The following is a 72,089-nucleotide window of genomic DNA, read 5'->3' on the forward strand; positions in this document are numbered from 1 at the left end:
CCCAGAGGCACAAATTTGTGCCCAAATTCCTTTGATCCTGTTATCCTGGGAGATGACAGATTAATACGGTATTTGACTGTTTTTATTTTATTATGCCTATTAGCGAACACTAAAATAATTTAAGCTACCTTTACATGCAACAGGAGTTAACAAACTTACTTGCTAAACATTGGCTTTTAAATATATGTATCTTCCAACTATTTTAAAGGATTTGGCAAACCGTATTAACTGTACTAGACCGTGCAAGTGCCCTTTGTAATTTTGTCAAGAGGTCGAAAATACAAGTTTAATCACATACTGGTATCTGCTAGATCCAGTTTTAGGGTTCCATACCTCAGTCGGCAAGACGGATCCCTTATGGGATAACTTTGTTGTCCGTCCGTCTGTCAAGACTTTTCTTGGGAAAGCGTGGAGGTATCAATCAAGCTACAAATCTAATCTAATTCTATTGGTTCATGAAAAACACATTCCTCGCAACACATCCTTGCACATCTCTGGTGGAAACGCAGCCTTATCCTCGCCCCGTACAGACATACAAACAAACACAAATTAATAAAAAAAAAAGAAACAGTGAAACTAAAGTCACTCTTTTTAAAATATGCAGTAACGTCCGGCAATACATTATTTTTTAGCTTTTTAGAAAACTTAATATAGTAGGTACTATAAAATTTCCGTCGTTCTGTTGTCAGCAGTCTTGTTCAGTGTGTAACAGGAATCACAAGTCGTCAGGTCTCGACAGAAAGTGTAGAATATACAGAGTTTCGCTATCAAGTCCTACTTTCAGGCTGTTTGTACCCATGATACTCCTATTAAAGTTTTAAACATGGTATATTCTAGAATGAAAAATGTTATAAATAATTGTAATCCTGAAAATTTGACTATCATGACTATGACTCCTAAAATTATGGCTGATATGATACCAGAAACTCGGTATATTGTTTTGGCAGCCCTATGGTTTGAATGTGTTATCAAATGAGTATTTTAGTATTAAGTTGCGCCGGTATCTAAATAATATATTCGTTCACAGTTTAGTAAATATGGGCTTAGGTAGGATGGTGTTTCGTTAGTATAAAGGTTTGGTCATTTTATTTTAGAAGGATTGCACGATGCAAATTGGTTTGGTAGCTCAGCATCTTACAAAGTGTCACTATAACAACGTTTAAGTAAAATAATTATTATTGTCAAGAGGTCAAAAGAGTCAACTGATATACTCGGTATTTATTTCCCTAAACATAAGCGGCAATTACACTAAGTCGTTCGCCGCATGCTGCATGCGGTGACCGCAAAAGTGTAAAGAACACAGTAGTCTGCCGCATTTGGCGAGCAACAGCTGCCACCGCCTTGATAATATGGCCGCCGCTTAAGAGAAGTCTCTTCGTTCCATTCTCCATACAAACGTAGTCCCGGTCTCATTTGACTAGACGTAATTATCTATGCCTGTGGTTTTTCAGATTTTCATATAAATGTGTAATATCAGAATTACAGGTGCTCAAAAGTCGTCAAAAAAAGATGTCAACTTTGCACGAGAATTACAGACTAATAAAGTATTTTTACAAAAATCGAAAAAACCACAGGCATAGAAAATATAATGAATATCTTGATTGTAAAATATCATTGATTTCTGTGCTATACTTTTCGTATAATATGAGGACAACGAAACCCAAAATTCAACCGCCCAAATCTTGAAAAGCCTTCAGCTATCTCGATATAAATTACAGACTTCGTTGCGGAAGTCATGGAGGAGACGGCTGTGAGCTCTTATGTCACGAGCGATAAAGACAGCAATATCCCAAACAAATACCTAACGCGGCCGGCAGGGAAACTTCTCTAAAGCGATGACGACACTGAGTCATTCACCTTACGCTTTCGCCGAACTTGTTTCAAACTACTTCGGCGAATGAACGTCGTCGTCTTTACATTATTAGTCTGTCCGACGACTGCGCCGGCCATATTAAGGCGGTGGCAGCTGTCGCTCGCCGAATGCGGCCGACTACCGTGTTCTTTACACTTTTGCGGTCGCCGCATGCAGCATGCGGCGAACGATTCAGTGTAATTGCAGCTTTACGTAACAATTTTTCTTAAATATGGACATACAGGTTACGTATTTTAAGGATAAGGACAACACAGAGTTAAAAATATAACAGAATTCTTAATAGCCTTTGCAGAAAATATGTGTACAACATATTTTTTATAACATTTTCTGTCTGACAAAAAATTCCAAAATTATGACACTGAAAAATATAATAAATCTATTTTGTATTTTCTGAATTGGCTTAATAAGAGCCAGGCTAAACTTGAAAACTGATTCAAATTCGAAGTGTATGGTATTTGGGAATGTTAAGGAAACGACTGATAACTCGAACATTGCCGGATAAGGGATTGCAAGAAAAATTAATGCAAGTGTTCATTTAATTTAATTTGCTGAAGGTTTACAGTGATAATATTTACACATAACAGGAGATTTATGATATTAATTTTATATGATAACCAAGGTAATCATCACCAGTTATTGATAACAAGTCATGACGTCGGATCTGCCTCGACACGAATTCGTCGTTGTATTGGTCTACCAGTTGCTATTTGGTTACTGTGTCGACTTGGTTAATTTGAATTTGAGTTCCAGATAAAAAATGAGGTCTAAGGATATTAAACTTGGTAACATAAATTATCACATCTTGTTCTAAATGCGTACATATCGAGGGTTCTTATGTTATGTATGAAGGTTAAAATAGTAATTGAGAAGGGCATCACGGGCTGATCTGGTACCTGCTTCTTGAGTTTCTGACAGAGTAATGGTCTAAACGTAATAAGCGAGGGAAGCTCTTGATAGGGCAAAGCGGTCTTGAATGGTTTTCGCTGATAATATTATGGTCATTGCTAAGGCTATTAGCAAGGGCTTCGTAGAGTAACTAGGATTATTTCTGATTCTGTATAATTAGGTCGCGGTCAAATTAAATTCAAAACACAGGTTTAAAAAAGTTTTTTGGTTTAGTATTTTCTTAGTTTATCAGTCAATAACGTTTTATTCATATTCCTGAACTTCAGTCCGTAAAGCATTGTTCCATAAATTATCATAAACTTCAATAGAAATCTGAATATTAGTTTTAATGAGAGTCACTCAATAAATGTCATCATGACTTAAACAGTAATTCCTTATAGGTGGTGGCGGTGGAGGCTATGGCGGAGACCGTGGCGGAGGTGGGGGTGACATGGTTACTCAGGAGGACACCATATTTATCCAAGGAATGGACCCCAGCACCTCTGAGGATGAATTATGCACACATTTCGGAGCCATAGGCATGATTAAGGTAAATTTAATGTGTGGAATGAATTTAATTAATTCTATTGCTAGTTGATCAATGTCTTAGTCTAGTTATAAATGTAAAGATAGTAAAATGAAATTCATGTTTTTTTTTTTTTCAGATCGATAAAAAGACGCAAAGGCCTAAGGTGTGGATGTACAAAGATAAAGCGACCGGTGCACCTAAGGGTGAAGCCACTGTGACCTACGAAGATTCAAACGCCGCTTCTTCTGCCATTGAGTGGTTTAATGACAAAGACTTTAATGGCTCTATAATTAAGGTGTCCCTTGCGCAAAGACAAAATACTTGGGGTGGTGGCGGCGGCCGCGGCGGTGGCGGCGGTGGCGGTGGTTTCCGCGGTGGCCGCGGCGGTGGCGGTCGTGGCGGCGGCGGTGGGGGCCGGGGTGGCGGAGGCGGAGGCGGTGGCGGCCCGCCCTCCGGAAACCGAGAAGGCGACTGGCGATGCCCGAACCCTAGCTGCGGAAACACGAACTTTTCTTGGCGCAAGGCATGCAATAGATGCAACGAAGAGAAGCCAGGCGGTGGTGGAGACGGTGGCCCACCTTCTGGCGGCCGTGGTGGCGGCGGTGGCCCGCCCGGGCGCGGAGGCCGGGGCGGCGGCGGCGGACGCGGCGGCGGCAGCTGGGGCGGTCGCGGCGACCGCGGGGGAGACCGCAGCGGTGACCGGGGTGGAGATCGCGGCGGTGACCGACGCGGTTATGGCGGCGGCGGTGGTGGTGACCGCAACAGCGGTGGTGCCATGAGAGGAGATGGAGGGTAATTAATCACTCAATTGTAGCCGTTTTAATAGTTTGTAACTAATTATGACCTTGTAAGTAGCTATAAGTACTGAACGCAAACCATATTAAATTATCCACCACTTACGCCAAACGCGTTTCAAGCTCTTATAATATTACTCACACCATGTTCTCATACATAACCCTCATAATTCTTAAGTCGTGTTTATCTCAAATTACTTAACGATTTTTTTTTGTTACAGAGGCCGTGATCGCCAGAGGCCGTATTAGGATTATTGATAATAATATTTCGTACCTTGCAAGTACTTTATTCCGATTGATTTTAAGAGGCTGTTGAGAGCCTGTTAAAATGATTTTTTTTATATGTATGTATTTGTATATTTAAGTAAGACTTCGCTTTATACTAAGATTATAGACACCCTTCTGCCTCTGATGTCACACTATACTTGACTCTAGTAATTGTTGACAGTTCTGCAGCAGGCGAAAAAACGAACATTGAAGAAGTATATATTTTGTCCCATGCACTTTTTTATCATTAGCTATTAGAACACATTTTCAAAGTACGGGCTGTTAGGGGTCACCCAAGACAAGACAATGAAACTCGCGAAAGGTTGCCCGTATTATGTTTTTCCGTTTTTTCTAGTAATGTTTTCGAATGACATTGAGAGATATATCGTCACTACTTTGAGAAAAGCTGGTCTTAAAATCGATCTTTCCGAGTGAACTTAATGAACATTGTTTTAAGGGTCAAATTTGTTAACATATTGATTTGAGATATAAGATTTTTCTAAAGTAGTGATATGCGAAAGGTTGACCATGATACGTTTTTTCTTCTGCGGTAGGAACAGTATAACTAGTAATTTGTTGGATATCTGAATCACTAAAAACGTTGCGAGTGAACCATTTCTTTCACAAAATTACTATTTCTCCATCCGGCCAAACGATATTATTACGTAACGTTTTCGGATAATGAAGATTGAATTAAAAGTTTTTTTGGTGATTGCGATAGATAACTATTTATTATATAGTACCTTATTTTCTATTTGATGGGTAAACTACGAAGAGGATTTCTAAAAATGGAGGCCGCAAACATAACAGATTACTGATTTCGCATTCTGTGGAATCGCATCTATCGACGCGGAATCCGCAATAGACTATAGAATAATACGCAATATGAGCGAAAAAGACGTAACGCGTCGGCAGGCGTCGTCCGAACCATGATTTTTTGGCTCTTAGGCTTTTGCCGATTCCGCGTCGATAGATTCGGGAGGACCCTAATTTTGATTTGTATAACAAATGGTCAACGACTGAATAAAACATTATTTTATTCATTCAATACCGTTGCAGATTTGACTTAAATTTATATAAAGTAGGCTTAAATGTAAAATAATCGTGGGGATGTATTTGTTTACGAATTAATTGCAAGTAACAATTAATTATGTAATAAATGTCTCTGATATAAAAACGTGTTTGATTCATAACTTAACAACACCTATAGTCCATTCAAGATAACATTGGACTCTAGAAGGTCACAGAAGGAGTTCTAAACATTTTTGTGAAGTCGTTATAATAATGATGATGATGAATAAAAGAAGTAATAACATGAAATCATAATTGTGTTTATTTTGTAATTACAAGATTAATATGTAATGTACTTACAAAATAACACAATATTAATACGTAATTTGCCACAAAATATCGATTCGATTTATATATTTTATACATTTAATAAACTGTGTATCGAGGAGTCGTCCGCTCTCATTCCCTGCTTAACATTCTACTCGCTGAGGCTGGGATGATGATGATAATGATGAACTATCCGTGAGCTCTTAGAAAAACCTTCGGGCTTCGGGGGAAATCTGAAGGATTCGTGGTTGAAAATTAAGTCATGCTCCCTGGCAACCCTACTGTTTTGTGATTTTTTCAAGACAAAGCTGATGTACCGAATTAGTACTACTTAAAAAAATGTACCTCAATATAATCGAGGGTACAATTAATTGAATTTGCGGTTGCTGCAGAGCATCTCTCCAGCAACCCCATAATTCAATTAAAGAAATTCCACATGGATACTTACTTTTTTCAGTAGAGGCACAGAATAAGTAATAGTACAAGGACAGAAGGTTCTCTCTTTTGATGTTGATCAAAGCCGCCATAAGTTTGTATTCAATTTTCTCATAATCACCTTTTCTGGCTTTTGAGGTTCAACTTTTTTTTTATATCTATTAAACCTACATGCGTGTTTCTTGCATGGTTCGATAGCTAACTGTATGTAGATTATCTATGGATATCAATAACTCAATACCGACAACAACGCCACATATTAGTTTCAGTATTAGTTTTCCTTTATATAATTTCAACTATTTTTTTTTTGTATGATTTCGGGCACCGGAATCCACGTTAATAGTCCACGTAATCTGACGATATATTTCTTTGTTTGAACACGCACATACGTATGTGCGCATACCGTTCTTGTGGTCTTACTATCCGTCTAGTTTTTCTTAGTTTTCGGAAGAAAAACTCCTTGGTTTAGATTGAAGAAAGGTACACGGTTACTTTATTCAGAATATCTTAAACCTAAAACTACTAAATCTTATAATTACAACGCACTCACAAATACATCGGGGTACCTATTTTAAACAACATGTCTGTAAATTTTTTACACTTGTAGGTAGGTACTGCTGTTTCCGAATGCTTCATAACAGTTAGCTTAAGTAGGTCAGTACTATTTTGACTTAGAAGTTACTGAACAATACTTTGTGGAAAGTAGATAAGTCTGGTTCCACGTTGGAGTTTGTGCTGTGCAATCCAGGCTTGTTAGCGTTTCTGAAACAAAACGAGTTCCGTTACATATCGTTTTTGTCTCCAGTCAATTAACAGTATGTTATTAACAAAAAAAAAACGACCATGAGCGTGTCGGACTATGCTCAGTGTATAGGGTTTGGCCCTTACCAAAAAATGCGACGTGAAAATGTTTATCAGCAAAAGAGCATACCACTACAGCACTTGCGTATTTTGTTACGAAGCGTAGTTTTTCGGCAATAAGTTAAAAAACGGTACACCCGATCACGTTGAAACGATTTTGGTACTTATTAACTTTTTACCTTTGTGATATTTTTCGTACTTTTTGAACATACGGTTTGGACACAGTACAAAAAAGGAGCAGTATAATGACTTCATATAAACGGCGGGAACGCGAGTTATACCTACGCGCCTCGAATTCTCAGCATACCTCGGCAACCATCAGTCAGTCGCGAATGCTCCGCGATAACGATAACGTTCGGTCGGCGCGGAACTCACGTGCATTTATTACGAACCTAATTATCTCACGACATTATAAACAGTATTGTTCGGTGTACGGATGTTTAAATTCATCTATATCGAAACCGGAATTGTCATTTTTTAGATTACCAACTCAGTCTGAATCTGAAAGGTAAGACTAAAAATAATATTATTTTTCCGTTTTCATTTTGTGTTAAGTTCTTTTTTATTTGTGTTAGTTACCTATTGGTTTCGCGATGGTTAGTAATGAAGCTAAATAAAACTGTTTACTAACCTAACCAACAAAGTTGGAAATCCCCGAAATTGTCACTTCAAAGTTCAATATCTCAAAAACGGCTACACCGATTTTGATGAAACATGTCTAAGAACCATCGCTAGAAAACCTGCTTTCAAATAAAAAACCGCATTCAAATGGGTTCACCCGTTTAAGAGCTGCGGTGCCACAAACAAACACTCAGATACACTGACACACAGCGGTCAAATTTATAACACCCCTCTTTTTGCGTCGGGGGTTAAAAACAATACGTTTTGTGGTTTGTTAAAATAACGTAAAATGCATTTTTGCTAAACACTTAAGTAGTCCATTCCTTCCATAATTTCCTATAGCTCCTAATCTTTTCCCTACTTTAAATTTCATGTTACATTATCAAATACATAACTGAACTGTGACAGTTGTAGGCAGCCCTACCGCGCGTTTATGTACCGAGCCGGCGTAGGTAATTATATCAAGGACGCTGCCGAGACGTTATACGGCTCCTTTTTTGTACTGTAGTTTGGAAGATACTTTAATCACTTTCAGCGCAGTTCTGAATCTTGGAGGAATACTACCAAATTCGAAAATCGAAGTTCGTTAGTGATGTAACGAATGTAATTTTTTGAACATTCGCGAATGCGTATGCAAATATCTGCTACTGACATTCGCGAATGCGAATATTCATTTTTTCGTTCTGGAGCCATTTGTCTATGGCAGTCTCCTTCGAACGAAGTGCGTTCCGTTTGTATTTTGTTCCGCGAATTACCGAGCTTATACGAACGCATCCGATTGAAGTGTCATTCCGCTCGCCCCGGTTTTTTCGTAAACAAAACAAGTGAATATTAAGGTAAGATTGTGATGATAGACGATTTTGATTGATTTTCTTGTATTTAAAAAACACAAGAAATGAATGGATTTTGATTTTATTAACCCACTATTATTTAATAATTGTATTTTTTTCTGATATTCATATTCGCAACATTCGCAGAAATTTTGCGAATGCGAATATGTATAAAAATATGCGAATATCTCTCACACTCGTATTCAATAATATTAGCGTCAGTGGGAAGGCAAGATACGAAATTCGATTTTTGCACTTCGTAGTATAGGCCTGTGTATATCCAATCCAACCAATAATAAGTTAACGAACATGTGCTCCTGTAAGAATATTTACCTCTGAGGAGCGGCATTAGAGCGCGGCGTGACAAGCAGGCAGTTCATTGGCTGCCCATCAAGTTGTCGTTTGTGATACAAGTCGACAGCTCTCTGGGCGTCTTCCAAAGTCTTGTATATAACTTCGGCCGTACCAGGTCGCACCAACCGGGACTCGATCATACCACCAACATCGCCAAACAGTTCCTGAACAAGTATTTTGAAGTTTTAAATCAGTACATACAATAATCATTGCCTTCAACGTTCGTGAGATCAAAATTAATCTTGTATGTACTTTCTAAGTAAGTATTTATTGAATCAGGCGTTACGTTGCGGAGGTCCATATCAATGAACCTGTCATATCAATGGAGCAGGTGAGCAAGGTTATTGTTTTTAGTTCATTCGAAATTATTGTAATAATCCATTTTAATACACCGAAGAATATATTTTCACAAATTTCAGAGGATGAAAAACATGTGGTTCTTTTTGAGGTCTATAAAAAGGAGTTTTTGGATTGTTATTGTTTGTTTTGTGATAAATGTTTTTTATTTCCTCGCAGTGGTCATGAAAAGCAAAATGTTTAGTTTCGGGCAAAAGTGCAATAGATGAACGAATTAGTTTGAAGGCCAACCCGAAGGCTTACTTTCCAGCCTCTACAACAATGTTCTATTCATTTCTTTACGCACTAACACGAATTTTGCCAAATAAGCGATATTTTCAGTGTATGTGTTCTTCATGCATCTACATATTTTTTATCTCCTTTCTACTGTTGTTACGTATACAAACAAATTGGAGATCATGCTTCGGCGCAAGCGCCTATAATATTATTTTCTCAAACATCCAAGGAAATGTCGTCCTTATCTTCGTGATCATAGAACGACAAGTACGTCATTGTATCACTTATTGAAGATTCGTTTTATTTTCAAATTATAGTATAGTAATGGAATTTCATACAACATTGCCGGCCAAGACCAGCAACGAGATAACCTTTTGATGCAAATTAGAGGATAGTAATGGAATTTCATACAACATTGACGGCCAAGGCCAGCAACGTGTACGTCCTTCCGGCGCTAGAAATGAGTCGTATCAGATATTTATGCACGCTTGTGTCAGATATTGGTGCTGGTGACTGTACGTTTTTTTTAATTTTCAGTATGCTATAGAATCTATGGCATAGATAGTCAATAAAAGAAATAAAACCCACTGAAACAAAAGACAATCTCTTTGCTGTCAGATATTTTTGCACGCTCCGCTGTGGCAGATATTAATGCTGCTGACTGTATGTAGTTCGTGAATGTGTATTTACTTTTTAATCACTTATTTGACTAGATTATTTATTATTCTTATTTAGTGAATCAGGTATTCAATGATAAACAAGGATTGACATTTATTGATAATTTATTAAAATAACGTGAAAATAACCAATTAATAAATTATCCTGATTTTATTTTATAAATAAAATCATCACAAGATTTGGTGGCAAAAACATCAACCCGAACAACTTTCAAAAAAATAGCTGAAAAAGAGTATTTTGGCGGGAATAGAATAAAAAACCGGGCAAGTGCGTGCGAGTCGGATTCGCGCACCGAGGGTTCCGTGCACATTTATAGGTATATAAACGGGAATCGTGTCTTGAAGATATTTCTCGATTTTTCCGAATGATTTAATACATCCAGTGTATGCAGAGCCCTATTCTTAAGCAAAATGTACGCAGTGTGGGGTCAGATTAAATTGGACATTAATATTTACAGACAGACATAGAAAATCAAGATTTTCAGAATTTTCTAGGTGGTTGTGTAATGATTGCTACCTTCATACCAAATTTCAAGTTTTGGTAAGGTTTTCAGTGCACTATTTGTATGGAAACACGTTGTTTAATGACTGTAACTTTTGATTGCGTCGACTTAGAAGTTTGATTTTTTCAGGGCTTCAAGGGACCGCAGATTTGAGTATTCGATATCAATTTGCGCTTGATACGTCCACGCGTTCCTGAGAAAAAGGGTCTGGATGGATAACAAAATGATCCTATAAGGGTTCCGATTTTTCCTTTCGAGGTACGGAACCCTAAAAACAAATACTTATACGGTTTATACCTAAAACGAGTGTTTTTTTTTTAAATTCAAATAAGTGTTATTGTTTCCGATATGAGTTCATTATCAAGTGACATGGTATTTATTTCCTTGGATTTATTTGAGAAAAGCGCTATACAAGCCTCGTCCGCGAACAGGGATTGTCGGCCTCGTATCCCTAGATGGCCTCGTTAACACTCGGCCATCTATTACTTCTCGGCCGGCAATCCCCTATTTCGCGGACTCTGCAGTAATGTACTATTAAAGTAGTGGTATTTTTATTATCATTATCAGATACATTAACTTACCTCAATGTCCCCAGCAGTTACAGTTGACCCTAAGCTGCTAACAATAATCCTGAATTCAGCATTACTTGAGTTTGGCTTGTCAGGCTTCTCGATCTTCTTTTCAGTTCTCAATGCAGCCATCGGCCGTTTTTTAAGTATGGATGGCGGTCTAGGTGGGCTCAGATCCCTTTCAACGGGTACACTTCTGTAACATATTTTATTTTGTGTTTCGATGATATGCTCAAAATAGTAAATCTTCGAAGAATATACATGCAGCATGCCAATAAGTGTTAAATAATGCAACTTACCTGTGCACAACTGAATTTCTATTTTCACGAAGATCTTTATTGTGGGTAATTATTTTGAGCTGCAGGCTTGCTTTGCGATTTAATGAGACATTTGGTGGTTCAATATCAACATCGCCGTCTATTGGATCATCAACATCATACATTTCAATGTCATTTTCAACAGTTCTGACTATCGGCTTCAAGGCTGGCATTCTTCCTGCAACATAAGTTGACTTAAATTTTTACCCGACTGCGAGGAGAGGTATTGTTAGCTCCTTAATTCAAGAAAATTAGCAGAATCAATATGGATTTCTTTTTAATTTCAAAGATTTATTTATTTCTAGCTTTTACCCGCGGCCTTACTCGCGTGAACCATAAACACTTTAAAGACGCAAGCAATTAAGCAAGCATGCAAGTCAGGCAGTGCATGTAATTATGCAAGAAATAGTGCAAGCAAGCATATAAGCAAGCATGCATTCAAGCATGCAAGCAAGCATATAGGTAAACATGTATGCAAGCATGCAAGCTAGAATGCAAGCAAGCATACAAACAATAGATCAAGCAAGCATGCATTCAAGGCTACTTCAAGCATGCAAGCAAGCATGCAACCAAGCATGCAAGCAAGGATGCAAGCCAGAATGCAAGCAAGCATGCAAACAACAGATCAAGCAAGCATACTCTCAAAGTTGCAAGCAATAATGCAAACGAATTCATTCAAGCATGCAAGCAAGCATGCAAGCAAGCTTGCAAGTGAGCATGCTTCGCTCGCGTAAACCATAAACATTACAAACAAGCAAGCAATCAGGCAAGCATGCAAGCAAGCATGCGAGCCAGAATGCAAGCAAGCATGCAAACAACAGACCAAGCAAGCATACTCCCAAAGTTGCAAGCAAGCATGCATTCAAGGCTGCATTCAATTTTTCAAGAAAGGAAGCATGCAAGCAAGCTTGCAAGTGAGCATGCTTCTCTCAGTAGAATTTTCTGAATAAAGTTCTCAACCAAATAATTAAACAAATTTAAATTTCTTCTGTCTTAACGTCATGGGACATGGGACACTTGATACCAATTGACCTAGTCCCAAACTAAGCAAAGCTTGTACTATGGATACTAGGCAACAGATAAACATACTTATATAGATAAATACATACTTAAATAGATATTATACGAACTAGAAGAATTTCTTTGCTCACCCGCGACCTTATGATGTTAGTTTATGCAAAATATGCGTGTTCATGCAGTTCCTCTCCTTCCACACTGTAAGAACACACACAAATCACACAAACCCATCTATCACCACCACCACACTACACTGACGCATTTCAAACTTAACCAGAGCTCATCTTCAGAGCAACACAACCATACACCATGCTACCAGATGTTGGACTAGCAAACCACAACAACCGTTTTAATTTGTCACTGGAACTCCCAAGTACCCACCTATATTTTATTGTTGTTGTGTCAGTGACAATTTTTTTTTATTAAATTGAAACAGTTGTTGTGGTTTGTTAGTCTAACATCTGGTAGCATGGTGTACGGTTGTGTTGCTTTGAAGATGAGCTCTGGTTGAGTTCGAAACGCGTCAGTGTAGTGTGGTGGTGGTGGTAATAGATGGGTTTGTGTGATTTGTGTACCTATGTTCTTACAGCGTGGAGGTGGAGGAACTGCATGAACACGCATATTTTTCATAAACTTAACTATAATAAGGTCGCGGGTGAGCAAAAAAATTATTTTAGTTCATTGATATCGACCTCTGCAAAGTAATATCTGATTCAATAAATTACATATTAAACATCCAAGACCCGAGAGCAAACATTCGTATTATTCATACAAATATCTGCCCCGGCCGGGGATGGAACCCGGGACCTCAAGCTTCATAGTCAGGTTCTCTAACCACTTGGCCATCTGGTTGTCATGCTCAAATAATATAATATAGTATGTGACCATGCTCATGCATTCATAGGTATAATAATATTCATATGTATATGTAAATGAAGCACAAACCTGTATTTTTTGAAGACTTGAAATTTATTACATTGACTGAGAATTTGTTGGTTTGGTTACCTTTAAATTAAAAAAACAACGAAAATATTTATAATCAGGGAGCGAAACTTTGATGCCGGTGACGTCAGTATGACGCAAATTGACATATAGGGTGTTTTTATAAAATATACACAACATATTAAAACAGTGACATTTATAAGTACTGGCCGTCTCAAGTGTCAATAAAATATCCGTAAACTTAAGAAGCCAATAAGTTGTTAGTGATTTGATTATCTAGATAAAATACTCTGTATGAAGCTTGACGTCATACGGCTGTCACCGGCATCAGTTTCGCTCCCTGTTTATAATATAATGTTTATGCATAATTAAATTAAGCCATTTAAACATTCAGTACCTGGGCGACCAAGCTTTGCTCGGTCTAAAACTCTGTAACAATAGTTTTCCCAGAGATAAGACCAAGTTAGATCGATTTTGCATCCCTGAAAAACCCTACATACTAAATTTCATCGAAATCGTTGAAGCCGTTTTCGAGATTCCCGAAATATATTAATACACTGTCTAAAAAAAAATTTAGATCCCTCACATCCGGGGCTATCCGAATATACCCCATGTGTGTTGGCCGATTTTTTGTAGTTTTCGAGTAATTAACTTTTATAGATTTTTTCAAGAATATTCGGGCCGAGCAGTTAATTATCATGTAACTGTTTTTGCTTACGTTTTTTCTGGGTGTTTTTTTTTTGTGACATTATCCTCACAAACTGTACTTTCATACACACAGATATTCATCAGCTTCCCACCCTTGACCCAAGTTACAATAAAATTGACCGAAAGTGAAAGTTTTACCTTTGAGCAAATCGAAGTTTGATTTTGTAAAAAAAAAAGTTAAGCGATTCCATTAAGCTCAAACATAGTTATATTATTTTATAACAGAGTACCGGTACCTACGGTCTTCTTTTATCAGGGTCCAGTTCACCAAACAATACTTTCTCAATGTAAATACTTGACTTGATGTTAAGAATGCCAAAATCGCTATAGATGTGCTTTAAAAATTCGAGGGTAGCCCTCGATTTCTCTAAGATCCCATCATCAGATCCTGACTTGGTACCACCTCGGAAGTAAGTCCTTTAGAACTAAAACTTAATTTTGAAATTCGGCCCACAATTGGCGGAGTTATCGCGTAACAAACATACAAAAAAAACATACACTCGAATTGAGAACCTCCTCCTTTTTTGAAGTCGGTTAAATAACCTAAAAATCTCAGAATTCAAAGACCAGAAGTAATTTTAAAAACTTTGTCAGTCTCTAAACTTTCAAAATAATACGAAAAAAGTGACACCTAATAGGTCATAAATGTCATAATTTGCTGGATTCCACTTTCAAACGTACTAAGGTAGAATGTTCGTGGATCAAATAAAACAACACAATTTAATTTAAACACATTATTCATAAAAGATTTTCAAATGTCCTGCCGTCAACTTCGATACATAGCCTACATCTCTTTAAAAAATTCGCCCCTCGTCTCCGGAATGCATCTCTATTTTCTTTTATTGTCCTTTTGCTTTTTTCTATTTTTTGTCTTAGTTCCGCTTCGGTGTTTGATTCCCTTTCGTAGGTAAACCAGTTTTTTGTAATATCCCCAGACAAAGAAGTCTATGGGATTCAAATCAGGCGACCGCGGAGGCCATGGAATTGGCCCAGCACGCCCAATGCACCTGTTGGGATATGTTGCGTCTAGGTGGTCTCTTACAGCCCTTGAATAGTGGCAAGGAGCACCATCGTTCTGAAAGACCATTTCTCTCCTTGTTTCGAGGTTGACATCCTCCAGCAATACCTTTAAATCATTTTGCAAAAAAATCAAATATTCGGCTCCATTTAAACTCGTTGGCAATTAAAAAAGCCCAATTAACTGGCCATTAGGTGGCCATTCAGTGGTCACCGGATTTGAATTCCATAGACTTCTTTGTCTGGGGATATTACAAAGAACTTGTTTACGCAAAGGACTTAAAAAAACCGGCCAAGAGCGTGTCGTACACGCCCAGGGTAGGGTTCCGTAGCCATTACGAATAACGTATTGTGTACTGAACTTGAATCTTCCAAGTTTAGGTATATTTTATACCTTAGGCTGCTATTTACTCTTAAACTGCTAATAATTCTCAAGCAATCTTAGCCACTATAATTTTCCTTGTAAATTTGATATATTTACTACCATTCTGAATTTTTTCAAATTTTTCCACCAAACAGTTTAGATTTTAGAGGGGGGGGGGGCTCGATTTCAATGAAAATTTGCGCTTTAAAGTTGAATATTTCGCAAACAGATCCCTGAATAGAAAAATTGTCTTAGCAACCCCCTAATGTTTTTAAAATACCCCACAATATAGGGTTAGTCGAGAAAAAAAAAACACCCCCACTTTACGTCTATGGGAGGTACCCTAAAAAAACTTTACTTTTTTTTATTTTACCACTGTCGGCGTGACTGATATCAAATTACAGTTTTCTAGTACTAACGGTCTCTGAGCTTACCCGCGGACAGACAGACGGACAGACATGGCGAAACTATAAGGGTTCCCAGTTGACTACGGAACCCTAAAAACCGTAGCGGAACTCAGACAAATATAAGAAGAAATCAAAAGGACAATAAAAGAAAATAGAGATGCATTCCGGAGACGAGGAGCGAATTTTTAGGGTTCCGGAGCCAAAATGGCAAAAACGGAACCCTTATAGTTTCGCCATGTCTGTCCGTCCGTCCGTCCGCGGCTTTGCTCAGGGACTATCAATGCTAGAAAGCTGTAATTTTGCACGAATATATATGTAAACTCTGCCGACAAAACTGTACAATAAAAAACAAAAAAAATATATTTTAGTTTAGTTTTATTTTTAGGGTACTTCACATAGACGTAAAGTGGGGGTGATTTTTTTTCTCTCATCTAACCCTAGTGTTGGGTATCGATCGTTGGATAGGTCTTTTAAAACCATTAGGGGTTTGCTAAGACGATTTTTCGATTCATTGATTTTTTGCGAAATATTCATCTGTAAATTGCAAATTTTCATTAAAATCGAGCCCCCCCCCCCCCCCCCTCTCAAATCTAAACCGGTGGGTGGAAAGTTTTGAAAAAATTCAGGATGGTAGTAAGCATATCAAACTTTCAAGGAAAACTATAACGGCTAAGTTTGCTTGAGAATTATTAGTAGTTTTACTCTTAAATAACAGCCTAAGGTATAAAATATACCTAAACTTGGAAGATTCAGTACACAATACGAAATCCTTAGAAAAATATTATTTGATTTCTTCGTAATGGCTACGGAACCCTATTTTGGGCGTGTCCGACACGCTCTTGGCCGGTTTTTAAGGAGATGTAGGCTATGTATCGAAGTTGACGGTAGAACATTTTAAAATCTTTTATCAATAATATGTTTAAACTATTTTTTTTATTTATTTCACTTAAAACAATTAAACATGCATTACATTTAGTGTTACTCGCCAAACTGTATCATTTATTGGCGAGAAGCGCTCAATTTATTTTAACTTAAGTACATAACTACCTAACCAACCACCTCATTCTACATTGATCCATTTTATTTGATCCACGAACAGTCTACCTTAGTACGTTTGAAAGTAGAATCCAGTATCCAGCAAATTATGACCTATTAAGTGTCACTTTTTTTGTATTATTCTGAAAGTTTAGAGACTGGCAAAGTTTTTAAAATTACTTCTGGTCTTTGAATTCTGAGATTTTTAGGTGTTTTTTTAATGTTAAGTTGATGATTTTCTGTGTGAAAGTACAGTTTATGAGGATAATGTCACACAAAAAAACACAGAAGAAACGTAATCAAAAACCGTTACATGATGATAAAATTCTCGAAAATTCTTGAATAAATCTTTAAAAATTAATTACTTGAAAACTACAAAAAATCGGCCAGCATACATGGGGTATCTTCGGATAGCCCCAGATGTGAGGCATCTAAATTTTTTTAGACGTCAATCTGGGCCACCCTTTATATTTATAAGAAATGCTCATTTAAAGGTATTAGATAGATAGATTGTTCATTGCCCACCATAGAATATTCTGACGATAATTTATTGTCAAAGAGTTTCCCTATAAGGCACGGCAATAATCACATTCATTCATTGTAGTGTTTACCAAAAATTCTATTTTAACTACTAGGTAAGTTTTCCACAGGTGATTACGAAAAATATGACATGAAAAAAGTTAGAGAATTGAGCACAAGGTCCATAAAACTTTAAACATCTAAAAATCATCAATTTTACAATAAAACTGCTGAATCAGTACATGAAAATCATGTCTAAGTAGAAAAGTATAATCTGCTTTGTTAAATCATTGGCTTCTAGTTTTTTTCTAGGGTTTATACCTTAGAATGTCCATATATACCTACTCACCGATAAATTTGTTTTCATAAGATCTGTCTTTGTTTCGTCTGGTAGTCAGCTGCAACTTGGCGCGGGCAAGAGGCTGCGAGTGTACTTGCCGCGACGGGTCTGTGAAAACTGAAACAACCACAAAATAATTCACGCGAACCTTGTATCATTTAATCATCATGTACATTTTTACAAGCTTTTATTACTTGCTGTGTCAGTATTAATAGTCTTGGAAGTTGAAATAGGTCTGATTAGTTTGAAATGTGTCAGCAAAAAGGCTTGTAATAAAAGTGACATTTTTAACAAAAAAATGTGATAGTATGTTCATATAAAGACTTATTTAATTGCAAATGATGAGCATCATCATCATCATCATCATCCCACTCCCACGTCCCACTGCTGCGCACAGGCCTCCTCTCAGAATGAGAGGGCTTGGGCTATAGTTCCCATGCGGGCCCAGTGCGGATTGGGAACTTCACACACTCCATTGAATTGCTTCGCAGGTTTCCTTCACCGTTAAGCTTGTGGTAATTTTTTTAAGTAAATGTAATTTTGCACATGAATTTGAAAAACTCAGTGGTGCGACCCAGGGTTTGAGCCCTCAATCATCTGATTCAGAGGCCATAGGTCAAACCACTAGACCACCATAGCTTGCTCCATCACACAAACGGCTGAACAGTTTTGGATGGAATTTTGCACACAGATAGATCATGACACAGAAAATAACATAGTATCTTAAATAAAAGCCCAGATAACAGAATAATACCTCTTTCTTTATTTTGCACAGTTCTCATGAAGGGTTTTTGATTTTTATTAAACACATTAATATTTCTCCCCTTTGGCTGAAACATTGTATTCTGAAAAAAAAAAATTAGGGTAATAAATAAACACTTATACAATCAAATTAAGAGGTAGCAACTGCTGTTATAACTATATTATGGTATGGTGAATATAATGTATAATTACCCTTTCACCTCTCAACTGGTTCAGCTTAAGCCTGGCATCTTTCTGCTTAGCAAGTTCAGCCAATTTTTCTCTTGCATCAGTTATTTGAGTACGCTTTTTGGAAATGATTTTCAGTCTGGCATCAACTATTGGAGACTTTCCAATTGGCGATTTTAATTGTTTCGTTTTGCCATTTTGAGACTTTGGTTTGCCATTTTGATTTTGAAGTTTCATTTTAGTTCTAGAATAAGTTAATATTTAAAAATAAATAGTTTTCTGTGAACTGATTGGTCCACTACCAAAATCCTTGAATTTTACAAGAATTACCTTACTATTCTAAATTATTGCAGAGTAGTAAAGTAAATTCCATTCAACAAGCCACAATTAGAGATGGACCGAATGTGATTTGAATCGAATATGAACTTCAGCCGAATTTCAGTTTAATGACCTGCCTACATAGATATACATAGAGGGGCGGCTAAGTAGGCCCTTCTAGTGCCCACCCCAGGATGTTGGGCTACCGATTCTAAATTCTTTAATACTGATATCTTCACACAAAAATCCAGGCCAGGCCCCCCCTGGAAAAAAACCCTAGATAAGCCAATGCCTGCCTCTAATAAATTTTAAATACAAGTAGATAGATAAGAAGAGATTGCTGAATTTGATTGTTGAATACACCCTTTAATGATTAAAAATACATACTTAAAGTTTCTCAACGTTTAGTTTATGATCCAAAACCTTTTTTTTATTCAATTTGCAAAATGTTTAATATAAAAGAATAAGTACAAAGTTTATTTCATTTTTGTAGCAAACTTTACCTACTGATGTGACATTCATGCTTTCTATTAAATTTCAGTTGAAAAGTAGCCAAATAGGTTTATTTTTTCTAGTGCCAAATGTTCAGCATTTAAACCGAATTTCGGCCAAATGCCACAGTTCGGCTCAAGCTGCCGAAATTTGGTTAAACAAAACAAATTTCGGCCCATTTCTAATTACAATGCCATCATTAGGATTTGGTTGAGGTAAGACGAAATGACTGGTAGCACCACAGGTCGGGCAAGACAAATAAGATCAGTTCTTGTATGTTTATTTCATTTCAGGGATCTTGGAAACAGCTCAAACTATTCTGATGTAATTTGAAATGTGGGGGTCTTCAAGAGAAAAAATAATCAATCTAGTTCAATATTACCTCTGGGATAATGTGTTTTTAAGCTTTAGCCAGACCGAAGCTCGGTCCAAGTGTATACAACCAGTCTTGGATTAGCTTTAGTAAACTACAGCCCACTTGTTTCAAAACAATTAGTGGCATTCATTCATGTTCCCTTTTCATTGACCTTGACATTGACCAGAAATACTGCGTAATAATAATATAGTAATTGTTTAACAACCTCTTTCTTTTATTATTGCGGCATATATCAACACATGCAAGGAATATCACCATAACTCACTTTTTGTCAATTTTGATTTATAATCATGATTGTGAAAAAAAATAAATTATCTTTTTTTAGCTTTTATCCTTGTATCTCAACTCCTTTGCGTTTAAAAATTAGGGAATGGAAAAACATTGTAAGGGTGCACACAAGGGTGAATAAAATACCAACTTTAGTTACGCCATAGTCCTTTCCAATTACTTGTCACAACGGCATGAAAAAAAAATTGTATTACTATTTACATTTTTATTCTTCGAAATAACTCCTTATTATACTAAAATTGAATACTTTACAAAGAGAATTGTATGTCTGAGTTACATTACAACACAATTTTCCAAACATAATGTTTTAAATCTGTTTAAAAAAAAATTACCTCATTGAGTTTCATACCAGATTCTTCTCAACAGAGGTTTTTCTGAACCGGTGGTACATTTTTTTTGACATTCATAAGTGCTTGTTATAGCCTAAATTGAATGAAGATATTTTGACTTTGACTTTGAATCATCATCATCCCAGCCTATATACGTCCCACTGCTGGGCACAGGCCTCCTCTCAGAACAAGAGGGTCTTGAATTTGAATATTGTAGAATAATTATCATCGTAAGTCACAAAAAAGGGTAAAAGAAAATGTATTTGTGACAAAACAATCATAAAATTCTTTAGTTTTAGCTTTGTTGATTATAATGTACACGGCGGTTTTGTACCAACTTAACATTTTTTTTATAAAAAAATATAAATCTGATGTGCCGCCCTGTAAAGTTAGCGAAAATGAGTTACGATGATATTCCTTGCAGGTGTCGATGTTTTCTTTTGCTTGCATACCGCCTACGAGGTTCCAGTCGTTGATTCAATTCGCCAAGCCCTAACCTCTTACAATTTAAATATTAGTATCATATTAGCTTCCGCCACGTTATCCCAGTTGTTTAAAAACAGCATAATCTAAATCTAGTATAAATTTCTTTCACCCTTTATTTTCTTTCCTCCGTTTTTGTATAATATCTTCTAAACTCATGTCAATTAAGGACGCCATTCCAAGTCTTGATTTACTTTTTGGAATTATTGGAACAACACAAACAAAACCAACCGAACAATGTATAATTCTCCGCTTTGATAATTAAAAATTGTACAACTTGACACTAATAAAACAGATCAGTTTGACTTTGATTGACGGTCGTAGAGTTAGCGCCATATTGACTTACACATTTTTTCATAACTTTTTTTTTTTTTTTTAATAGTTCGTTCGGACAGGCTAAAGTCAGGGACCATATCGCCTCGTCATCAGTTAATACTTATAATTTATTTCAACTTCTATATATTATTTCCATGTCAATTTAATAAAATTTCTTCAATATTTTTCTTTCCCAACGTTGTCATATCCAATAAAACTTCTTCAGTATTTCTTTCAATGTTGTCATATCCATTTAAACTTCTTTAGTATTCTTTCTATATTGTCTTATCCAGTTAAACTTCTTCAGTGTTTGCTTTCTATGTTGTCACATCCAATCATTTTTTCATAACTTTTTCACAGTCTGCAGTGTTGCCAAGCAAAAACAGCAGTTCGAACTTAAAAACATCGAAATAGTAAGTATACGTAATTTCAAATCTGTGGACGGGTTAGCGAACGCCAACAATCGTTCGTTGACGTGTGTCGGCGATCCGAATCGTGGTGGTAACATCAAAGGAATCGTACCATTACCACCATTACATTGAATCCAGCAGGGCTACTACGAAACTCTAAACTCGAAGTTCGTATCGTACCGTCCCTCTCGCTCTCGTATTGAATAGTATGTGTCAGAGGGATCGCACGACACGAACTTCGAGTTTCGAGTTTCGTAGTACCTATGTATATGTATTTATTAGAAAGACGGACCGACCATTGACGGACGGAAAAACGCAGTGTCGCAGTTATTATATACTCTTTGCGGACGGACGGCCGTGATGTAATTTGTCAAAAGTCGAAAACGTCAATAAATGTCGCACGCGTGTTCTCTCGTGGTAAAATCAAAAAGTATAGTTTTTATTGTTTTTTTGTTAATATGTCTTACGATTGGTATGATTCAATAAGCCGACCACGATTTGTGGTTGCACCTATGGTTGATGCGAGTGAATTAGCGTGGAGACTACTTTGTCGTCGTCATGGGGCACAGTTGTGTTATACTCCAATGTTTCATAGCAATATTTTTACTAAGGATCCCAAATATAGAAAAGACAGCTTGGCGACTTGCGAAGAAGACCGGCCTTTGATCGTTCAGGTACAATTATTAAAAATACCATAGTCATAAGTCATATAGTTTATTGCAATTATGTGGTATAAAAGTTCTTAATTCTATTAATACATAGCTACATGCGCCAACATAAACCCTGCTGCTAGGGCACCGCTATTTGATCAAACAAACATACAAACAGACCTACTTTAAATCTATTAACTTTACATCATATTTGAGGAATATACTACATATACCGGATAATAATACACATACCGGAACTAGGACAGTCCTGTGTTTCGTGTTTAATTGGGACTAACAATACTAACATTTATCAAATGCAAGATAAAATACAACAAATTAATTGATCTTATTAGATATTAAATAAAAAGCCAAGTTAGAAAACATGTTTTGGTTCTATATAAGCACTTATAAATAAACTAAACCCTATTTAACCCTATCTATCTTAAGACAGCCAATAATTTTTCTTAATCTTCATAAGACATTTTTGTTGATGAGTCTTGGGAGATTTTTTTTGTTTTAAAATAATTAAAAGAATATATGCCTAATTTGGCATGTAATCTTTTGTACAGTAGTGGTGCCAGGAATACGAAAAAACTGGAGGAGAAGGCATGATTTTTGTTTATATTACGAGGGCAGACTTAATCCTTACGCCTTTTTTTTTTAAACTTAATTGTTAAAGCGAAGTGCAGCATGCTGTTTAAGAACTGTGATCATTATAAATAATTGTCTAACTGTTTGTACATTACAAGATTGATATAGAAGGTCTGTAGGGTAAAGAATAGTGTGATTTGTAGAAAACTTTAGAATTGCTTGCTGTGTTCTCTCAGTGCCACCCCATGATGTAATACAGTAAGTTAATATATTACAGATTGACATGGGGAAAAATAAATGTGATTGTTTTTTTTTTTTTTTTTATTTGACTGGATAGCAAACAAGCAAATGGGTCTCCTGATGGTAAGAGATCACCACCGCCCATAAACACCTGCAACACCAGGTGTATTGCAGATGCGTTGCCAACCTAGAGGCCTAAGATGGGATACCTCAAGTGCCAGTAATTTCACCGGCTAAATCATTTGTTGTTGAATCCATGACTGTATGTATTTTCTTTTTCTATTACATATTTTATAATAAATTATTTTCAACAGTTTTGTGGTAACAATCCAGAAACTATGGCTGCAGCTGCGAAACTTGCTGAAAATTATTGTGATGCCATTGATATCAACCTTGGTTGTCCGCAAGCCATTGCTAAAAGAGGCAGATATGGATCATTTCTACAAAATGAATGGGAATTACTGCGAAGTATCAGTAAGTATGAAAGTACAAGCTGGACATCTTATATGAGCATCATAGAAAATTAAATAATGTATCTTTTATCTTTTCAGTTCAAGCTATGACAAAAGCTGTTTCTGTGCCAATAACCTGCAAGGTGAGAATATTTGAGAGTGTTGAGAAATCTGTAGAATATGCATTGATGTTGCAAAATGCAGGGTGCAAATTACTTACAGTTCATGGCAGGACCCGGGAGCAAAAAGGGCCACTCACTGGTGTTGCCAGTTGGAAACATATCAAAGCAGTAAGGTTTGTATTGTGCATTGCTTTGTGTTAAGTTTTCTTTTAATTAAAAATAGAAAATCAAATATTGCAATACCTGATACAAATTTTTACAAAAACACAATAGTTTTATTTTCTAATTTCTTAAATGCATTAGTCATAATTTGAAGCTATGATTAAAAATAGTTTCTTAAATTTGTTCAATTTATAATATTAACTTGTCTAAACTGCTTTATTGTTTAAGGGAGGCTGTATCAGTACCAATGCTGGCTAATGGCAACATCCAAAGCATAGAAGATGTCTACAGATGTATTGATTACACAAATGTGAATGGAGTGATGAGTGCTGAGGGTGTTCTCACCAATCCTGCACTTTTCAGCGGTGTTAATGCAGTTACGTGGGAAATGGCTGATGAATATTTAGATTTAGTAGAAAAATATCCTTGCCCCTCATCATACATTAGAGGACATTTATTTAAAATATTTCATAAAATGTAAGTAACCTACAATAGAAGATTGGTGACATTATTAATATGGCCCTGTAGGAAATTTGGTCTTTCTTAACATTTTCAAGATGCAACTGGAATAGTTGAGTATTCTATTAGTGAAAGATTTTTTTAAAATTAGTTCAGTAGTTCTTGAAATTTGTAGTACTTATTAGTAGTTTTAGAAATTGCCTTCTCGTACAACAAATAAACAAAAAAGTCTATCTCTTTGTCATGTCAAATATTTTATGGTTATTATCTGCTAGCTATTGCATGCAGTTTGTTTGTTAGCCCATGTGATTAATTAATCTGAAATTTTATTGTGTGTAAAAGGATTTTTGGAATTAGTTCAGTAGTTCCAGAGATTACTGAAAAAACTTTATCCCCTTTATTATATTAATAAAGACAGTAAAAGATTAGAAGTATGGATGTTTTCATGGAGAGTGATCACTAACATTTGCTTTTATTTTAGATTTACATTAGAAGAAAATAATGAAGATAGACAAATATTGGCTACAGCACAAAACCTACAAGATTTTAAACAAGTATCATCAAATATTAGATGCAAATATTTAAATTACCATGAAGGTAGAGAACATTTTGACAGCAATGAGTCCATAACGAGGGTTGGATACAATCTAATATTGCCTCCTTGGATATGCCAACCCTATGTGAGGATGTCCCCTGAGGCGCACACACAAAAAATGCTAAATTTAAACAGAAATCAGGTAAATGCAGGAATGTTTTGCAGGTGGTAGGACCTTGTGCAAGGTCCGCCCGGATTGCTACCACCATCTTGCTCGCTAATCCTGCCGTAAAGCAGCAGTGCTTGCACTGTTGTGTTTCGGCGTGGAGAGTAAGACAGCCTGTGAAATTACTGGCACTTGAGGTATCCCATCTTAGGCCTTTAGGTTGGCAACGCATTTGCAATACCCCTGGTGTTGCAGATGTTTATGGGCGGTGGTGATCTCTTAGCATCAGGAGACTCACTTGCTCGTTTGCCATACAGCCATTTAATCCTTATAAACTAATATTATAAAATCAAAGTAACTCTTGTCTGTTACTTCTTTATGTTTACCAATTTTGATGAGATTTGGTATTAAGATACCTAGATTAAGACCTTGGGAAGGACATAGGATAGTTTTTATTCCAGAAAATAAAAAGTTTCAGCAGGATAGCGATAAATGAATTCTTCAAAGATGTCATCGCGCGCAACAACTAATTAACACCTTTAACTCCAATGCAGTCAAGATTGTCTGATGTGGCTCAAATGGATAGATTTAGTGTCGGCCAAAACTTCCCCCGTGACTCAGATGGAATAACATACTTGATTGCTGGCAGCTAATGTGTTAAGAATATATGAAATCACAGGTTGTAGTGATAATATAACAAATATTTTTCTAGGATAGTGATAGCCAATGTAAAAGAAATCACGAAGATGTGGAAGGCAATACCATATCAAATAAAAAAATGAAAAAGATGCGACGAGTGGCGAGGAGACCAGGGAAACCAGCTGAATTAAGACAAACAAGAAGTGGAGAGATCTGCCTTAGTGACAAGTGTCTTAATCCTCTCGTAAGTATTTTATAATGGCGCAACTTATGTTTCTATTGCTAGCTTTGCTATGTCAAAAGTTGTGAAGGGGACCAACAATTTATTAATGAATATAGATAGTTTGTTGTATCTTTGCTATCTCTGCAAAACTCACGTTGAACATGTTGATCAATAGCATGGCCTACCAATCTAAAAGCTATATTTAATACAAAAAAACATCAATAGATGGCACTACTATTAACTTTTGTAAATTATAAAATGTGAATAAGCCGAATTAAGTAGAAATATAAAGATTAAAATAAAGACTAGCATATTTTAACACAACTTCACATCAACCTTAATTCAACTCCTTAGTTTGAAGATAAGAAACACCATAAAAATAATAAATTGAGAATACGAAAGTATAGGCTACATGTGGCTACATTTCAGCTATGAGGCTTTCGTAGTGTTTTGCAATTGTGACGCTCGATGGCGAATAACCGGAATGCGCTTGCTGGGCTTGCCCGCGCTTGCTTACATTCGTCGAAACTATTTGAAAGAAACATGTTATTCTCTTCTACTGACGTAAATAAGACAGAAAAATCATGCGTATCTCTAGTCGTCAAGGCTCATTTGGTGAGCTTGTTGGTTGTTGTCAGTGTACCGTATCCTTAGTGTCTCACTAGATGGCAATACTCACTGGTTCTCACTGGTGCCATCTATTGGAAAATCGAAGGAAAGAAAAATAGCCTAGTACTAGGTGGTGTCTCTGTTATATATGTACTCTGTGATCAATAGCAAGCAAGTGATAGACAGATACAGTATCTTAATATGGAAGTTGATAAAGATAACAAAGTTATCGGATTAAAATTAGAAAATAGAGATATCTACGGCATGTACAAAGACCAAAAGAGATATTATATACACTACACATATGACACTAAATTTGTGAAATACGGTGTTCCGCAGGGCAGTGTGTTTGGCCCTCTGCTTTTCTTGATATACATAAATGATTTGACAAAAGCTGTATATCACCCTATGATTCTGTTTGCTGATGATAGTACATCCATCATTAAATGTAAAGATTTGACTCAATATGAACACAACAATAAAAATGTTTGACAAATTATTCTTATTCTTATGTATTTACAAACTATATATTATAGGCGGCTTTTCATAAATAATATCTATAATTTTATTGCATTTGAATATATATTGTCACAATCCTTTTGCATAATATTCACTATCACTTTTTCTGGTATTTATGCTGTAAAGCTTTAAAAGTCATACAAAAAAAACCTTTTTTCGATGTATTTTGTTTCATCACCATTATTATCAGCCGTAGGATGACCACTGTGACAGGACTCATATTTTGTTTGTGTGACGGAAATTCCCAAACTCTATTATACCACAATCATTAAATTGTTCATCATCACTAATAATATTTTGAACTTTTCAGGGAGGAAAATGTGTTTACCGGTTGTGCAAAAAGTGTTGCAAAGACAAATGCTTTGAAGAAAACCTTGATTGTAAAGGGCACAGAATCCTTGTACAGACCAGACGCGAAATGGCTAAGAAACATGCTAAAGAGAACATTGATGCGGCAGACAACAAAACTTGATACTTGTTTGTTTCCTTTCATATGTGGGCGAATATTCGAGCGTTTTGATCGCTCGGTTAAACGTCATTAGCATCCCACGTTTATATAAGCTCAACAGAAAGACAAATCGCGACAATTTTAATCACGCTAAATTTAGCATCGGTATTGTCTTTAATATTCATAAAAATGTACCTAATAACATCTGCTAAGACACTAATGACAGTAATGACGAAAAAAAACTCTGACCAACTCAAAAGTTCTTGGTAAAGGGTCCCGACTGTTGAACTTTAAATTAGCTACTTGACAGAGTTAAATTTCAAGGCAGTCTGTTTTTTTGTTGATTTTTTTAATTTAATTTTTTGGATTATCTTATCACAATACACCCATGTTTCACCCATGTACACTTCATGACATAGACAAGTACAGAACTAGTACTCTTCACTCAATGTATTCTTGAGCTATAACTTGCTCAATTTTATTGTTTTATTATTTACTTATATAGATAGATATAAAAATGAATCATCGTATTATTTGACCCTAAAACAATTTTACTAAGTAAGATTGGTTTTTTGGAATCTTTGTATTTTTTATTTCAGTTCCAAATTTTTACTTTTACGGTCATCCCGTAAAACCTAAATTGAAAATACAAACTGAAATATAGATGCACAGAAAAACCAGAAAAATAAGACCATCACTGGGAATCGAACCCAGGTCCTCGGTATTCCGTACCGCGTGCTATACCGCTACACCACTGATGGTCAACGGTACAGACACGAATTTCCCCTATGCACCTCATATCTCAGCTTGTTTGTTTCTTATTTTTTAGCCACTTAAGCAGTTTGTATTTTCAATTTTACTAAGTACCTAGTAAATTTATTATTTTAATGGGGATACATGAATAACTTTATGAAAAGTACTAATTATAATATAATACATGTTATGAATTGTTTAAACAAAGTTTCTTTTCAATAATAAATACCTACTATACCTAATTTTGTGATATAGCCAATAAATAAACCTGTGAGCAAAATTAAGCTGTACAGAAATTGGTTATATATATATATATATATATATATATATATATATAGGGTTGTAACAGAATTTCGCCTCCGCCTCCTCCTCCGTATTTTTTTTGCGGAGTTATAACGGAGGTTTATTTCTCATTTCATTATCTCGGCGCGCAACGGGAACGCGGTCGGGGTGGGGGCGGGCGATGTCAAATAACTCACGACAGGACAGGAATCAACCTGTCTCGTTGCTTGGACGTACGAAATTGTAATGTATACGTTTGATTGAACCGCGATTTTTTTAAAGTGATTTTGTACAAAGTAATTATTTATTTAAGTCACATGCTCGATGACGCCGAAAACAAGTGAGATTTGGCAGTTTTTTTAGAAATTTTAGAGATTTTTGAGTTGAATAAAGCATAAACTACTATTTTTTCCACATCCACTTTCACCTCCGTATCCGCCTCCGTTAACCTCCGCATCCTCGGAGGCGAAACTCGTCGCCTCCACATCCGCCTCCGCCTCCGCTAAGAAGGCCTCCGTTACAACCCTAGTTATATATTGACGTGCACGTGCAAGGTCATTAACGTAAAGATTCCGATAAATTATATGTAGGTATAAACTATGAGACTATGTATAGGTACTATGTATGTACTCCAAGTACCCGAAAATGAATGTTTTTATTCAGATGTCAAGGGCACAATTTTTAAGTATTTTATTTACAAACTACCAAGGTCGGAGATTCCTATTAAAAAATATCGAAATATTCGTCACTACGTAGTATATATACGTCAACTATAGACGCGGAATCGGCTGAAGCGGATCAAAAAATTATTTCCACGTGAAGCGACCGACCGATCAACGTCATTTTCGCTCTTATTGTGTGAACATACCGAGATTTTTTGATCAACGAGGACGAGGACAATGAGGGCTATCGCGTATGAATTTGCCACTAGAGGCGCTAGTGTAGCGTGAGGTCTCCGAAATGTCAAATCTCATAGTTTTTGGGTGAGCTACGCGGGTTTATTTATAATTAGAATAATTTTGTGAATATTTTGTAATATCTGAAATTAATTATGGCAAATATGCGTTCCGGGGCAATGAATGTCTGTGTTTTGAGACAGTTTTGTCTTTCGGAAACCTTTGTCCTCCCTTTTTTCCGAACAAAACGGGGACTATGCAACACTGTGGCATGCTCGATATTTTTATGGTACGGTTTTAAGGTGTATTAAATATGATTTTAATCTAAACTTGGTTTTCACGCCCGTAGTAACAGACTTTGAAAGCCATACTTAAAAACCTCACGCAACAGTGCGCCATCTAGTGAGACAAAAAACGATAGCCCTATAAATGTCCCTACGTCTATAAATGTCCCTGCATTTATGGCCATTATACGATTTAAATTGATTTAACGGAGTCTGGAGCTTGTTAGTAATTAAGCAAATCGCTATTTAACCTAAGTATGTACTTAAGTAATGTTGCATTTCTTTGTTTTGTTTTAAAACCGATTTAAAAGGAGATTATTTAATATACACTTTTAATAAAATAGCCTTTTTTTCTGTACCTATAGTTGAAGAAATAATCGCATACCACTGGTATAACCCGTTTAGAAAATGTACTAGGTATGTATAGTTGACAATTCTACAAGGACGTCCCTATGGACCTTAATTGAAGTGGATTACTAAGCGAGCTGAAATTTATAAGAACAGGTACACGCTAATCAAAGTTGCGAATAAGAAGTCGATATGAAAGATCAGCGTTATCCTCTTATATACGTACGGCGAAAGCCTACGAAGTTGACTGTGAAATGGTTCCACAAAGTAAATACCAACGAGATTGATTTTCCCGAACTGACCTAGTTAAATAAAGTACTATTCTACGTAGGTACCTATAGTAAGGTCGTTTGTCACCGAAGGTATTTTTTTAGTTCCCATAGTAACCATAAGTCACACCTTGTTAATGCTTGAACCACAAATTAACAGAACTTCTCGTCTCAAGATTCCGGCAAACGTCCTTGCCTGCTGGGAGGCTGTCATCATAAAGCTGCAATATGGAGGTTTGAGGTTTACCTAGTGTGCTATCGCAACAAGTTTTTCTCTATTTCTTAACAAGTTTCTCTACCTGCGCGCGCATCATCCTATTGACCTGACCATGCCCATTCAAAGGTGTAAACAAAATCTGCTAGTTTACAGTAATTTTCGGTACAAGTCTGTAAAAAGCAAGCACTAATGGCCCAATGCTGTACGTTTGACCACACTCCTCGTCGTCAGCGGAGAATAAATGGCTTACAACTACCTCTGCATTACCAGCAAGTGATCGGATGGATCGTGTTCGTGACCACTGCCATATTAAACTTTGCTATTTTAACTCGGATACAATTCGATGAGTTAAAGATAATATCATTTACAATTTTTACCGTTTTATACGTGACTCATATTGTGGCACACTCCGCTGCGCTGCTGATCGATCCCAGTGAAAAAGACTTGAAGAAACTTAAAGCAAATAATGTGCCCGAGTTCGACCGTAGCATCCACACCCACGTTATCGAGAACGGGCGATGTCATCTGTGTAATATTTATACGAGTAGTAAGAAAACAAAACACTGCAGCATTTGTAATAAATGCGTAGATCGATTTGACCACCACTGTAAGTGGCTGAACAACTGCGTCGGTCAGAGGAACTATGGCGCGTTCATCACGACGGCCACCACCGCGCTATTCATTTCTATATTTACTATGTGTTTGTGCCTTACAGATATTATTTTATTCCTCACGAAACCGCAGAGACTCAGTCCAGCGGCACAGCAATTCATTAGCTGTCCCGCAGTCCATGACACTGCTAATAGGTATTGTAAGAATTCTGTCGGTTTCTTAACTTTTCTTGTTATATTATGTGTAAGTGCCTTTGCAATAGCATGTGCCTTGTTACATTTATGCTGTTTTCATGTTTATATTTGTATATTGGGAGTGTCCACGTATGAGTATATTGTAAAAAGTGGAACTCCAGAAGCTCCAAGGATAAATTGCATTCCAGATGGATATTACTGCAGAAATAGGTGTCCAAAGAGAATGTATAAAATTAAAAAGAGCCATCCCAGCTCTGATGAAGTATCTGATGTTAACTTAAAGAATATGAATAGAGCCACAATTGCAAGACGCGATTCCAATGTAGGTACTTTAATTGGTATTCTAATTAACCACGAATTAGACAAAGCTAGAAAGATGTTTCTTTTTGATAAGAACAAAATACACCCTGAAAACGAATCTGGTACTCAAGCATGAGATTTATTAAGCATTCTGTGAATATGTTGTATTTATGAAGTAATTAGCCAGGTACTTTTCCTACTTATGTACCTACCCAAATAGGTAAAGAACTACCTACCTATACTATTCAAGTCCAGTGACTGAAATAAATAATTGTGCCTTTACTTGAAACTGTTATTTTTCTAACCGTTTTGGTGATACGGACTAACATAACACTATCGTAATAATTGAGTATTTATCGTTTCTTTATTACTGACCTGCAAAGGTGGAAAACCAGAATTTTGCTAATAGATGCTTAATGAGGGCTATTGCGTATGAATTCGCCACTAGAGGCGCTAATGTAGCGTGAGATCTCCGAAATGTCAAATCTCATAGTTTTTGGGTGAGCTACGCGGGTTTATTTATAATTAGAATAACTTTGTGAATATTTTGCAATATCTGAAATTAATTATGGCAAATATGCGTTCCGGGGCAAAGAATGTCTGTGTTTTGAGACAGTTTTGTTTTTCAGAAGCCTTTGTCCACTCTTTTTTCCGAACAAAACGGGGACTATGCAACACTGTGGCATGCTCGATATTTTTATGTTACGATTTTAAGGTGTATTAAATATGATTTTAATCTAAACTTTGTTTTCACGCCCGTAATAACAGACTGAAAGCCATACTTAAAAACCTCACGCAACAGTGCTCCATCTAGTGAGACAAAAAACGATAGCCCTCATTTCATCATGATGGATGATCACATAATGATAATGAGTCACATATCGTGCGTCATGTAATGACGTGGGTGACATTCGTTTAGTGTTACGATTATTAATTTATTATAGGAGTTTATACACATGTCCCCACCTTTTAACAGTACCTCTTGAGAAAACAACGTTGTCATTTAGTTATTAATCACCACAGTTAATTATTAAAATACACACAAAAGTTAAAAGAAATCTTCGCCGTAATTTACTGTGAAAAGGTTCCACCCAATCCGATGTTCAACTATAAAGAGGAAGGACAATGAAAATTAAGTTTCTGCACACTTAACCACTTGCCCTTGTCACACAGCCACTTTTGTAAGGCCGTTCAAAATTGATAAAATATGTTAACGCGATAGTACGAACAAGTGATCTACTGATCATGTGCGTGACGCTACCAAACCGTTTTGCTACAAGTGTCTTAACCTTTTTAATATTATAAATGCGGAAGTAAGTCACGTTTAAACCGTTGAATCGATTCAGGTAAAATTTGGTATGCGTATCCGCGGATTGTTTAAAAATCCTGGGGGGGACATAGGATATTTTTATCCTGGAATATTGCAGTTCCCACGGGATAGCGATAAATGAATTATTCGCAGTCCCAGTCGTGGGCAAGCTATAGTCGGTACGAGAATGAAACTGCGTCGTAAATAGCCTTGAGAAATCTGTAACTTCATACATGCATACATACATTTCGACCTAGGTATACCTACAGGGTGTTACATGTAGATCAGTCAGTTATATTCCTTAATCCCGTCTATCCCACTAGTCCTATTTTTGTTTTATCCATTCACCACACATAAATATCTCAGAAACCGAATTACATACCAGGGCAGGGTGCAGGATGGGAATGCAAAATAAATCATTGTAAAATTTATTGAAAAAAGGTCCCACAGGTCTCAGATTCAGTTTCCTCTACTGTACTCCAGCCTGGTATTATTGCAAATGAAAATAAAATATCAGTTCCAAATAATTTTATTAATGAACTCTTAATTTTTACGAACAAATTAAATAATATAGTTATATATGTTCAATTTTTAACATGTCTGTGTTGAAACCCACATCCCCCTTCCTTTCCTATCATAAGAATTCCGGTAAAATGCTTATAAAATAGGTGGTTTATGGTAATTCCATATTTTTATTGACGCTTGCGGCGGCGGTCCTGTTCTTCCTGAAAATTTAAAAAAAAATTAAGGGTTGGTTTTCAACATCTCAAGTTATATGCAAAGACAAATTTTGTAGTTTTGATTTATACAGCAGAGTTGATTTACTTTCACTCAACTAAAGTTATAGAAATCTTACCTTTTGTGTTAAGATAATAAGCAGTCTCCTGAAGACTCCAATGAAGTCAATGAACAGTTCAAGGGCATGCTGCACGAAGTCTTTGTTGCCCATGCGACGCTTCTCGATGATGAGCTGTGTGTCGAACAGGACGAAGCCACACATCAGCACAAGCCCAAGATACAGATGAGTCTGGAATAAGAAAAAATTTTTTTGATTATCTGAAAACTAAGAAACATCAAATTCACTTGTTATCAATTCTGTAAACATCACTGTTCTGTTGTTATCTGATGAGAATAAACTATCCAACTTTGGAAAGTTGAATACCTAGACATGTTATTACAAAGTCCAATATCTCAATTATAGTTTTGTGTTCTATTTGATGACAATAAAAAATTACATTTAAGATAGAAGCAAACGAAATTTCAACAGTCTAAAATTGTTGTTTAATGTTGACCATTATAGTGGTCATTTTATTATTGGTCATTTATGTAAAAATGCAAGTGTATATTTTTGCGCTGTTGCAAAAACGTAATATTAATTATAATACCTGGTAAAGGATACGCGACTGCATGAAGATATTGACAAGGCTCATTATAGAAATAGAAGTGAGTAGAGTCATCAAAGTGCCGCCCAGGTAGAGGAAGCTGCCACGGTCCGCCAGCATTGCAGCAATGGAGAAGCATGTGAAGACTAGCGTTGTCCCCAACAGAGCAGTCACTATGATTGCTGGGTCAACAATACTGACGTAATCCAACAGTGGACCCATACCCATTCCTGAAAAACATACAATAGTCATACAAGCTCGAGGCAAAGTAATATTTTATTTTTAATATTCTCCAAAGAAACTGCACCAGAAATATTACATGCATCACATATTTTGCTACATGATAAACTACAGTAAATGACATTGATTGCATTGATTAAATTTAATGACTTGACAATTCAATTCTTGAAAGTATAGCTCCATCGATACTATCGATGATTCCGCCAATGTCGAGGTTGGAAACGACACTATCAGTTTAGTCGTTGTGCGGTAGATTCAGTGTGCGGTAATCGGATGAGAACCTAAAATAGGACAACACAAACATGAAATTTGTTAAACTACCTACAAAAATAATTTGTTAGTTTTAATAAATTTACATAGTACAGTTATAAGGGGGGTGTGTGCTATTGCAAGAAGGAAGTTTAAATTGACAGGGCGAGGGATTTTACTGCTGCTGCTGCTGGGGCTGCTCGACAAGCTCGATCGCCTTCAGAATGTATGTATTCGATACATTTTTGGACTCCGCAAGTACGACCACGTGTCAAATTTCAGGGTACAGCTGAAGTGGTTGCCTATAAGGGATCGTAGGAACATCCACGTTCTGTCATTACTTTTCAACACTCTTTTTAATCCTTCTGCTCCCGTATACCTTTCCGAGCGTTTCAGCTACTTGGCTGCTGGCAGTCAGTATCGGTTACGATCGAGTACCAATCTCCTTTTAGCCTGTCCTTCTACCTCATCCAAACATACTCTAAATCCTTTACAGTGCAATCTGCCAGGCTGTGGAATCGGCTACCGACCTCCATCCGGCAATCCCCCACCGTGGGATCTTTTAGGGAAGGCTTGAGAAGAATGTGGCTTGCACCTTCTCCTTAAATATTTGAGAACATTCCTTTGTTAATATGCTTATATATTATATGTATTATGGTCATATATATAGTAGTTTATTTATTTATATTGTAGTTTATGTATTATATTGTTTAAAGCACTGTATAGTAGCTTCCATTATTTTAACTCTAAAACTCACCCTTTGTCGGACCCTAACGTATTGCTCCTCTCCTCTCATCCACTCAAAGGTTGACTGGTAGAGATCCCTTAAAGGGATAAGTCCGCCTTTGTACAAGTATCTTAAAGTTTGTCAGTAATGTTTGTTAATTTTCTTTTGTACAATAAAGAGTTTACATACATACATACATACATATTTTAGGAGGGAGGAGGTCACATTTTGGTGCAGTGAAAGAACATGTGTTCGAGGGTGCCCTCGTCCATGCCACATTCACATAAAGAATTGTCTCGGACACATATTTTGGCGAGGAAGACTGGAGTGCACACATGTCCCAGACGGAGGTGAGTGATAGTGGAGGTGATGTTTTTGGGGATCGCTCTAGTTATAAAAAACCAAGGCTTTGTGGGAAGCTCAGGTTGGAGTTTCCCATAATGTTTGCCAACGCAAAGACGAGTAGACTGCCAGTCGGTGTTCCAGGTATCACGCATCTGTGGAAGTGCGAGTGCTCTTACGTCGCGTGGAAAGCACTGCTCTTATACTTATCACAACCTAATTCAATGGCCTCCTTAGCACACATATCCGCAGCCTCGTTACCTTTTATGCCACAATGACCGGGGATCCAAGCCAGTACTATGTCAAGGTTTTGGAGGTGGGTTTTGTGAAGGACTTGACATAAATATGATTAATGGTTGACATTAATAAATAAACATGTTGTTTTTCAATTACAATCATATCTTTCTCACCTGATGTTAAACCAAATCCCAAAAGGTAGCCAAGCCTCATTTTTGTGTTCTTGCCATTATCTGGAGTGGCAATGAGCATCAGCATGAGTCCAGCTCCAACAATAGCAGAGAGGAACCCTGCCTGGAACGCTGTGTACATATCCACATACACTCCCACACAGGCTGCGGCACAGGTCATCATAAGTGTGCCATACACATTTTTCAGATGTTGTCGAACTGGAAGTTCCCTAAAAGAAGTCAGTTTTACTTAATTGCTCATCTGAATTGTTTTTAAGATATATTAGAATAAAATTGAACATTGAGTCTACAAACAATAAAAATCTTATAATCTAGACATGTTCAAAATTGCACAGCAGTGTTGGTGATACTGCAATACTGTGTAACTAGCATTTTCCATAAGGTCTAACTTCCACTGTGAGAACAGTACAATGTTAGTACTGTTAGTACAGTGGAAATTATACCCTATGGAAAAAGCTAGTTACGCGGTATTGCAGTATCACCGATGATAGGTGTGTTGCAAGGATCAATCTTGAAGCCAAAAAAAAGTTAAACTAATTGTAAGTAAAGTCTACAGAATATCATCACTACTTTAAAAAAACTTATACCTCAAAATTTATAATTTTTCTGAGTGAACTTTAAGATCATACCTTACGGTACCTTGAAATATTGATTGATTTTAGATGAGATTTTTTAAAGTAGTGACAATATGCAAACAAAGGGTTGACTACACACACCATTGAATTGCTTCTCCTGTTTGTGCAGGTTTCCTTACAATATTTTCCTTGTGTAAAAGGCTGTCTACAATAAATAAATAAACTTGATTTGTTCAGGCAACTCATCAATGTTACTTTTGCAAGCACATTTCATGTCATAAAAAATAAACTTCATTTAGTTACTTGATTAGTGCAAGTCTACACATATGTACATGTGAGATCTCAGACTAATGTGTAGTTAATATTTTATATTCAAGTAGGTATTAAATTTTCTCAAGATATCCCACCAACTAGTTGCAAGGTGTAATAATTCCATTTTATTACAAAAATTAAAGGCAAATAAAATCAAATTAATACTAAAGGGGTAATGCGGCCAGCATCATGGGAACCCTGCCACAGGCAGATCTTTTGGACGGGGTTTTCTTTTTATAATTTTTATTTTTATAGTAACATCTTAGATATATTTAGTTAAGGTTTCTTAGGTAAGTTTTCTTTGTCTTCTTCTTATTAGTATTATTTTATTTAAATCATTGAATAATGTATCTGTTTGTATGTTCATTAATTGTAATTAATAAATTTCTAATTATCTACTAAAAAAAAAAAAATTTTAGACTTGCCATGATTAACTATACCTATTTAAATCATGTAAGAGCCAGTTCCGTTAAAGGTGAATATTATATTAATAGCACAAAATTTGTTGAATAATTTATGAATATGATGTGCAATGCAAAATGTAATTATCTATTGATTTCCGTTAACTTTAAGATAACATTCAACAGGTATGAAGTTAATTTCCTCTCTTTACTATTTAAAAGATAAGAATTAAGATAATAGAAGTATCCAAAAGTGTTTGTTTTAATTTTTAGAATCACTGAAGTTATATTATGCATGTTAATTTTATTTTGCGATTTTCCCAAAAAGTTGCCAGGTAGTTTCTATCAATGAACTGCGCCGTCTATCTAACTCAAGGGAAATCAAGAAAAACATGTTGCATAAGTAAATCAAATACTTGAACAAAAACGTAAATCCAGAAACGTACTCATTATACATGTTCATGATCATTTTTGCTAAGTGTCCTAAATTTTGTACTTGTTTGTTATTGTCGGTGGTAGTACTTTCTAGAATAATGGACACAAGAGAACTTTTTATATATTAGACAAGTCATTCATTACTCTTGCATTGTATTCAAATAACAACAATCTAGTAATCACTGACAATAATGTAGTGGAGAAATGATCGAATAAACGGATTTTCTAATGAGAAGACAAAGTAGTAATTTGATAATGGGATAATGAATTACGATGTCGATGATCATACTTACAGTCGATTCTGAAAGCTATTCACAAATGTGTGAATGCTGGGCGTCATTGTGAAAGTCTTCTAAACTCAATCACTGCAAAATAACACCAAATAATTTAGGATCCTTAAAGATTTTTCCAAAATATATCAGCTGCTGTAACGTTTAATGTTTGCTCCGCTTCTTGCTTGTTTTTTAATAGTCACACAGATTAAAATAGGCACACGCACACGAAACGTGATGCAATATTTTCCACAGACTACTAACTAAGTATCTAAGTACAAGTGAGTCGAGTAGTGAGGAGAAAATGAATGTTATAGAGTAGGCTGTAGGATCGAACTACCTATACTCGATGATCGTGGCGCAGTCTGCTAACAATATTTAATTAATTCCAAGACAGAATTTTACTCAATTAAGTGATAGAACGAAGGATCTCAGTTTAAAAAAAATCAAACTTTTCACTTTTAATCTGTCTAGTTAACATAATTTTACCGATTTGGTTCGATGTATCGATTTTATTTTCCTAGGGCAGCCCTAGTAGTAAGTAACCACAATGTAACCACTAACCAATCACCGCAAAACACGACGTAGACTGAAGAAAGTACCTAATAGTTGAATGAAATAATTGTAAATATTAAAAAAAAGCTGAACCTGAGTTTACTATAACAAGTAATATTGTATTGAGAATAAATTTTAATTTGTGATGAAATTGTTAACCTTTTTTTTTGTCATTTTGATAAAATGTCAAAAAAGAAGGAAAGGAAAGATCAAAGAGTTTAGATAAGCATAGATGTGATCACAAAATGTAATCAAGTTTTCATTAAGTTGACTGCAGGTCCTACAGTGTAGGATTAAGGGTAACTTTCAGACCTAAAACGAGAAAAAACAATACAAAGTAAGTAAATAACGTTGTTAGCGTAGGTAGCGTATGTACATATCAAAGAGGTAGGAGTGACAATGGATCTCCATAGTCTAAGCTCAGTCTAGGGTACATATACTTACATTATATTTTATTTGCTCTAACTTATTTTTAACCCCCGATGCAAAAAAGGGGTATTATAAGTTTAATCGCTGTTTGTGTGTCAACGTAGCTCTTAAACGGGTGAACCGATTTGAATTCTTTTTTTTTATTTCAAAGCAGGTTTTCTAGCGATGGTTCTGTAGACATATTTATCAAAACCGATTCAGCCGTTTTTGAGATATTGAACTTTTTAATCAGCCAGTGGTGTAGCTACTTTAGGGCTAGACGGGACAGTGCCCCGGGACCCCCAAGCTCAGGGGGCCCCTCGGTCGGACTGACTTGCCAACTATAAATGACAAATCTGGAGTACGTCAAATTCGAAACACGACGAATACGGAACAAACGATTTTAAATAGTTAGTACGCCACTGTCATGAGCACAAGTTAGAGCGTTTTCAGATTATCCGATCCGAAATCGGTATCGGACGCCGATACCGATATCGGGACAAGTAAAACATGTACCTGTCTTTCAGATTATCCGATCCGATATCGGATCATATTTCATACATTTTGCTAGCCCCGATATCGCATCGGCGTCCGATACCGATATCGGATCGGATAATCTGAAAACGCTCTTAATGTGCCACATCTTTGCGCCACCGCTCGTCGCTCGATTGCAGCGATAAATCTGCAGGGCTACTATGAAACTCAAAACTCGAAGTTCGTGTCGTGCGGTTCCTCTGACACTTATACTATTTAATACGAGAGCGAGAGGGTACGATGCGAACTTCGAGTTTCAAGTTTCGTGTCGTGCGGTTCCTCTGCAGGGCTACTACGAAACTCGGAACTCGAAGTTCGTGTCGTGCGGTTCCTCTGACACTTATACCATTTAATACGAGAGCGAGAGGGACGGTACGATACGAACTTCGAGTTTCGAGTTTCGTAGTAGCATTGCTGTTTCACTATCATCCATTGATTAGTGTTAACTGGCGGTTAGGTGTGATGCCGTCTCTATTTGTTTTGTTCGAATAGAAGGAGACGGCATCACATTTAACCGTCGGTTAACACTAATCAATGGATGGTGAAACAGCCCCTTATACTATTTAATACGAGAGCGAGAGGGACGGTACGATACGAACTTCGAGTTTAGAGTTTCGTAGTGTAGTAGCCCTGCTGCAGCAGCGACAAGATGGCTTCTTGCAGGATTGATCTTGGCCTTGGAAGCTGATCATTTAGTGATCATTTAGTTAGTAGCAGTCGAGCGGTGGTACAAATAAAAGAAATTGGAGTGAATGAAAAATATAAAGAACAGTGTTTTTGCCGAAATTAAAGAGGTTTTATTTTCCAGCGATAAAGCTCAATATTTTCAGCTTGGTCGCTATGTCACGTGACCAGATTTGACACACGAGCACGAGCGTCGAGCGATTTCGATTTCATGTGGCCACGGCACTGATGTATTAAACTGTAGATACACATTGCCAAACAAAATCCCCATCAAAGAATGTCCGAACTATTTATTTGTTTGTGTAACAAATAAAATCATCACCCACACAAATTAATTAAAAGAATACGTGACGAAATTTGAACCTAGTCTTTACTAAGTTACAGTTGAATTTCGCTAGCGGCCATATTCCACAATTAATAAAAATATTTACGTGTGCGTAGAAACACTGATCCCACCACACAAACAAATAGAAAGAATACGTGACGAAATTTGAACCTAGTTTTTACTTCATTACAGTTGAATTTCGCTAGCGGCAAAACTCCACAACGCTCGACACTTGACAGCTAACTCCACAATTTCACATACGCATGCTCGAATATGAATGTAAGCCTTATCAGAAAAGGCAGAGGGATTAATTTCACTTGCTACATTGAAGGCGACGTTGCAAGATTGCTTGGATGAGTTTGACGTTTCTTAAGACGGACGAATTTAGGTTGTAGAACAAAGAATGCATTCGGGCTTTCGGAGAGGACTTTCGTAATAAAAGCTTTTGTCAATTAAATAAAAAAAAATTAAAAGGTAACTTTTAAGCTAATTTCTTCAAGTCCAAAAGTTTACCGTTTTTGAGATAATCTATATACAGCCGGATTAAGACTATTTGATGTCTTAAGCAAGCACGCCTATGCCCCCCCCCCTTATCGATATTTTAAATAAGTATTTATTACGACGAAATATTATATTTATGAAATACGATAGAGATTATGGGAGGCACGAGCGAGCGGATTTTCAAACAGCCTTACCTTTTATGTGCTAACAAAAAAAAATTTGGTGCTATTTATGGTGCCCCAAGTCGTGATGCCCTAAGCAATCGCTTAATTTGCTTATGGGCTAATCCGGCACTGTCTATATATATAAAATTAAAATAATAAACTGACTAACTGACTGTTGATATATCAACGCACAGCCCAAAACGCTGCACCTAGAGACCTACTTTATGCCCCTGGTTACCGAAGTACTCGTCATGAAGACAAACGAGTCCAAACTCGATGTGGTCGTGTCGTTTATCACAGAGTTCCTATGGTCACCCGCTAGCTTTATCATCAGATCAACTCCATGTTATAATAATATTGCATTGTCATCGGATTTAAGTATACATGCGGGTAAAATTTCAGCTCAATCGGTTGAAGATATCCACTTCAAATTTGAGTTGAAAGATTCCACCCGAGCAAACATAGTTACATTACACTGCAAATAAATATAATGCTTGTAATAAATTTTTGTTAAAAAATTAATTTTAATACAAGATTTTTTTCCGAATGTACTTTTTGCTGACTGTACTTGAATTGTCGTCTAAACTACATATCTGTACCAAATTTCAAGTCGGTACTATTAACTATTGAGGAGTTCCCTCCTGCAGAGACGATTCTGACAGAACCACCAAGTTGTCACTACCAGATTATTGTATTGTCACCAAATTTACATAAGTATGCCAAATTTCAAGTCGATCGGACCACTGGAAGTGGGTCAAATTTAGCTTCCAAGATTTGACCCAAACAAACAATAAATAAATAAATAAGCAAACAGGGCAAGCTACAGAAAAGCTTCTAAAAATATCGCCGAAATGTAAGCACTTGTGCAAGTATTTCAAATAAAAAACAATTTGAATTCTCATCCTCCTTGGTTCTGGCTGTTTGCTTCTAAAACCATTGCCAGCGCACGCCGCGCGCAGCTCAAAAAAAAAGTTGCAGGCTGTCTGTCAGCACAGTTCATTCGCGGGAAATTCTTCGGACTTCGTATGTTGTGTAATTAAATAATAAGAAGCTCGACTAGTGTGAATAAATTGTAAACTGTATTATAAACCTTGTAAACAGTGTTAAATACTTATGATTTTTTTAGTGTAAAAAAACAATAGGTAAACATAGTGATTAATACGGTGTAGATTTGGCGAGCGCTTTATCAAAGTTGGCTTCATTGAGGTTTGTGGTTCATAAATTGCTTTATCTATTTTGTACAAAAACGAATAAACCACACAGTCAGACAGTCAGTACATTATATTATCGAAGCTTTTATAAAACATAATTAAAATCGCAAACTTCAAGGTAAATATTCAAACGACATAGCTACCCGTTGCTAGGCGACTCGGTAAATAAAATAGAGTGACGGCAACTCCACTACACTTTTGTTCCATGTTCTGTTGTTTATCTGTTTCGTTTTACTGATATGCTTTCCTGTGCGTGTGACAAAGACAAGGCATTTGTCAATGTTGTGGAATTCTGGCAACGTTTATCTTTTAATTAGCAATTTAGAAATTGCTTTAAAATTAATTTAAATCAATATTTCTCTCGGATTATTAGAATTTAATAGAAAAAACAACAAATACTCGCTGAAAGTATGATATTCCATCAGATTTGTTCCGTTTTCGCGAGTGATTTTTGCATTTTTTAAAGACGCACGTGGGAATCGTTACGCTTGCACTGACAACAACGTACTGAGAAAAAAGAAGGCCACATTTACCAAAGTGGCGCTCATTTGGCTCGGACATATTCGGAGGCGCGACTGTGGATCTACAGTTTAATACATCAGTGGGCCACGGCCTTAGAAGTAACTAGTTATATTATTTAAAGAAGTGTTGGCAGAATTAAAATGCTTTTTATCTAAACAAAGACAAATGGTAAAAAGTAGCAAGATTCGAAAGCAAACATTTCAAAAATGACTTATGCTGTGCGGTCTGAGATTCTTTAGCTTCACCCAGTGGATGAAGTTAAAAAATACAGTCATGTGGAATTGTGGATTGTCCGAAGTCACGTCACTGTCAAATCAAAAGTACTAAAACCATAACCTTAAAATCAGGCGTAGAACAGCCCGCAGCAAGGTGGTTTTGTTTACTGAATAATGTTAATAGATAACTGAAACCATGGGGAAAAAGTCAAAAGTAGGAAAACAGCGTAAAGATAAATACTATCAATTAGCCAAGGAAACTGGTAAGTATATATTATCGAATATAGAAATTCTTTAATATGTATGAGTATTTTTATAGCAAAAGGTTGAGGCGTGTTATTATCATTGTCCAAAAACCAAAAACTTATCCAGACTGAAAGATTCTTATCGCAGAAGGAATTAACTACTTGAAAAGGACTTACCCTAGAATCGGTTTGATATGCTCAAATAACGGGACTTGGTTCACGTTTCGCATATTGTCATACTACTAGTAAATTTATGGCAGAACTAAATTAAATTATATAAATCCAAATTATCCAGTTTTTAATTTTTAGGTTATCGATCCAGAGCTGCATTTAAGCTCATACAACTAAATAGAAAGTTTGGCTTTCTGCAAAAGTCGCGAGTATGCATCGACTTGTGTGCAGCCCCTGGAGGGTGGATGCAGGTGGCTCACCAAAACATGCCCCTGTCCAGTGTTGTCATTGGAGTAGATCTGTTCCCCATCAAGCCTGTCCCTGGGTGCATCGGTCTTACTGAGGATATTACTACAGAAAAATGTAAAACTGCCATTAAAAAGGAAATTAAAACATGGAAAGCTGATGTGGTGCTCCATGATGGTGCTCCGAATGTGGGTCTTAACTGGCTCCATGATGCATACCAGCAAGCTACTCTCACTCTCAGTGCTTTGAAGCTGTCCACAAATTTCTTGAGAGAGGGTGGTTGGTTTGTCACGAAAGTCTTCAGATCAAAAGACTACCATGCACTATTGTGGGTTTTAAAACAGTTTTTCAAGAAAGTCCATGCTACAAAGCCACAGGCTTCCAGAAATGAATCAGCTGAAATCTTTGTAGTTTGCCAGGGCTATATTGCACCAGATACAATTGATCCAAAATTCCTTGACCCTAAATATGTTTTTGAAGATTTGGAAATTGTGAAAAAGCCACATACAAATTTAATGCATCCTGAAAAACAAAAGAAAGCTAAAGCTGAGGGCTATAAAGAAAATGACTACACTACTCACCACAAGGTCCTTGTTTCACAATTCATGAGCAAGGAGGATCCCTTGGACCTGCTTCAGGGCTGCTCCCAGGTGAGATCTCTTTACAAAATAAATACATTATATAGAACAGTGCTGTTTTTACTATTGCCAACTTATAGAATGCAACAATTTTGAGGAAAAAACTGTTTATGCTAAAATAAAATGCTTTATGATTAATTAATATTATGGAAAACAACACATTGTAGCATGTGAAATTCAGGTAAACAATAAAGAACTGAAAATAAGAATATTTCTATGAAATGAATTACGTAAAAGATTCTTTGTAAAATATTCTAATAGTAGTATTCCATAGCTACCATTTCACAAGGCCATGAGGCTTGGCCTTCTTTGATTTACTATAAGTACTTGGAGTTTGTTTTTTGTTGTGGTAGGTGAGTTAAATTGATTCATAAATGTTGGAGTTCTGAGGTAACAAACATAAAAAATATATATAACCTTTTTTTGAAGTTGGTTAGAAGGATTATTACACTTCATTCATATGGTTACTAAAGGAAGTAACGTCCCGGCTGATAGACACCTCAGGAGACCCCAGAGCTGGTGCTTACCTCTCTGTACAGAGAGGTAATGCTGCCAGTGTGTTGGGGTCTATGCCGCAGGAGGGCCTCTTAGTTGGTCTTTTCTTTTTATAGTTAGGTATATTTATGTAGTTTTTATTTATTTTGTTTCCTACCATATTGTTATATCTTGTGTTGTGTTTTTATTACCTGACTGCCCGAAGGAAGGTTATGTTTTTCGAGCGTATGTATGTATGTATGTGTGTGGGTATGTATGTCCATTGCTTTGGTCCTCGCTGCAGCCTAAACGGCTAGACAGATTTTAACATATGAGGTATCATTGTATTCGTCACAACTTTTGGAGTGACATAGGCTATATAATATTTCAATATGGCGTCTGCCAAAAAAAATATGGCGGAGGAATTAAAAAAAAAAAATTTGTATTGTAACAATATGGGTATCAAATAAAAGTTAATAATTAGCCCATTCTAAATATGTAAGGGTTATAATACTTTTAATCTACCGTTTTCACATAAATATCAAAAAAGTGTAAAATGAAACATTAAATTTAAAAAATCAAAAAACCCGACTACCAAAACTTAAAGGAAGAAAATAAGCCTAGTGGTCTAGAACTCTGTTAAGTAGCTAATTTAAAGATCAACAGTGGGGACCCATTTAAATCGTGACGCTCAAAAACTCTTAGTAATGGGTCCCCACTGTTGAACTTTAAATTAGCTACTTAACAGTTTTCTAGACCACTAGGATTATTTTCTTTCTTTTAGTTTTGGCAGTGGGGGTTTTTGATTTTTTAATTTTAATTAAGTATATTAATAAAGTAACTATTAAAGGAAATAACTAAAACACATGGAAACTATCTATTTCTACTTGAATTACTATATGATTACTTTTTTTTCAGATTGTACTGGATGATAAAGAAATAGAAAGTCATCCTAAAACCACTTCTGAAATCAAGGAATGCTGTCAAGATATTAAAGTATTGGGCAGGAAAGACCTTAAAGCATTGCTGACCTGGATTAAGCATATGAAAGAATTGAAAAATGTACAGGTATTAAATTGGATTAAAATTTACATTTCCTACATTTAATTACAGTATTTATGTAATCACCTAGAAGACAGATCTTTACTGTTGGACAAAGGCCTCTCATCTCACCTTATATTGTATCTGGTAAAATTCAAGAGTAATGATTCTTGATGTCATTCTCCCTGGAAATCCCACTGTCTGTTTTGAGATTTATTAAGACAAAGCTGATGTACAACCTACCTAAAAAAAGTACCTCAATAGAATCAAGAGTACAATAAACTATTTTTTTTTACATACTTAAAAACAATGTGCCGGATTAATACAAAACTTTGTACATATAATAATTTTATTTGTCTGTAACAATATGTTCATCGAATGACGTTAAATGTCAGTACGACGCGGTTCTGTGGTGTCCTAGGGATAACATTGGCTACAAAAAATAGGTACAACAAGATAAGATTATGATTGCATGTTTGCATGTACAGTCAGCCAATTTTATTCTTAGGCCACTCTACAGAAAATTATTTACTATGCTAATTCCATAGTGGCTCAGAAATCAAATTGGCTTTGCTGTACCTATGTGATCTATCTTATTTCGCAAAGGTGGTTGGGAAAAGGGATACATTAAGTATAATATTTCAGTATTAGTTTTCCATTATAAAATTTCAACTCTCTCTATTATTTTTTTAGTATGATTTCGGGCACCAGAATCAACCTTAAGACCTAAATGTGTATAATCCCATTATATATGTACAAACTTTTGTATTAATCCGGCACATTGTTTTTAAGTAAATCAGCAGTTGGCTGCAATGGAGTTACTCGCGTCCTGGCAACAATTAAGTAATTTAACTATCCATAACCAACTTATTTGACAGTAATAACTGCAGTGCGAGGTACTTTTTTTAGGTAGATATTAATTCAGTACATATTACGTACATCAGCTGTATGTCTTAATAAATCACAAAACAGACAGTGGGGTTTCCAGGGAGCATGACGTGATTCTTGTAAGATGTTTCCTATAGTGTCAATAAAACAAATACGTGCATATATATATATGTATATATAAATATACATATATACTTAGCCAAGCCATTATTTTCTGCCACTTAGGGCGGTTCCAGACTAGCGTATATGTGTACGTGCGTTATATTAAACTGAACGTGCGTATACGCACGCATTCCTGCGTGTTCAATACTCGAAGAAAACAAAATCACATTTGTCTGTCTGTATGAGCGTACACGCGCTTCATAACACAAGCTTATACGCGCAAATAAAACACAACTCTGACACCACCCTAGTGACCTAGTATGCAATGGCTCATATGCTGCTACAATATAAAAAATTGTATCTATGTATGTATTATGGTTTTGTGTAATTTTTAGGAAAAGAAGGAAGATGTTGAGGAGGAAGTAGAAGACACTAAAGAAGACAAAGATGACGAGGACAAGGATGAAGATGCAGTGGACACACAAATAGCTGAACTTGAGGTAAATTTTTCAATTTTTATGTATATTTTACCAAATACTAAAAAAAAAAGTTGTATCTTTTAAAAAAATGTTCCAGTTCGTGGCTTTACTTAAAGTAATGTAAGTACAAATATTTAACATTATTGCAATTTATACATTCCAGATGGTAATTAAAAAATTGTGACAAAAGCAATCAACCACCTATTGGTGATAGTATAAATAAAACATAATAATATAAGAGCCCTTACAGCTTACTTACAAAATAAATGTTTTATTTTGATTTAGGACTAATTATTTATTCATTTATTTATCAAGAATATCCTTACCTAATTTATAGTCTCCCAACACATTAGGCAACTTATATTTAGCTAAAATATTACACACATAGTAATATACCTATTACTATGACTATAAATACAACTAATACATTTACAAGGAACTAGAAACAAATTGAAAAAAATTAAATAAATAACTCTTCTTAGTTATTTTTAACCAACTTCATTTTATTAAAACATGTTTTGTATTTATTAAAATATTATTCCAGGATGAGGAGCGCCGCACAACAAAACGTAAGAGGAAACAACTGAATAAGCAAAGACAGAAATTGGCAGAGAAGATGAACTTGAAAATGGTGTTAAAGGGAGATGACGGCCCTATACTTGAGAGCAATGACATGTTCAGACTATCTGATATTAAGAATGCTGATGTAAGTAAAAAAAACTATGGCAAACACCAAAATTATGTTTTCTGCAAAAAGGCTAGTGGCCTAGAAAAATCTAATTCTCATAGTCTGTCAGTTACATTACCAGAAAATATTGGACATGTTTTTTTTTCTCAAAAATGACCTAAAAAGTTGACATTATTCCGTACATATCAGAAGGCGAAGTGCATAGTTTATGCTCAGCGAAAAATTAAAAGTTAAAAGATTGCTGGTGCGCTAGCTCGACAATAATTTATTATTGTCGAGTCTCAAACTTTTTTAAAAGTGAAAACGGAGGTTTCGGAACGTTCTGTCCGTTTCCCAAAATATCCGTTCCCGTCACTACCTTTTCCTAAATAATCCGTTTCCAGAGATAAGTGTTTCCCAAAACGTGCTTTCCCAAAAGATACGTTTTCTTGATATCCGTTTCTCAAAAAGACCTAATCCCGCAATGGCCGTTCCCGTCACTACGTTTTCCTAAATAATTCGTTTCTCAAAATGTGCTTCTCCCAAAAGATACCCGTTGTTAATACGTATTTGTGAAACCTCTTTACAATACGGAAAATGAGAAACAGAAGCCGTATTGCCTAACGTTTGTGCCGCTCGCGATCGCAATCAAATGACAGATTTCGCATACATGGCTCGTGCTGAAGCACCAACTTCAGACTGGTAGAAAATTATTTTCATGGTTTTTTTGTAGTCGGTTCAATTTTATGTTAATTTTTTTTTTAATGCTTTATAGTGTAAATTATCAAAGATAAAATAGTTTAATGTCAACTGCTCGTCACCTTTTACGAAAAATTGCTTTTTCCGGCGCAGAGATGTTCATTATTAAGGAGTCCTGGTGCTTCACCACCCTTTTCATTTCACCATTATGTATTATGATGAGCATAAATTGCTTAGCAACTGTGTTAAAGTAATTGAAATTCAACCCGTGAAGTACTTGTTATTGAGTAGTAGCTCCGCTGGCCAAATGTGGTATTCATCATCAGTTCCACTTCACCCAATGATGATTTTCAAGAGCAAATACATGAGTTACTACTAAATATATCCAAATGACCATAGGGTCCCTACAATATTTGAAGAGTTCCCTCGATTTCCTTAGGATCCAAGGCATTCCTAAACAAAGTAAAAATTTTTTTTTCAAATTGGATCATAAATGACGGAGTTCTGAGGTAACATAAAAAAAATATGAAAAAAATATATAGCCAAAGTCGGTTCCTTATAAAGTATACATGTGTCCAATATTTTCTAACAATCTAACTGATGGATTAAATAGTTTTTTTTTTAATCCAGGAAACTACCCAATTTTTGTGGTCACAATGTTTTTAACTTTCTCTTAATCCCTAAGGCCCTGTTTCCATTATTCCAGTAAAATAGTTTCAGAAGCGTGACACTGCGGCGCTCGATCGACCTCGTGTAGCTCGTTATTACCCCGCAACGATGACTACTGGAACAGTTTCACTGGATTAATGTAAACAGAGTCTAACCTTATTTCTTTTAGGAATTATCTCGCACAATAGACCAGCAGCCAGACCTCGTGGCAGATCCAAGTGATGATTCTGATGATGAGCTGCGAGTGAAGCAGAAATATGTAAAGTATGACGTAGAAGCTTCAAAGTTGGATAAATCTGGTCTTTATTATAAAGATTCTGATAGTGAACTGGAAATGGAAAGTGATTCCGAAGGCGAAAACGATAAAGAAACATTAGGTTTGTTTGTATTAACTCTACATAATATAAAAAATATTTATGTATCTCACAGGATAATCCATTTCAATAAATCTTGTAACATACCCATATATGGAGAGATAGTTCTCAAAATACTTTTTACTATATACTAAATACTTCAATAACACATGTTTAGATATTTCCCCTTTCTTTCATACCAACAAATATACAGAGTTTTACTTCGTTGTTGCATAATATTAGCATAGATAATTATGTGTATTTCTATCAATGTATTTTGGTACATAATAGCAACATCAGTACATTGGTGATAATTTATTACAGCATTTTCTGATGAAGAAAAAGAGTCAAAGAAAATTGACAAAATAACGAAACTAAATACCTTAAAGAACAGTAAGGTTGTCAAAACTCCAAAAATCCCGAAAAACAACCCACTCCTTACTGATTTGGACAATTCGGACCCGGTATCTAGGCGCTCCCTGAAGGCCGAACTCTGGTTCCAGAAAGATTGTTTCAAGGATATACAAGAGGACGATGACGAGGGCGTCGATTTAGACAAACTTGCCAAAACTTATAAGGAAAAAGGTTTGTGTTCATTGTGCTACATCGTTGTATATAGGCTATATCGTCTAAAGCGTGAACGCTCGCAATCGCAATCACCATCGCTTTCTACCCTCTTTCTATACCGTGTGACAGAAAGATGCGATGTGGTGAAAACAATTGCGATTCTGAGTGCGTTCGACAATAAGCAGGCTGTACATAAAGGAAATGAAATGCTTTTGGATAAGACAATAAATTAGACTCTATCTTCAGGTAAAGCTGTTGCGGATGAGCTCATGGAAACAACAACGCCAGATAGGAATGATTTGAAAAGGAAACGTTCAAACTCTGAAAGTTCTGATGATGACTCCTCAGCCAGTGAATATGAAGTTGAAGAGAACGTAGCGCCGACTACGGGGAAAGCAGGCAGCAAAGCGAATAAGAAGGAGAGCTTTGAAGTTGTGTCACAAGACCCAGGTTTGTAGTAAAATTTACCATGTAAAATATTCTGTGAGAAATAGTTTATTTTATTATACAGATATAAAGGATTTAAGTAACATTCAAAGCCACATGCGCCAAAAGACTAGAGCTATGTATACATTAAACTCACTAGACTAAGATAGTTATGTATACATTAAGTTAAGGCCTTTTAAGACAAATAGCCCTTCCCTTTCGGTTCTATCCCAATATTCCCAATGCTCTTCAAATTTCTACTGAGTAATTGTACTTGATGAAACCAGTAAAATTAATTTTATGCGAGCAGAATCATTTTAATATTTAAATTCTTTCAGAGTTAAAGAGGCTTAAAAAGACTCTTAAGATGGATGCAGAGACTATGGCCCTGGGAACAATGATCGCGACATCCAAGAAGTTCAAGAGGGACCTTATAGATGACGCATGGAACCGGTACGCCTTCAACGACAAGAACTTGCCTGACTGGTTTGTAGAAGACGAGAAAAAGCATATGACTAAAGAAATTCTTGTTCCTGAGGTAAATATACGATAAATTTCGTAGTAACTGATAAAATCTGTACCATAAGATCGGATAAATTTGGTCTTGAAGGGCTACATCGGCCATTAGGATTAACCCAGTCCTTATTGCTTTGAGAATATGGCACATTGCCATGTAGTTGGTGGTAGCTGATCGCTCACATTATTACGTTTTTTGTTATACCCAAATAATGTCGTTTTCATATGGGCCAAAGTTTGTAAAGTGGATATTGTATTTCTAGACAAAATTCAGACGCAGATTCAGAAATCCGTTACGTGGGATTCATATCATTTCGTAATTGCATTAGTATCATCGGATTCATCAGGTTGTTTATTTTATTCTTTTGCAGACATATACAGAAGAATATAAAAAGAAATTACAAGAAATAAATGCGAGGCCAATAAAGAAAGTAATAGAAGCTAAAGCCAGGAAGAAGAAGCGCATGATCAAGAAAATGGAGAGAGCAAAGAAGAAGGTTGAGGCCGTTATTGAAAACGCTGAAATGTCTGAACGTGAGAAGTCCCAGCAAATAAGGACACTGTACAAAAAGGCGCAGACAGACGGCAAGAAAAAGGTGACATACGTTGTTGCGAAGAAACACACAACAGCCAAGCGTATGAAGCGACCGACCGGAGTGAAGGGGCATTATAAAGTAGTTGACCCTCGAATGAAGAAAGATCTTCGCGCACAGAAGGCCAAGGAGAAAACTAAGGGCCGCGGCAAGAAGGGTAAGCCCATGAAGCATACTAAGGCGGCTAAGAATAACAAGCCGCAGAAAAAGAAAGGTAAAAAGGCGAAATAAAAGGTACACCGTATTATATAAATTTAAGCGGACAGCTAGGTATGATATGTAATTGTTGAAATATATTTAATTTCATAAAGATTACTCATTTCATTTGTAAGTATTCCTCAAAGTGTTTTATTTAATCATTAATTTTTGTGTGTCGTCAATTTTCGAGTTACAAATCTTCATAGTTACTAAATAAATCGTTAGTACATGCGAAAGTATGTCTGTCCGTCTGTTACCTCTTTACGCTTAAACCGCTAAACTTCGCTTTGAATTGAAGACAGTTCGAGACCCTGGCAAGGACATAGAATAGTTTTTATTCTTAAAAGTTTCATTGTTACCACGGGTAGTGATAAACGAATTCTTCGCAGACGGAGTCGCGGGCAAAAGCTAGTTTGTTAAAATCCTTTAATAGTTCCCTTTGTTTCATCACGTTTTCGTTACCCTTGCATTTGTCATAAATAATGAACCGACCAAGTGCTTGCTCATCTGCGTTTCATATGTACACAGAATATTAGGATTTATCATGCATGTTATTAAGACAATCGTGCCCCCGCCAAGTCGTGCACTAAATGAAAACAAGCAATATTCATTCATTTGCCTAAAAGGAGAGTACCTAAGACTAACTTTTGGTTATAAAAAATCACTTTAAAATGGTACTTTAATTTTGCTGATCTAGTCATACCTAGGTATTATATTATTTTTAGGCAGCATGAAATGTTTTTTTTCATGTTAGGTATGTTTTACTTCATCTGTTGATTAGATAAACATAATTAGCCATATACCTACTCTCGTACCTATGTACTGTGCAGACTGCCAGTGGGGAGGAAATGCCCATTTTCGTACATAACTATCATTTTTATACTTATAGCAAAGAGGGTTCATGTGCCATAGCGTCGAGTGGGGTGGTGCTCGACATTAGAGATATTTTTACGGCAGAGGTCAGGGCCAGTGGTATTTGAGTCCACGTGCGTCACTCGCGCTTAACAGCCAGAGTTCAGGGACAGACACGCCATATAAATGATAATAACACCGGCTCCCCGACCTCGATGCCCGATTCTTATTCGCTCTAACTACGCCGTCTGCCTACTAATTCGTCTTTGTATAAACAGGCATGTTATTAAGATTGGCATCGATGGGAATCACTTACGTTTGCTCATTAGCTAAAAAAAGCGGCCAAGTGCGAGTCGGACTCGCCCATGAAGGGTTCCGTAGCAGCAAGTAACATAATATAAAAGTTTCCTTTACTTTACGATTTATGACGTATAAAAAAAAACTAATTAGATCTCGTTCAAACCAATTTTTGGTGGAAGTTAGCATTGTAATGTACATCATATATTTTTTTTTATCATTCTCTTATTTTAGAAGTTAGAGGGGGGGGGGGGGCACACACATTTTACCACTGGAAGTGTCTCTCGCGCAAACTATTCAGTTTAGAAAAATCTGATATTAGAAACCTCAATATAATTTTTGAAGACCTATTCATAGATACCCCATACCCATACCCACGTATGGATTTGATAAAAAAATTTTTTTTTTGAGTTTCAGTTGTAAGTATGGGGAACCCCCAAAATTTATTGTTTTTTTATATTTTTGTGTGAAAATCTTAATGCGGTTTACAGAATACATCTACTTACCAAGTTTCAACAGTATACATAGTTCTTATAGTTTCGGAAAAAAGTGGCTGTGACATACGGACGGACGGACAGACAGATAGACAGACAAGACGAATCCATAAGGGTTTTGTTTTTGCCATTGGCTACGGAACCCTAAAAATTACACTAGCTCCGTCAATGGCGAACGTAGCTAATATTCGTGTTTTGACTATGAAAGATCAAATCTCCGATATCTTTAATCGGCACCAGTCTGTGACTAAATCGTAGGAGGCTTTTGAAATAGACATAGGATATGGTAAGAGATGGTCGGAGCCAGGGTGAATGCTGCGAGGCGGTAAACGAAGGGTGAGGTGGGCCGGCTATATCGAGCGCGATCACGGCCAAGGTCGCCCCGCGAGCTCCGCGCCCGGCCGCCTCATCACACAAATACAATACTTACTATAGGTACTTCACCTACAAGCAAATAGGTATTAGTTTGAATTATTCTATTGCATTGATCCCTGAATTTATTGCACATTAGTACCAACTGGCATCTATACGTAGTGTAAAGTGTTCTGTACAGACTAAGTATGGTGACTTAGGTACCTTCCCTATCATTGCCTGGTTAGCAGTGCATAATGAATACTTACCCTCTGAATTTCCGAATGTAGTGTAGGTTAGAAGTAGGTAATGTATTAAAATATCCACTGAGTAATGCCGCCTGCTGCCTGAAACATCAACATTGTGCCTACTTATTGTGATTACATGCGACGTTAGCATAGCCACGACCTTGTTTTGGAAATGAAGGTCGGTGTTGCTGTAGCGTCGTAGTTAGGTCTGGCGGAGGGTTCCATTCCGTCCCGAATGACGTCCGCGGAGGCGCAGGTAGCCGGGCGGTGGGGAGGGGACGGCGTGACCTCGCCCTCGCAAGGTCGCGGGTTTCATTCCACTCGGTCACATTCACGTATATAGCTCAGCCATAACAAGGAATCTTTTGTACTGAGCCTATTTACCTATTTAAACTACGCAGTGTTTTCTGGAAAGTACCTACCTATTTCCTCCTTTACTGATTAGATGACGATGTGACACACCGTGGAAATTTCTTACAGTAAATGTCAAAGATTTTTCTTGGCAGGATTCACTATATGGCTATGAGTATTTTGGCCTTATCTTTAACATACTTATTGTGCAACTTTGTTTTGCATTTGCTGGCCCGTTTAGGCTTTGCGAAAGGCGGCAGTACTTACTAGGTTTTTTTTTCAGTCTAAGTAGGTACGTTTCGGTGCTCGTCACAGGGTTTAGTGTATGGACTTTATCTACACACTGCATATAGGTAAGTCTATTGTGATAGGACAAGCCAAATTGACAGAGACTGGTTTGATAATACTTGACTGATTTTCATATTTATGGCGAATTCAAAAGTTCATTCACGCTGTTCTTAACGTACAGTACATATCCTAGTTATTTTAATTAACTTGGTAATTCATACTAATCGTCTATTTCTATCTAGACATCTTATTTAGTCATTAACATGTTAAACTGGTATATAGTCCAGTAAATATTAACTGACCATCTACATTTATATCAAGTAACTACGGTACGTAACGAATTTCATACGCGTTACTGCCACGTGTACGCCAATTGCGTATAAAGAGTGCACATGGTTATTTTTTCCGAGATAAATACAACCAAAAAAAAACCAAGATTAATCGACCTGAGTACCTACCGGATAAACTAAGATCATCATCATCATTATCGTACACGATCGGTAAGTTAAAATAATTCTTTATCAGGCTTATTCCTGGAAATTTCTATTACGCAATACCTTTCTAGGAAAGTTTCTGCAAAGGATATATGTTGGTAGATACAGAGAAAGCATAGCTACGAATGCTATAGTGCACCGTACACGAGCCCCGGCCTCCCGGACACCCTGCCTCCCCACGCCCACGCTCCCGCCTGCCTGCCAACATTCTTCATTAATATAATCCCCTATTTTATAAGTAACTTGGGTGTTTGCTTTGCTTTGGATGTGAAAAGAAAAACCATAGTTATATTTGATTTTGATATGCTGCAATAAATGATATTGCGCCTGGTATTTTGTTCTGAGCAGTAAGAGTCATGTGGGTGATGTTGTATTGAATATTTCGTGAAGTAACAAGAACTAAGTAAATAAAACTAAATAGGTAGGTAGATATTTGTCCACCAGTTATTAGATACAATAAGGATGCAATATATTTTGTATTGCATATATTAGCCAGTATTCGTGAATTTTACAGGTGCATTGTTTTATATTAATATTTAGTGACATTAAAGTGTTTGAGCTACGACTAAAAGTAAATTCATTATCGGCATCGGTTAATTTGTGAACTTGTTATTTTTCACGGCCAGCCTACTAGCGCTCACACACACTCACACGTTAGTCACACACACACACACACACACACACACACACACACACACACACACACACACACACACACACACACACACTTAAATACATAGATACATACTTAAATACATACACACCCAACACCCGAGAACAAACATTCGTATTTTTCATACAAATATCTGCCCCGACACGGGAATCGAACCCGGGACCTCAAGCTTCGTAGTCAGGTTCTCTAACCACTAGGCCATCTGGTCGTCTAAAATAATCGTCGGTAATGAACGAGAACATTTTAAAGGTTTTTTAACTTCTCATGCTCTAAAAGTAGGTCAATATAGCCTTAAGAGGCGGGAGTAAAGTGAGTACTTTAGTCCCTAGGGAAGGGAGTAAAAGTAATTAATTTTTTAATTTACTTCGAGTGACTTAGATAAATTCAAACAGCCAGTACTTGCTTAGTTTTTGGCATAAAATAAGATTGTGTGTGGACCATTTTCATGACGAAAATGTTACGTTCTTAGTCTACGTGGTCTTAGTTCTACGCTTTTTCCGCATAGAAGGTGGCGCCATTCTATTTATTCCAGTTTGTGTATGGACCATTTCGCCGATGCGATTTTGTTATATCTGTGTCTGGTTGGAAAAAAATACTTACCTACCGCGAAAATGTTGAAATTGTTGTGGAGCGTAAATCATAACATAAACGATTAAAATAAATTATGACGTCGAGCAAAGAGCAAAAGTCATTGATAATCTTTTGCCGCCGAAATCTAGAAAGATTTATTTAAAAACCTATGAAAGTTTTATGGACTGGAGGAATAAGAAACGCATTAAGTCTTTCACAGAAATTACTATTCTTTTCTCGCAATCGCAGTGAAAAATAGAGTTTTCACCTCGAGACTAAAAGTCAATATAAACCCTCGGATAAATAGACACCCTCGGTAAAGCTCGGGTGGCTAACCATCTCGAGTATATATTGGCTTAGTTTAGTCCCTCGATAAAATATATACTATTTAGCATCTGGTAATATACCTAATTACTTTTCACTTCTCATGCTCTTAAAATGTTACTTTAGTCTCTGCATACCTATCGGGACTAAAGGTCCTCATTAACCTTTAGGGATTACAGTTTTTTTTTAATTTACTTTGGAAACCCCTAAACAGCAATCACGGTGTTTGTGAATGAAGGATTATCGCCATTTTCAGTTATTGTGTGTGTATAGACAATTTTTAGGTCGTGGAAATAGGTAACCTCAAAATGAAAACTGGTGCAAAAATATTTTAAAAACACGATTTATTTTCGTGAAACACAATTAATGATTACGAATATGAATTAAATTGATATTATGCATTAGTCCAATTACTTTTAAAATAGTTTTGAAGTTTTGAGTCTGTTGCCTAAATATGCAAGCAAGCATTTTTGTTTTTTTTTTTGTTGTAAACAAACATTACAACATGTTTACATTTTACAACAAAAAAAAGGAAAAAAACCCCGGAACAATTTTTTTATCTTTGAATTCTGGGCAGATCTCCATTAGTCGTAACGTTTTTAAAAAGTAATTTTAACAGAAAATGTTTAAAATTTTAACAGAACGTCGTTTTTTGTCCTCGCATTCAAAGTGAAAAGTAGAGTGTTTAACACGAGACTAAACAACCATAATGACACTCGAACTATAAACATCTCGGCTAAACATCTCGTGTCATTATGGCTTGTTTTAGTCCCTTGTTGAACAATCTACTATATTCAAGATCTTTTTGCAATGAAACAAATAATAAGAAGTTGTAAACTTTGAATACAACTGAAAAGCTTAGTGTGGGTGCGAGTTATCGAAAAAAAAAACTATTTAACTCGAAACTGGTGACACTTTTGTTAAAGCTTTAGGTTTGTCGTGCAACTTACGGGACACCCCGTATGTATGTATAATCGAGGTCAAATATATCTTTACGGTTTAGTTAGGTACGGTGCGACACCGTATTTCTATTCCAGGTCATTCAACGATTGGATACAAAAATACAAACGAAAAGTTAATATACCTAGTATGACTCTTACAGCAGCACGTTGCAACTCCTCGCATACAGTGCCATACAGTGCCTCGCATACAGTGTCTCCCTATATATACTGTAGTCCTTGATCCTGCCAGGTATGTACCTATTCACCGCATTAAGCGATGTGAGTAAGTCCGGATCTTTATGTGTTGGCTCAGAGTCGGACGGATGGGTAGTTTGAGGACGTTACACAAATCTCGCGGACAGCAGCCGCCCCCGCTCAATAAAGCCGCGGGTTTAGTGCGGGCTCGGGTGAGCGACCACGATCATGGCCGGGAGCGGCGAACAAAGCCCGCACCGCACCGACAGTTACACGGCTACACGCAGGTAAACGACGATTAACCTCTCGCGGAGCGGTCGTTAGCCGAAACGGTCTCTCAAATAGAATCTCCGAAGGTGACGTCGCTGTTGTTACGAATACCTTTCAGACGTTTTACGGTCACGGCTTGCCAATAAAACCTCTGACAAACTGTCGACGTGATGCCTCGATTGTCCTTTCTTCACTTCGTTACATTTTGTTTTCGATCTGAATGTGTCTTTCAGTTTTCCTTGTGACGCGCTGCAGTAACTAAAGAAGATATTGCAAGTGAGTGTCATAAATGCGAAACTTTGCTTTCGCTTAACTTCGGAACTAAATGACCTACAGACTTGAAATTTTGGGTTTTAAGTATGTGATTATAGCTTACTGGATGACGAAAATTTCTGCGTTCTGGTCTTATCCAGAGGTTCTCAAATAGGGGCCTGAAAATGCGGAAAAATTGTTCCAGTAAAGGATGGTACGGCAGTGTTTGCTTCGCGCTCGACGGGGCACTAGCGTGCCCCCAGATTATGGAAATTAATAATAAGAACCTAGGCGTTTCAAAAAGCTCTTAGATTAAGTAGGTAAGGAACTACACCATGCATTGGACTCTATTAACTAGGCCGAACTGTGAAACTCTTCGTCCAGGGAGGCAAGGGTGGATCCACCGTTGTGGGCACGATTGGCATGCCCACAACCCTTATTAGACTTATGACGACACAATTTCACGGTCTATCGAGATGCTTGGATGGCCAATGTCTTGATGCACGGAAAAAGGGATAGTTTAATTCTTTGCCAATGAGGAAAATCCATTCTTGACTTACTCGTATATTGGCATTGGAAAATCCCTAGGTACCTACACAATTTTCCTGGCAGAGAGCAACAACGGTACAGAAATAAATAATGCTTGAATATCCCGTAATCTATCTTATAATATAATGTGAACTGAACTTGCAGTCTATGTACAGGTTGGTAATTTTCACGCCATTTGGAAGTCTTAAAGGTACTGAAAAAAGTACACCTATACGAGTACTTTTATGGCGTAAGAATCAAACATCTCTAATAGACACGGCAAATAAATGAAAGAAAGACCATTGAATGTAAACACTCTTTTTATTTCATTTTTAATACCTACACGTACCTAAATATTTTTTGTTTAGTTTTTTTTCTTTTCTTTTTCAATAATTTTTAGTTACTTACCAAACTATTCAGCGACACACTTTGTACCTACATCAAAAGACTTTTTCACTTCTCATGCTCGTAAAGTTCGTGTTTATGCTGCATCTAGGCGACATAAAATGACTTTTTAATGCTGTAGTGCATAAATATTGGTTTTTGGAGTCTTTTTGTATTTTTAATTTTAACTCCAAATTTTGTAACTTTTACGGTCATCCCGGTAAATCCATTTCGAATATACAAACTGAAACATAGATGCACAGAAAAACCAGAACAAGAGACCAGCGCCGGGAATCGAACCGAGGTCCTCAGCATTTCGTGCTGCGTGCTACCTATACCTCTACACCATCACTGGACAGGAGTACAGACACAAATTTCTCCTATGCACCTAGCGCATAAAGTAACATCTTCGTCTAAGACCAAGGTAATCAGGTGTCAACAGTCATGGCTGGCACAAACAAAAAAGTTTCTACATATATTTTTAATATTTTTTGATTTATTAACAAAATTAAGTCAATAAAACAAAAAAAAATTATATAATAACCATGAAAAATAAAAGGTAAGTACATAGAAAGTGAACAATAGTTTCCACTGTTGCTATTTAATTTCCTTACAATCTATGTGAAAAGCAGAGTAACTCGAGCATTAAACCTATTTTCCCCTCGACGTGTCTATCCACCCTCGCCGTACCGGCTCGGGTGCCTATATGAACGTCTTGGGTAAAATGGCTCGATTTTTGCTCTTGTTGTACAAAAGAGTTGTAGTAGATTGCTACTATAGTTGACGTGTAAGGAAAGTTAACCTTTTTTACTTATTTTGATAATGCAGTCGGCAAGGTTCATACGATCATACGTATACTCGTGCTCAATTACAGCTTTTTGCTGCTAAGTCCCCAAACTAAGCCGCGGACAGAGGAACAAATAGACATGGCGAAGTGTTTCGTTTGTGTCATTTTTACTACTAAATTCAAAAACGAGCTTGATAAATCTCAGAGTAAGTAGAATTGTACACAAAACTATAGTTAATAATTACGATCTGACGCCAATCGTCTGCGCACAGCTTTACCCTATTACGTGTGCGCCTGCCGCATGCCGGGCGGTGTGAACCGCGGAGCGAGCGTAGAGCTTACCCTACATAGCGGGTTCGATGGCCGACCGCGACACCGCACGCCCAATCATAACTCGACTCGTACCTTGTACTTGTAGAATAGAACAATATTTCGTTAGAACTTAGAGCAACATGACATCATTATCTATATTATTTATCTGTGCAGTACTCGTAAGTTCATAATTTTCATAAACATCATTCGTAAATAAACACGGGTATTTAGAAATTCTTGTTGCCAACTTATTTTTATAATATAAGTATCTTAAGTTACATAATATCTTCGAATAAACTGAACCGACTGAATTCTGAAATATCAGACGTAAACAAAGAAGGATTTCTGTAAGTTCTCGAATAAATTAGGAAAATTGAGTTCAAGCAGAAGCCAAGTAGGAAACATAAATTAATTGACTACTCAAATTGATTTAATATTAATATATTATATTATAATTTATATAATTATTAATTTAATAAGTTAGGTAGGTAATAATTTATTTAGGAATATTATTAATAACATATAAAATAAAAAAATGCCTATTAATTTATTCTCATCATTTTTTGTATACTTTTGCACATCAATTAAATTATTTAAATACAAATAAACTAAATGTTTAGCAAAACTAGTACTGCAGATAATTCGATAATATTTATGTTAGATTCAAATTTATATCAAAATAGTCTTTAATAATTATTATACAGAGCCTCTTAAGTCATTTCTTGTTAAGAAAGAAATTGAAAGAAAAATTGGACATCATTCATCGATGTACTGAAACGGGTAGATAGATCAATATGAGAAAGTTGGTACGGGTTTAAATGATATGAGATTTATTTTTAATTTCCCATCTTTCCATGCTCTAAAAGTACGTCAATATAGCCTAATGTCGCCTCGCCATACTAGTGCATTACAAGTCGTAAGTTGGTAGATTAGATACCTAGTATTCAGAATTCATAGATTATAATATGTGATATAGACATGTGATTTTGTAGTTCAGTGTTTGTTTATTTTCTCGCAGTCGAAGTGAAAAATACATAGGTATAGTTTTTATTTAATTTTCACCTTAAGAGTAAAAAAACCATTAATTAATAAATACCCTCAGACTTTCATAGCTGCCCTTACTGCTCGGGCGGTTAACAACTAGAAATAGGCCGAACACGGGTTCACCGAATACGAATTTTCGGCCGAATGTTTGGTAAAACTTTTACCGAACCGAATAATCGGCATAATTGATTCCTAAGTAGAAACTATAAAATATGCAACTCTTGATTTAAACAAAAAATTGGCTTTTTTTCGCACAATAAAGACATCATTGATTATACTAACATATTATTTTATTATAACAAAACAGCCTTTTTTCAATTTATCAAAACAGCCTTTTTTTTCTGCTACAGTGTCAGCAAGAACATAAAGTCTCACCGTAACTCATCGATAACACATTTAACACTCATCTCATTCATGGTTCAATACAGTAAAAAGATGAGCACCATTTTGCCGAACATTCGGTGATTTAGCCGAATATGCCGAATACTTTTGTGAAATTAGTATTTCATTTTGAATTGTATATGCATGATTTAGGCTAAGTTTATTTTAATTGTACACAATTTTGCATGATACTTGTATCTGTTGAAAGCAAATAAAGAAACTGAACTGAACCGAATATAAAACCAATATTCGGCCCATCATCCCTATTAAAAACCTCAAGTATATATTGATTCTTTTTAGTCCCTCGTTGTAAATAATATCACCAAAGTTTTAGGGACATTATTAGGGAAGTACTTACCTAATTTATTCGGCGCAAGGCAAGACGGAGACGCGACTCGGTTTCTTTCGGGTTCAAACTCATTTAGATTTTATGGACAAATAATAATACAATGGATTTAATCCACGATGTGTCGGTGTCGATTATTTTGCATTTCTATGTAACTATTGATCTAATGTCGTACTGTGACCTATTGAAGGATACTCCTTAATTCCAATTCAAAGTTATTTATTCGAAGATTAATATGTTTTTACATACAAGAATGAAGACATAATACAATGAATGACAGAATATAGCCTTTAGTAAATAAAAAAGTATATTTTTAAGGTTTCAATTAAATTAAACCCCAAGTAATGAATACAGCGCTACGATTAGGCACTCCTGTCAAAATTCCATTATTTATTTTTATTATATTTATTAGCTACTTACTTATACTCAATTCAATATTTATGATAGAGTAATGCAAAGGTAGCTTAATACATTCCTCATATAATTATTTTGGCTACTGTGGTTTTAATAATTTCTTTCAACCATTATTACGAGTAATAGTATATATATATCTGTAGCGTCTCTTCCAATGCTTTAACAAAATCAATCCACGAAAAAAAACCGCGCTTCGCCGGGAGGATCTGCACAGGTACCTGCGTTATAAAGTGGGCAGTTGGCTGTTTTATGGGTATTATTATTTGTGCGGACGAAACGCGGGCCGCGGGCCGCGCGGTCGTCGACCGGGGCCCTTGACTCGCGCGGGTTCAGCGACACCGCCTGAACCCGCGCCGCGCGTCGCTCGCCGCGTCTCCCTTTCGCCATACAATACGCTCCCGCTTACAAAAACAGACCGTTTTTAATAAGGGATTAGGGATGATAATTATAATATAATAAAAACAACATTATTTAAGAGTAGAATGTTAAATTCATTCAAAGAACTCCTAGTGTATCGTTATTATAAAAAGATCTGCCAAATTCTGCACCATTGTCGACCAATAAATTATTGATTTACATTTCTTTTTCTTTCATTTACTTAGTGATACGTAAAAATTAAGACATGCGTTATAATGTAAGTGGTAACTAAGTACTTACCTATATTATATATATATATATATATATATATATATATATATATATATATATATATATATACTAATTGTTGTTTATTAAGTGTAATTATTTATTATAAGTATTCCTTTCTTCTCACTGTGCATAAATTAATGTTCGCCTATCTTTCCTTTCCTGTTTAGGTTAGCTTGAAATGATCCCTTTTATGGATAAGTTCGCCTTTGTACTCTTTTGTTTTGTTGTTTTTTTTGTATTATTTTTGTGTTTTATGTACAATAAAGTATTAAGTAGTCGCAATTTTTTCTTTATTATAATTATGATTCTGCACAAGCAATTCCTTAGAACTTAGATTTTTAACCAAGTTAAATAAGTTTCAAGGTACTTATTAACAATTTTTATCTGCGTAGTTAAAGTGAAAAGTAACATAAAATGTGGAAAGTAACATAAAATAGGTATAGTGATATACTTACTGTCTTACATTTTATAGAAAATAAAGACATGCTGAGGCATCGACTTCAAAGTGGTAGAAAATTATTTTTAAGGTTTTTTTTTGTAGTCGGTAATTTTTTTGTTTTATTTTTTTCTCGCTTTTTAGCGTAACTTATCTAAGTGACAATAGCGTAACAGCTACTGCCCGTCACCTGTTACAAAATATTACTTTTTCCGATGCAGAAACGTTATTTTTTGAAGAGTCTCTCCTAGAGCTTCACTATTCATTCCATTTCAACATGTGCATTGAGACGAGTCTAAATTACTTGCAACCAAGTTAAAATAACCTAATGTCAACCCGTGTAATATTTGTTATTGAATAGAGCTACTGGCTATTTGTGGTTTCCTTCATCAATTCCACCTCACCAAATAGTTATGTCAAAGAGCAAATGGACAATTTACTACAAATATCACTATACAGTAATACTATACTATAGTAGTAATACTATATTACTATAAATATACTCAAATCATCATAGGTATCACAACAATGTTTGAATAATTCCCTCGATTTCCCTAGGATCCACTCATCAGATCCTGACTGACCTGACTTGGTGACAAAGAGACCTAATTGGAAATAGGTTCACTGTTGTTGGAATGCATAAAATCAATATCGTATATAATAATATTGTTAACTCATATTTTTTTTGCCGAATAATCATCTTTAGGCATAAATTACTACGCATAACATTTAAAAGCATAAACATTGAGAGAATAATCGTCACTCACATAGACTAGCATCATACGTATACAGCATAAATACAAAAAGACAATATTTAGCTCGCATCGTTACAAAAACATAAATGTCATAATTATGTTTAGGAACAAATGCGAGGTCGAGAGCATACTAATCTAACCTAACCTAATTTATATTTAATTAAATGTTGGAACTGAAATTATGGTTTCTGAAAAATATGACAAATAATTATTAGCCTAAATAATAATATGCCTAATACAAATTAGTCAAATATATATTAGTCAAACTAAAATTATTCTAAAACCGTGATATGCCAAAGAAAGTAGTAGCCAAAGTATTACGATGCGACTTTACTATTATGCTAATACAAATTATGCCAAATTAAAAAAAATTACGAACGAAAGAAATCCCTGTATTTTGAGATAAAAATAAACTCCCTCGGTCTTTCCGAGCATTGGCGGCTTGCTGCCTCGGGTGTATTATGGATATCTTTTGTCCCTCAAGATAAAATATACTATTGTTCACCTTCATTACGTTTTCCCGTCCTTCTACCAAATTTTGTATTTGTTCACAAATTAAATTTGAAGCACATTACAAGGTTTATTTTCTTTGAGGCTGTAAATTGGGCCACGCAGCGCTATCGCGTGCGCCCGCCTCCCTCGGGAATTAAGAAGGGAACATATACGTATACCTACTGTATGTTGATATGTCGGTATGTCTCCCGTGATTGGGAACCAGTATTTTTAAACGCGTCTGGGCACTTCTTTTATTTAGTTCGATCGGTAACTTGTTTTGTCCAGACTGCATAAACTAAGTGGTTTAAAATTAAAGGCTTTTGAGCGTTGAAACAGAATTATTTTTTCTTGAAAAGGTAGTTGAGTTGTTTCACAAAGTTTTACCATCTGCCGGATACGTGCATTGTAAAATTTACCAAGCAGTTTCTTTTGCTATGATTTACATATACACATTTAGCCCCATTTTTAATTCGAAAGTAACGTAAAAAATTTCGTTGCTTTAAAATATTATACTGCTGAATTACGTTTGCATTGTAAACCTACTTAAGTGACATAATAATTTGTTATATACACTAGTAAATGAGATCAAGTCAGTAACTACCTACATAGAGGACGTCATTTTTTTTACCAAAATTAACTTGTATTTATCTACTATAATAATAATAATAATAATCGAACCATTCACTATAATAGACCCGACATAACATTAGTAAATAAAGCAGACAAATCTGCCTATTTAATAGACATAGCTGTCCCTAATACACACAATTTACAGTCTACAATAGCCGAAAAACTTACGAAGTATACCGAATTAAAAGATGAAATAACCCGACTTTGGCATCTTCAAAAAGTAATAATAGTACCGATTGTCTTGTCTGCCACCGGAGTGATACCCAAACAGTTGCACCAGTCGTTAAATACCTTAAAACTGCCACCAAACACATACAACCTCCTCCAGAAAGCTGTCATCCTCAACACTTGCCGAATAGTTAGGAAATTTTTACAAACTGATCAGGAATATAACGCTATCTATACAAATCCAGCCCCGCAAAACACTGCTCAGCCAACCACTACAACAACCGCCGCCGAACCCACCACTCAAACCAACTTACCTGATATGCACTTGGCTTAGGCCCGTGCATAACAGTACACCGGTGCTAGCCGAGGAAAAAAAAAGAAAATACATAATAATAAAAATAATATTTATTCAGACTTTCAATCCAACTAAACACCGATTCCACCAATCCAGCCAGCCAACCAATCCAATTAAACTGGCACCGCCTAGAACAGAAATAAAAAAAATATTGGTGAATGTGGCATATTTTACGAAAATTGTCCTTGCTATGAATTGCCATCATTCTTGATTTCGTGGCTGCATGCACATGAATAAAATTGACAATGAAGTGCATGCATACGATGATTAGTGGCGTGCCCGAATTAATTTGTAGCGTGCGACAACTGGCACGCATGCCATTCGCCGTCATAGCCTAGTATGTATGTACATTGTACTGTACACAATATGTACATCAAGTTCACTTGGCCAAATCCACTTAATGAAAACGAACGAACATGCTTTATACAGGACATGTTTGAAGAAATGTATCAGTATGACAATTTTGATGTTTTTAGGCTTTTCGTTTTATTTGGTTGTTTTATACATGGTTTATATCGATAGTGTTTCAATACTTACCAAAAGATGGCGCGCGGAGCGCTATTGTTTGTTCAACGAATGTTAAGTCCGCCTCTGTCAGTGACATTGAAAGGAAAAATGGTAGGAGAGCATTGAACATAACGGTTTCAAAAATTAGTATTGATATTGACAGTTGAATTTTGTTTTCATGTATCACGGTGGGAAGCACTTTACTATGTGCCTTTATTTTATCCTCGTGCCTATATCGTTCCTTTGGGAAGGGTATCTTAGAAATAATTATAATAGGACACTGATGGCCTCTGTAAAGTACATAGTGAGAAACTAGTAGGAAAAACCGGAGATTTTTTCCTCTATTTTTCCTGAACATCTTAAGCTCGAAGCAATATAATTTGAAAGTTTCAAAAAAATATTCCAAAAAAGTGTCTTTGGTAGGCAGGAGGTCAAGAGTTTTACGACTAAGAACCAAAATAAATAAGACATCGTACCTACTCGTTGAGAGTATTCTACCGGGTGTGGCCTGTAACATGAGCAAATAAATAAAACATAGATCGTACTGGTCAAACTGAACAACATTAGTTTAGCGACTTTTAGAAATAGTTAGTTTTTAATTTTTATTCAATTTATGTAAAGAAATGTTTGATATTTTGTAGCGTGACAGGCGACTTCAGTTTGATTCTAGGATGGCGTACACTGAATTTACGATTAAGTTAAATTTTGTTTTTTATTAAGCGGGGCTATCATGACCCAATTACTGGTGACCTATAGAGCCTTTACTGTTTACATATCACACACACACACACACACACACACACACACACTGTATACCTACTCCGTTTAATTTAAGGTAAATTTGAATTAACGGTCAAATTGTAACACAAGTTTCTCGGTATTTCGAACACAAGTGGACTAAAAATACCTGCATGTAAATTTGTTAGTGGTATTTATTAATGTTTATACTAGAAGTTAACACAATTATAAATAGTTTTCGTTGTTTCATTTAAAACAAAACCGTGTGCAAATTTAACCATAAATTTTCAAATGTTAAAATAAATGAAGTATAAGTAGATATCAACAGCTTTAAAAAAAATTCCCTCTTTATAGTCAGTGGGCAGTTTCTTTTCTAGATTTTTTTTCGATTCTTTTTGGCACTTTAGTAACAAGAAGGATAATGAATTTAAGTCATACTTTCTTCGCGATTTCTTTAATATGCAATTGAAAACGAGTTAAGAATCTGGTAAATAGAAAGTAACATGTGTACAAATAAAAGTTACCAAAAATGGAATATTTACGTAATTGAATAATATAAAATACTTGCTTGTTTTCTTTTATTCATGACTTAGTGTGTTGCGTTAAAACATTTTTGTTGATTGTCATTATTTGTTACTCACCTACTAAAATTCAAATAAGAGGTTAATTTACTTTATTACACTAGGTATAGTAAAGAAAATGAAATAATCAGTATTTTGCAACAATATATTACATAAAAAAGTACTTTTTTTTTACAATCACTTAATCACACTTTCTCGAAAAGCTCTATCATTCTATCTGCATTTATGTTATTAATTATTTATTATATTCGAAATCACTAAACAGCATTGAAAAAAGATCCGAAGATGCTGGATTATTTGCAAAATTATATATTATAGTAGGTAGAGTCATAAAGTTATGGGTACATTCAAGTACTGTAAGAAGCTATAGGTAAAAGGTTGCAACTGTTTTTTTTAAGTTAGTAAATTATTTATGTAACTGTATCGTAATAGGGGTCCTTAAAACACAAGTATGGTTTTATGAAATGAGGCATAGCCGAGTTTCATAAAAGGGTCACATGAGTGTTTTAAGGCCTAATTACGTACAGTTGCATACAATATTTTATCTGCATCCATTTCCATATATTAAATCCTCTATCATGTGTTCCGTGGACCATTGAGAGTGACCAGTACCCTTAGTGTAAGTTTTCGGTTACAAAATAAGTCTCTATCGCGTTCGCGTTAGCGCCTCTAGCGGAATGTTTGCGATGTTCGTGTTTCCATACAAATTGAGATTTTAACGCGAACGCGATCGAGACGTATTATAATGACTATTTTGATGTAGGTATTTTATTTTGTTTTAATTTTTATTTAACTTTATTTTGTTTTAATTTTCAATTAATTTAATTTAGTTTTAATTTTTATTTAACTTAATTTTGTTTTGCATACTAACATAGTCTTATAAGTGCTTTCTAACTAACAATCTATGGATATGAGAAATCTGAAATAAATTATTATTATTATTTTGTAACTGAAAACTTACACCAAGGGCACTGCATTGCAACGAGAAAACTATGACCGCCCCACGACCTGCGCCCCACACTGTACTGTACTGATGTATGAAATCTAATTACGATATAGATTTCTGTATCTAGGTATAGGTTTTGAACGCATAATGAAGGGTTTATTATATGGGTGTAGATAAAATTTATTTTATGTTTTATACAGATTTTATACCTAATCTAAAAGTAACCATTTCCTGTTTTATACACAATTCTGATCTTGAATTTATCTCTATATATCCTTTTGAGGGTTAAGTTCGTCCTTGTACTTTTCCATAAAAAATATGTCCATAAATATATATATAGTTTGTATGTGTATGCGCGCCTGTGTTTTTTACTCTTTGACGCTAAAACATCTGGATGAAATTAGAAGAAATTTGATATGTAGATAGCTAGATTTCTCGAATAAGACCCAAGTGTAGAAATGTGAATTTTTACATGTGTTCCCTAAGAGACGTAAGTTAGGACCATGATGTTATTTTTTATAATTCCCCCGGGAATTCAGTATAATCCTGGAATTTCAGTTCAACTGTCGGGTCTAATGGTTTACGCGTGCGAACCTGCGGAAAAAGGTTAGCATAGTATGCTCAAAAATAAGAGAATGCGTCTGAACAAATTAGGAGTACGTAAAGATCGGACTGGATGATTTGACGAGGTGGTAATAACTGTGGGCGGGTGGCGTACCTCGCGCTTGGCCGGGAGCCGCGAGGGCGGCGCGCGCGCAACAGTGAAAGTGGGTTGCTCCGGCGCCATTACTTTCAGTTTCTCTCGCGCACGCCCGATCGCGCCGCGCTACAATAAACATCGCATCCCGTCGATTTCTCGCTCCACTAAATTTCACCTTTTCCACTACACTATCGCACTGCGTAGTTGACCTGACAAGTGTAGAAAGCGCCTGCATTTATCGGAAAGTTAAGCGCGAATTATATCGGAATTCTCACAGATTTACCAACTTGCTATTAGTATTCAATTTGGTCTTACTTTCGTGTTAATGACGATTTTAATACTTTCACTCAAAAGTTGAACGAATAAGTCTGACTAATAACTAAAGTGTTATTTTTATGTTACTCGTTTTTTATGTACTTAGTGATAAAAATTTGATAACGAATTCCGAAATTCAGATGAGACTTGATGAGACTGAATCACTTTATGAATGTCTATTTGTCATACTCGTAGTCTGAAACAAAAATAGAACCTCTTATTGAAGATTCTTATTAATCTGTGCCTCAGACCACTCAGACCCCATGCTTAGAAGGCAGATGTGAATCATTTATTGGACTAAAATAGAAATCCTGGTAGCTGTATGTAGTTGACCCACATACTCTGCAACAGGCGGCACTAGGTTTATAAGTAAAGTTTCCATGTCACAGGTTGCCTTGAATATTATTGTATTAGAAAACTGGCATGATATAAAAGTGCGTGATTAGCGTGCTGGTGAAGGTGCGGCCTAGAAAGTTCTCACTTTCGACTGTTGTCGGCGCGGTCGCCGCGCGCCCTGCGCCGGCGCTTGTCGGTGTTAGCTCTGCTCGGATTGTCTTAAATCCGGTTCATAACTGCATACATTAGTCTATATTAGTTTAAATATAGCTTTGAAGGTCCCGTCAAAGTGAAATTAGCGCTTCGGATAGCTCATTGCGTGGTCATGGTCACTTTTTCACTGTTTAACATTTCGCTGTACCTAGCTTAATTCTTTTTACAACATTAGTTTATAATTTTGCTAAATAAAAGCTGAAGTGATTAAGTAAAATTAATAATTTACTTGAAGTTACGTTAATTAGTTATTTACTTAAACTTTATTTTTAATTTTAAGTAATTGAAATCATTTAGACTTAATTACTGATTAGTTAAAAGCTGTATAAAGATTTTCAAATAATAACGAAGAAATTTCGAGTTGCCTGAAATCTTATTTGGAACTTTCTTTTAATTTTAGTAGGTATTCAATTTGCTTTAGAGCATAAACGGGTATAACGTCAAGACTGAAATTTTATTTTGCAATCAATGTAGCACGTTTTAAAATAATTGAAATAATAGAACGTGACTTTAATTTGATCGTAAATATTTACGTAGCGGTAGCCTTAGTAGTCAGCAAACAAGCGGGCACACAACAATTAATAATGTGTTTATTAATGAGTGCCAGAATTCGATACCGATTATCACGTAGGTTATTTTTCAAGGTGGGAATAGAAATTCCACTAATTACGAGTATATAATGTACCTATACTCCAGTAGTTATGTAATTTTTCTGAGAGTATTTTTTATTTAACTATTCCCCTTCCCCACCACTGTGTGTGTGAAGAATTCTTTTATCGCTATCCTGCGGAAACTATGCAATCCTATGTATTAATTTAGGTTATAAATTTATGTGTGTGCCAAATTTCATTAAAATCCGTTGAGCTGTATTAGTGTAATATTGTTAGGATTGTAATTTACATGAAAGAGGTTTGTATATTTAGTTTCATCTATGGTTTGTTTAGAAGATTTTCTGTTATGTCAGTTGGGTATGTCAAGTAAATAGAACTACCAGCTAAATATATTCAATAGTGTTACAGAA

At 36.0% G+C, this 72,089-nt stretch overlaps 6 protein-coding genes across 8 annotated transcripts in view; 4 read left to right on the forward strand and 2 right to left on the reverse strand.

The window, feature by feature from the left end:
* The window catches only part of caz (FUS RNA binding protein cabeza), a 16,270-nt gene extending 10,747 nt beyond the window's left edge, over nucleotides 1–5,523 (forward strand). For both annotated transcript variants that reach the window (XM_074087832.1, XM_074087831.1), the window contains exons 5-7: nucleotides 3,160–3,308; nucleotides 3,424–4,079; nucleotides 4,303–5,523. In XM_074087832.1, the coding sequence (XP_073943933.1) occupies nucleotides 3,160–3,308; nucleotides 3,424–4,079; nucleotides 4,303–4,330 (833 nt within the window). In that variant the 3' untranslated portion in view covers nucleotides 4,331–5,523. The remainder of the gene's footprint in view (nucleotides 1–3,159; nucleotides 3,309–3,423; nucleotides 4,080–4,302) is intronic.
* A 1,062-nt stretch (nucleotides 5,524–6,585) lies between these two features.
* LOC141428092 (uncharacterized) lies at nucleotides 6,586–21,357 on the reverse strand. Of its 2 annotated transcripts, XM_074087834.1 has the most exons (9): nucleotides 21,104–21,357; nucleotides 18,730–18,949; nucleotides 18,530–18,620; nucleotides 17,785–17,892; nucleotides 13,389–13,448; nucleotides 11,409–11,604; nucleotides 11,122–11,305; nucleotides 8,767–8,951; nucleotides 6,586–6,883 (listed from the first exon to the last, which is right to left on the reverse strand). In XM_074087834.1, the coding sequence occupies exons 1-9, from the start codon at nucleotides 21,166–21,168 to the stop codon at nucleotides 6,793–6,795; spliced, it is 1,200 nt and encodes a 399-aa protein (XP_073943935.1). In that variant the 5' UTR covers nucleotides 21,169–21,357; the 3' UTR covers nucleotides 6,586–6,792. The 2 variants fall into 2 exon arrangements, with proteins under 2 accessions (XP_073943935.1, XP_073943936.1); XM_074087835.1 differs by lacking the exon at nucleotides 13,389–13,448.
* Nucleotides 21,358–22,043: 686 nt separating this feature from the next.
* On the forward strand, nucleotides 22,044–28,053 carry Dus1 (Dihydrouridine synthase 1). Its single transcript, XM_074087837.1, has 7 exons — nucleotides 22,044–22,390; nucleotides 23,512–23,671; nucleotides 23,749–23,944; nucleotides 24,162–24,410; nucleotides 24,874–25,129; nucleotides 25,806–25,976; nucleotides 27,394–28,053. Exons 1-7 carry the CDS (start codon nucleotides 22,175–22,177, stop codon nucleotides 27,553–27,555), a joined length of 1,410 nt encoding a protein of 469 aa, XP_073943938.1. The 5' UTR covers nucleotides 22,044–22,174; the 3' UTR covers nucleotides 27,556–28,053.
* A 1,409-nt stretch (nucleotides 28,054–29,462) lies between these two features.
* Nucleotides 29,463–31,975, forward strand: LOC141428095 (probable palmitoyltransferase ZDHHC11B). The gene has a single exon (XM_074087838.1). It carries the CDS (start codon nucleotides 30,770–30,772, stop codon nucleotides 31,820–31,822), a length of 1,053 nt encoding a protein of 350 aa, XP_073943939.1. The 5' UTR covers nucleotides 29,463–30,769; the 3' UTR covers nucleotides 31,823–31,975.
* A 1,533-nt stretch (nucleotides 31,976–33,508) lies between these two features.
* BI-1 (Bax Inhibitor-1) lies at nucleotides 33,509–38,601 on the reverse strand. Its single transcript, XM_074087839.1, has 5 exons — nucleotides 38,380–38,601; nucleotides 36,346–36,572; nucleotides 34,381–34,607; nucleotides 33,852–34,022; nucleotides 33,509–33,720 (listed from the first exon to the last, which is right to left on the reverse strand). The coding sequence occupies exons 1-5, from the start codon at nucleotides 38,424–38,426 to the stop codon at nucleotides 33,688–33,690; spliced, it is 705 nt and encodes a 234-aa protein (XP_073943940.1). The 5' UTR covers nucleotides 38,427–38,601; the 3' UTR covers nucleotides 33,509–33,687.
* Nucleotides 38,602–43,511: 4,910 nt separating this feature from the next.
* LOC141428093 (pre-rRNA 2'-O-ribose RNA methyltransferase FTSJ3) lies at nucleotides 43,512–52,563 on the forward strand. Its single transcript, XM_074087836.1, has 10 exons — nucleotides 43,512–43,740; nucleotides 44,032–44,789; nucleotides 46,170–46,319; nucleotides 47,678–47,782; nucleotides 48,306–48,467; nucleotides 49,966–50,173; nucleotides 50,474–50,734; nucleotides 50,963–51,166; nucleotides 51,481–51,680; nucleotides 52,030–52,563. Exons 1-10 carry the CDS (start codon nucleotides 43,674–43,676, stop codon nucleotides 52,480–52,482), a joined length of 2,568 nt encoding a protein of 855 aa, XP_073943937.1. The 5' UTR covers nucleotides 43,512–43,673; the 3' UTR covers nucleotides 52,483–52,563.
* The last annotated feature ends 19,526 nt before the right edge of the window (nucleotides 52,564–72,089 follow it).

Source organism: Choristoneura fumiferana, chromosome 5, assembly GCF_025370935.1.
Source record: "Choristoneura fumiferana chromosome 5, NRCan_CFum_1, whole genome shotgun sequence".
Classification (NCBI taxonomy): Eukaryota; Metazoa; Arthropoda; class Insecta; order Lepidoptera; family Tortricidae; genus Choristoneura; species Choristoneura fumiferana.

Bases quoted from the DNA above. Each gene is read 5' to 3' on its own strand.
- LOC141428092 (XM_074087834.1), bottom strand. From the start codon at position 21,168: ATGGCGTCCTTAATTGACATGAGTTTAGAAGATATTATACAAAAACGG. The intron at 18,950-21,103 runs GTGAAAGAAATT...AACTTATTCTAG, and splicing joins CGGAGGAAAGAAAATAAAGG to AACTAAAATGAAACTTCAAA. The intron at 17,893-18,529 runs GTATTATTCTGT...TGGTTGTTTCAG, and splicing joins TGTGCAAAATAAAGAAAGAG to TTTTCACAGACCCGTCGCGG.
- Dus1 (XM_074087837.1), top strand. From the start codon at position 22,175: ATGTCTTACGATTGGTATGATTCAATAAGCCGACCACGATTTGTGGTT. The intron at 24,411-24,873 runs GTAAGTAACCTA...CTTTTATTTTAG, and splicing joins TTTAAAATATTTCATAAAAT to ATTTACATTAGAAGAAAATA. The intron at 25,977-27,393 runs GTAAGTATTTTA...TGAACTTTTCAG, and splicing joins ACAAGTGTCTTAATCCTCTC to GGAGGAAAATGTGTTTACCG.
- LOC141428095 (XM_074087838.1), top strand. From the start codon at position 30,770: ATGGCCCAATGCTGTACGTTTGACCACACTCCTCGTCGTCAGCGGAGA.
- BI-1 (XM_074087839.1), bottom strand. From the start codon at position 38,426: ATGACGCCCAGCATTCACACATTTGTGAATAGCTTTCAGAATCGACT. The intron at 34,608-36,345 runs GTGAGAAAGATA...TATGTTTTTCAG, and splicing joins GGGATTTGGTTTAACATCAG to GAATGGGTATGGGTCCACTG. The intron at 34,023-34,380 runs GTATTATAATTA...TTCTTATTCCAG, and splicing joins AGTCGCGTATCCTTTACCAG to ACTCATCTGTATCTTGGGCT.
- LOC141428093 (XM_074087836.1), top strand. From the start codon at position 43,674: ATGGGGAAAAAGTCAAAAGTAGGAAAACAGCGTAAAGATAAATACTAT. The intron at 44,790-46,169 runs GTGAGATCTCTT...CTTTTTTTTCAG, and splicing joins TGCTTCAGGGCTGCTCCCAG to ATTGTACTGGATGATAAAGA. The intron at 48,468-49,965 runs GTAAGTAAAAAA...TATTTCTTTTAG, and splicing joins CTGATATTAAGAATGCTGAT to GAATTATCTCGCACAATAGA.